Genomic DNA, 72,089 nt, shown 5'->3' on the forward strand with positions numbered 1-72,089 from the left:
CCAAAAGCTTGTATTCCATTGATGGTGACATCTGTTACTCCGGTCGACCGTTCACAGCTCGTCAACATCTCGACTGTTTAAAATTTCACAACAAATAATCTTTGGAACACCCAACTTTTACCTTCCAAAACTCCTACTTCACAACTAAAGAATTCAGTGAGTGGTGGTCTGAATATTATCAGCTGTTTGATGGAGATTCTTTTATCAAGAAATTGAATACTGCTTCGACAAGTTGGAGGATCAACTTACTATAAGTAAGTTTTTACATCTAGTTTCATTTTCTTCATTATCAATAGCAATGTTCTAACCTCAATTTTAGACCTTTCAGGACCTGATCCTACCAATCAAGTCGAAGTCCCTGTTCCTAAACCAGGTCGAAAGCGTCCTAGTACGTCGAACACCACCACCACCAAGAAAAACAAAACCATTAGAAAGTGAAATTACTTCCTTAACCCTTGTTAATTGTTATTTTACTTTATTTAGCTGCTAGTCTCTGCTGACTCCGATGAAACTACTTCTCCACCAAATCAAGAAAGTGAAATTTTTTCACGACCCCCGCTTCTGACTCCATCAAAGAAACGGAAGGTTGTTAAAAACATTCCCAAAGTAGTTGTCAAACCTCAAACAGCTCCAACAATCTCCTCTTCGTCTCAAATTCCTCCTGAGGTAACTTAACATTCTCTTTCAATATATTCCTCTTTTGACAGATTGTTTTCTAACACTTTCTTCTGAATAGAATGCCCCAACTGTCGACCATATTCAGGAGAAGGTTGTCGAAGTTGCTGAAAAATTTACTGAGGTTGCTCCTGACTCTAACCTTTTTAGCCCTCAAAGGACTGATGCTTTTGGGAGCACCACTGATTCAGCTAACACTCCAGGTCGAAGTCGAACAGAGCCCAAAAACAATCCTATCATTGAACAAGCTCAACTTGCAAATGTTAAAGCTGCTGATCAAGCCTCTCGTTTAGAGCAAAATATCAATTCCCAATCCCAACAACATCCTACTGTTGATGATACCAACTCCAACAGTTCTCTTAGTCAAGAGGAGATTTTAGACTTGAAGAAGACTAATCCTCTAGAAGCTCTCTTTCGACTTCAGAAACTGCGACCAAGTTCTCTTGATGTTCCTGTCCAGTCGACCAACCCTGATGCTGAGATTGATGCTTCTCTTGTCGAAGCTATATGCCAGCTAAAGGCCCATCTGAACGAACCTGAGTTTCTTGCTGTTCTTGAGAGTTCTGAACATCTTGGTGGAGAAATTCGCAAGCTACTAGACTTACTAATCAAAGCTTCTCTTCTAGCAGTTGTTGTTCAATTCTTCTTTGATTTTGAGGCATTCTTCGACCAGCTCTGGAGGGACCTTATGACAAAGAAAAACATCACTCGACAGGCAAAGAACAAAGAGCGTGAAATGGAGAGGGAATGGGATGCCAGTGCAGCTTCGACCAAAAAGGTTGAAGAATTTCAGGAGAAAACTTTAAATTTTTCTGACAAGAAGGGAGAGATCGACAACAAGATTGCTGACTACAAGGCCCAAATTGATGCTCTCAACAAGAAAATTCAAGATCTTGAACAAGAGAAAATCACTTTGGCTCAAACTGAGGAAATCCTTTCGCCTGAAACTATTAACCAAGATGTTTTGAAAGGACTTGGTCATGGTGAAAATGCCCTCAAATTGGAAAGCAACATTCGACAACTTAGACAAAATTTGTCTCGATTGGACTCGAAAATTGACTTTGAGTCAGCCAAGCTAGCCTATTTTAGGAACAACTTTCCAACTTTGTAATTCGTTTTCGACTAGCGGGCTATATTTTTGTAATGACTGTCAACGTACTTTATAAGGAACTTTTTGTAATGGTTGGCCAAGTTTTGGCCATTTTAATGTAATCTCTTAGTTTTATTCTATTATGCGAATTTCTTGAAGTATAGGTTTATATTTTTTCAAATATTTACCATTTATCCTCAAGATTCGACCATCTAAATTTAGTTCTTCAATTTCATACGCGTTGTTTGAAAACACTTGCAAAATTTTAAACGGTCCTTCCCAACTTGGGGACCATTTACCCAATGACTTATTCCTTTGATCCATTGGTAGAATAACTTTCCACACATAATCACCCACCATGAATGCTTTTTCTTTTACTTTCTTGTTGTAAGCTTTCGCCACTTTTTTCTTTTGTCTTATTAACCTATCCAACGCTATTAGTCGTTCTTCGTCTAACTCTACCAATTCGTCTAACATCATACTCTAGTATTCATCTGACGAAAGATTGTTTTGTCGTTGAATTCTAGCTGACTGTAGATGAATTTCTGCAGGCAACACAACATCATGCCCAAAAGTCAAACGAAATGGGGTAGTATTTATTGCTTCCTTTGGTGACGTTCGACAAACCCAAAGGATTTGGTCGAGCGTTTGATGCCAATTTCTTGGCTTTCTCCCTACATGCTTCTTTATTAAATTTATAATAACTTTATTAGCAGCTTCGACTTGACCATTAGCCTGAGGGTAATACGGAGTGGATGTTAGCAATTTAAATCCTGTTTTTGCTGCAAAAGCTTGCATCTTTCGACCAATAAAGACCGATCCCTGATCAGTAATGATAGTTTCTGGAATTCCATATCTGTAAATAATGTGTTTTTGTATAAAACTAATCACTGCTTCTTGATCAGCATTATTCCTACTAAAATGAATCTTTGTTGTTTAGAAGATGCAGGTTTGATTTCTCCTATTAAATCCAAAGCCCATCCTCCAAAAGGCCAAGGTTTGACAATGGCATGCAATTCACTGGCTGTAACATGTTGAATGCCTGCAAATTTCTGGCACTCTTGGCACCCTCTTGCATATTCAATACAATCTTTTAACATTGTCGGCCAATATAAACCTTGTCTAAACAACAACCACTTCATCTTATGGCCTGACTGATGAGCTCCACAAACACCACTATGAACCTCTGACACAGCCAAATATGCTTCAGCTTCACTTAAGCATCTCAACAATATGCCTTCGGCCGTTTTCTTGTATAAATCATTTCCTAATATCACATAGTTTAGAGCTCTGCACCTAATCTTTCGCTCAGTTCCTCCGACTGGATTACTTAGGTATTGGACCAATGGGTTTCTCCAATCAGAAATTGTCATATTGTCAATGGCAAAAATTTCCAAGGCATGCCAATTTTCACTTTCAACTTTGTCTTCTAGCCCCCCAAGTTTTGACGTCGACAATTGACCCAATTTGTCTAACACTGCAGGAGTTTCTTTCTCTTTGATATCGACCATATCTTCTAACTTATTTTTAGAAACTCTATAGCCAGAAGCAATATGTGCCAATTCATTGGCAATGTAATTCTCAGATCTTGGTACATGCAAGATCTCGACATGTTCAAATTTCTCTAACAACCGTACCACTATTGCATAGTATACTATTAAATTTTCTTTAATGCATTTATATTTTTTCTTGATTTGTCGAATCACAAGTTCAGAGTCACCTCGAATTTCAACTCGCTTCGCCCCCAAATCTATTAGGGCTTTTAAACCTGTTATTAAGGCCTCGTATTCGACTTCGTTATTAGAACATACATCTTTCATTCTATAGTGGAACTTGGTTGGAAATCCTTGAGGAGAAACGATTAAGACTCCAATTCCCGATCCATTTTTGTGACTAGAACCATCAAAAAACAACTTCCAGTTAGTGTGATCGACTAAATTTGCAGATAGCTCAACTAACCCATGTTCGACTATAAAATCAGCCACAACTTGTCCTTTCATAGCTTTTAAAGGAACATATATTAAGGAAAATTCAGTTAGCGCTAAGGCCCATTTACCAATTCGACTATGCAAAATTGGTTTGGACAACATATGTTTAATAACATCAAAGTGAGAAGACACATACACATCAACAGGCTTTATATATTGCTTAAGTTTATTACATGAGAAGTACAAGCATAAACATAATTTTTCAATATCATTATACCTAGTTTCAGCATCCATTAAGGTTCGACTTAGATAATATATAGCTCTTTCGACGCCATTATCATCCTCTTGGGCTAACATACTCTCATTTGTCGAACCTGATGCAGCTATGTACAATTTCATATTTTTTGTCCTATTGGGGGGGTAACAAAATAGGAGGCTTAGTTAAATAAGCTTTTATTTGGTCGAACGCCTGTTGATGTTCTTTCTCCCATTTGAATTGATCTTGATTCTTGAGCTTCACAAGTGGTGAAAAAATCTTCGTTTTGCCACTTAGATTTGAAATAAATCTCCTCAAGAAATTAATTTTCCCCAACAATGACTGGAGTTGTTTCTTTGTTTCTGGCGCCTTTGGCTCCAAGATTGCTTTCGTCTTGTTCTGGTTTATCTCAATACCTTTCTTGTGGACCACGAAGCCCAGGAAATCCACTGCATGGACACCAAAAGCACATTTTAAAGGATTCATTTTGAGTCCATATTTTCTCATTCGTTCAAAAGACTGTCGAAGATGGTCTAAGTGACCATTTTTAGAGTTAGATTTTATTACAATATCATTGATATAAACCTGCATAAACTTGTCAATAAAATCATGAAACATGGAATTCATAGCTCGTTGGTATGTAGCTCCAGCATTTTTTAAACCAAAAGGCATTACTACCCATTCATAAGTTCCGAAAGCACCTGGGCATCGAAACGCCGCCTTAGGTACATCTTCGTCAGCTATAAAAATTTGGTTATAACCTAAATATCCATCTAATAAACTGAGATATTCAAATCCGGCTGCGGAATCGACTAACATTTCAGCAACAGGCATGGGATATTCATCTTTAGGGGTAGCCTTCTTTAAATCTCTGAAATCTATGCATATACGAAGGCTACAATTTTTCTTTATTATGGGCACTATATTAGCTAACCATTCGACATACCTCGCAGTTCGAATAAACTTGCTTTTCAGCAATCTTTCAATTTCTACTTTGATTTTTTCCATAACCTCTGGCGCAAATCTTATAGGAAGATGCTTGATAGGTTTCTTTCCTGGGTTTAAAGGTAATTGATGTTCTACCACGCTTCGACTTAAACCAGGCATTTCATTGTAATCCCATGTGAAACAATCTTTGTATTCTTTCAAAAGTCGAATCAACTTGGTCTTTAGATCACTTGTAAGTTTTGTACTTACATAAGTAGGCCTTTTAGTGACTCCATCACCTAAGTCAATTTCCTCAAGAGGATCTTGAGCCTGCATTCTTTTTACTGATCCTAATGGATCCATTTTGAAACCTAAAGGTTCGTCATCGTATATTCCATCAAGTCGTTCGACCTGGTGATCGACTTCTTGATTGTTTTCATTTTTTACCATCATGGCCTCAATAGCCATATTTTTCTCTAGTTCGGCTTCTAAAGCCGTTTTTTCTTTGTTTTCGCCCAAATAAGCCGTTATTCGAGCCAGGTATTCTGACTCAGTGGTCATCATCTTTTACTGTTGTCCTCTGCTCTGGAGGACTTTCATGATTCAATGGTTCATTAGGATCTTCCTTATTCCAAATGAAACCATAATTTGGGTCCAAGTTCAGATACTTAGACACACTTTCATCAGAAGAATTCACCTCTTCTGCTTTGTAGCAAGGGGCTACATTTGCTAGATGCTGGTCGAAGTGCCTGCGACCACTCTCAGTTTTGTAATAGCTTTGGTCAGCTTCAACATTTTTGACTATCCCATCTGGCCTCCAAATGGCCACACGCTGATGCAAAGTAGAGGGAACTGCCCCTATGCCATGGATCCATTCTCGACCTAGAAGTAACTTGAAATTAGCTTGAGATGCAATCACCATAAAGATGGTTTACCTGACAGTCGAACCAACAACCAATTTCACCTGAATCACTCCAAGTATTCCACTTGTTTTGCCCTCATAGTTAGACAACACCATATTGTGGGGCCTTAAATCTTTATCAGATTTACCCACTTTCTGAAGTGAAGAATAAGGCATTAAATTCACAGCAGCCCCACCATCGACAAACACTTTGTTTATTGGAACACCATCCACTTTTGCCCTTATGAATAAAGCCTTCAAATGATACATCATTCCTCGACCTGGCTTCTCAAACACAGCCTTTTGTTCCTCCACTACTCCTTTTCCCATTACATAGTAACAAACAGGCGTTTCTTCCACATGTTCGTCTGGAAGAAAATCATCTTCATTCTCAGATACCTCAGATACTCTGTCGAACTCTGCTAGAAGTATAGATACAATTCCACAGTCAATTAACAACTCATCTGACTCTATGTCAAAGTTGTCGTCGACCTCTTCGTCCGACAGTGGAGAATATTCAGGCTCTTTTCCTGTATTGAGAGCCGGAGCATCATCGTCAACTAATTCTTTAATGAGTTTCTTTCCCAGGATCATTCCTACAGCTAGTCTCTCATTCGCCACTTTGGCCTGTTCTTCAATCAATCTCCTTTGAAAGGGTTTTGGCTGATAGTGAGAAAAACCTGCCTGCATCATCTTTGAACTTTCCTGTCCATTCTTATGGCTTCTTTGGTAACTCCTCCACTGCGTTCGAGTCATAGGATTCTTTCCTTTGTAGTTTGGAGATATGTAATCTTTCATCTTAGATCCACTATCAGTCCAGCAGCCTTCAGCATTTGCTCCAGTACCTTGGATCTGCCATTCTGGACGTTTACCTCCTCTGAAGTTAATGGGTTTCACCCACTTATCCTCAGGGACATCCGTCTTGGGTCGAAAAGTCTTTGGCTTTTCGAACAGCTTCCTGTATTCTCCAGCCCTTCGACCATTGTTCTCTCCTGTATACATGAACTGACGATTCTTTCCTCGACGAGGGTCGAACCTCACTCTGTTTGCAGCATCAACATTGAAAACAGCATCACATCTTGGACACAATCCAACTTGAGAGTTGTTGTTGTGACACCTCTCAAGGAATTTCAGAAGGCTTTCTCTTGGTTCAGGATAGACCATGTCCAAGACTTTTCCATCAGTAGCACCGTCTTGCTTTCCGCCGAAACCATCAGTAGTCTCGACCATCATCACATCAGCATGCTCAGTATAGTGAGCCTCTTCGACTTGCAAGGGATCAGTATCAACTTGCATTGATGACTTTGGCTTTTCTCCAAACTGTAACCTTCCTTCTTTCAAAGCTTTCTGCACCAAATCCCTGAAAAGGACACATTGAGAAGTCTTACGATCCAAGAAATTATGAAATTTACAAAATCCTCTTTTTTACTTTTGTTCAAGAGGAGGATTTTTAAGTCTTGGGAGTACTATGATTTTCCCATCAGTAACCAACAAATCAAATATCTCATCACATTTTGTTATATCAAATGAATACGTTTTACTAGAAAAATTTTCATTTTTACTTTCGATCGGGTTTTTTTCTTTTGAGGGCTTGAGTAATTTACAAATATATGGTGGTCCTGGCTTCAATTCAGCCACATTTACTTCTCCCTCTTCGTATTCACTATCACTATCAGAGTCGAACTCATTTTTAGTAACATAGCTATCTTTTCTTTCTTATGATATTTACTAACTCTGGCTTTTCAGCTTTTAGCCTTTCGACTTGGCGTACTCTGTCTGCCAGTTGTGCCATATCTCTCAAATGTTGGGTGTCTAATTTCTTCCTTATGGAATAATCTAACCCACCTGCAGCCATTTCGACTAACTCATGCTCAGGAATTTGTGTGAAACATCTAGCTTTCAATAACCTAAAACGGTTTAAATAGTCATTGACTGTTTCTGTACCCTTTCGCCTAACTCCAGCTAATTCTTTCAAACTAATCTTTGACTGTCCCATATAAAATTGCTCATGGAACAATCGTTCTAACTGGTTCCATGAAAACAAAGATTGTGGAGGTAAGGTCGTGAACCAAGTAAACGCATTTTTTGTTAAAGAACTTGGGAAATATTTCATCTTTAAATTCTCATTGTTTGCTAATTCTCCAGCCTCTGTCTGGAACCTAGCAATATGTTCGACTGTCGACTCGCCAGTCTCACCAGCAAATTTGGTAAATTTTGGGATTTTCCAACCCCTAGGCAATTCTGTTTGCCTTACATATTCTGACAATGGGGAAAAAATTTTGGTCTGTGCAAACCTACATTTATTCCATTCTGAACTATGATTTGTTCGACTACATTCGAGATATTATTGTGTCCAACATTGACATCTTGCTGGATATTTCTAAGAACCTGATCAGCATCTTGATGCCGTTGTACTACTCTAGGGATTTCTTGTTCAATTTGGTCCCCATGCCTTGTAGGTTCGACTCCTCTGACATTCGACCCTTGGGTAGTCGAAAGGTTTGGTTATGGGGGCGCTCCAAAGAAGTCTGCTATTCTAGCCATTTGCCCAGCTAATATGTCATAACTTTGGTTCGTGTTGTTTATCATGGGAGTAAAAACAGTTCCCATTTGTTGAGTAAGAGCATTCACCATTTCATGATTACTTTCGTCTATTTGTTGTCGAATTGACAACATTGAGGTAGTACTTAAAGATGGCAAAGCCTGGTGATTATAACCTATGCCCATAGGTCGACCCCCTGGATTTGATGTGCTTGTTGCCATCATGTTGTCGGAATATAATGAAGGATTTGTGTGTAAACCTTGCATCATAGACGTAGGCATTCCAAACTGAGGGTTAAAACCTGGTGGAGGTAGCATTTCGTGAAACGGCGGTCGTAATGGGTTAAACGGTGACTGTACATTCATTGGTGATGATACCAATGTTGCTGCCGTCGATCCGCCAGTATTTGTCGTTCTAACTGGGGATGAATTTGCGGCATTTTGTGGTGTTGTTCCAGTTATAACAACTCCTTGATTTCCAGAAAGGTCAGAATCATTTGTATTAACTTCAGCCATGTTAGTTAATTTCCGACCACTTCTTAGTATCATGCATAACTATTACACTGACAAATAAAACAAAATAGCAATTGACGAGTCCCACTGGGCGTGCCAATTTGTTTACTCAGAAAAATGGTAAACAAGCGCTAGTTTCCTTTTTAAAGGTTACTTTTGCGGAATCAACTAGAATATTCCAGGACTAATTGCTTTAATTTATTTATTACGTATATCTGGTTTGTATTAAATGCAGCAGTAACTTTAAAGTAAAAATAAACACTGAAATTAAAGCCTTTAGAATAACTAAAAGCAATAGAAACAGTAAATGTGCACTGAAAATGAAATATAACATAAAATGATTGCATAAATTAAACTGGTACGCATACGTACATTCCAAAGTTGCACTCGTCACTCATTATTGCACAGAGATTTGAGTTTACTTGTGTTTTGTAGAAAATGCGGACCCTAAACTGTTCCTATTGAACTTGCTTAAATAGTAAAAATAAATAACTACTACTAACGGTCGACTGATTATCAGCCAACACGTGTCTTCGACATGCAATATCTTCAACTGTGAGGCTTCCACGTGTCCTATGAAAACTGCTAGAAAACTGCTTGAAACTGCTCCTTTTGACTTCTCATGCCCTCCGACTTCAGAGCTATACTTAGACAAAACGCCTAAGTCTTTTCTGTTTGTTCTAGTCGAACATGCATGGTACATTGGTTCTAGTCGAACATGCATGGTACAGTGACTAATTATAGTCGAACCTTGGCAATGATCATCTATTAATAGTCGAACGTCAGTCTTGACTAAACAAAACTATTTAATCAGACTTTTTCGCCTTAGATTCTTTAATAATCTTACCTGTTTTAGAGATCACTTGCCATTATTTAGCAAGTCGAAATCCTAGGGTAACAGATGTGCATTCAAATACTTATTTTAGATGTTGTAAATATTGAGAATTATTTAGCTAAAAACATCTTTGTATAATCTGTTATATTTTTTTAGGATTTTGAGTCCTCTCTCTACTATTCTCTTAGTTTCTCTATCAGGTTTTGGCATATATCGGTTCGGTTTTTCCATGGTATAGTCTTATATATACAACCTATGTTTTCATTCATTTATGAATTAAAATTTCTATAATTCATGTTTTCTTAATTGTGACTTTTAAATCTCAGCTCGTATGATGTGTCGAGATTGGACTACCTGAGCTTGTAGTATTACTGATATTCACGCAGGTTCATTTTTATTCTTACTTTTACTTTATTTCTTTCATATTTCACATGACAACTATATTCTAAAGTACTGATGTGTTTTTGAGCAGTATCTTCCTCATAAGGAGAGGAGACCGACATATTTTTATCTTGGATCGCTTTACGGTCATATTCTCAATTCTAGTCGTGTGGACTTATGTCCACATTCTCACTCGTGCTAGAGCTTACAAGCGTTCACGTACATGGACGGATTTCCGTACAACAAAATGGGGCAACTGACCCCACCTTTCTAAATACATTTGAATCATTAATCAAATATTTTATTTTTTGACCCCACTAAAAATATGGTCATGCCCCCACATTTTTCATGACGTCACCGATGAGACATACAAACAATGTTATAAGACAAGCACAAATTAATTAATTTAAACAAATTTTACATAATTTTTTTATTAATTTGAATTTTTTATTTATTAGAGTGTTGTTATATTTAATGATGTTACAAAACCTTCCAATACTTTTAGAATATAAAAATGATATGTCTATGCTTACATTATTTCATCCATTGGATTGAATATTTGGTCTTGATGAACATTTATTGTCTATGCTTGCACATGATTTCATCAAGATCAAATATCCAATCAAATGGGTAGAATTTAATCCTCTTATCTCCTATTTAAAAAATGCTCCTACTTGACATATATATATATATATATATATATATATATATATATATATATATATATATATATATATATATATATATATATATATATATATATATATATCCTTCGTCCCAAATTATAAGAGAAAATCACATTTTAGATTCATTGAAGAATTAATGTGTCTGGTCTTTATATAGACCAAATACATTAATTATTCAATGAATCTAAAAAGTAATTTTCTCTTATGATAATTAATTTTGACCCCACTTGTTGAAATTTCTAGATTCGTCTCTGTACATGGCAAATATTTCATCATCTTTTAAGTCTTTAAGACATATTCATTTTAAAAATTACATGCACATTTTCTACACTTGGAACAATCATAACAATCATTCATGAAGCAGTTTAAAAATTGTATTATGCTTCATACATGGAAGCCATGAAAGAGGAAATAGAGAGCTTGAGAGAAGAAGAAGAAGAAGAGCAAGTGAAAATGATAACTCTCTTATTGAATGAAAGTATATTACACACACTATATATAGGGAATATAGTAACTAACTGTATAACAGAATTAACAGCTAACTAACTAACTTCCTAACTAACTTTCTACTTGTGTGTCATCTATTAGCCCCCCACAAGTTGAACTTTGGTAGATGTTGATCAAGTTCAACTTGGCCTTGAGAAAATGGAAAGGTTTGGGAAGGAGCGGTTTGGTGAAAAAGTCAGCTAACTGGTTGATGGAAGTCACAGGGAGAAGCTTCATCATGTCGGCTGAGAATTTCTCACGAACAATGTGACAATCAATATCAAGATGCTTCGTCCGTTCATGGAAAACGGGATTAGCAACAATGTGGAGGGCGCATTGGCTATCACAGAATAGAACTGGGGCTTGAGTGCATGTGATTTTCAAGTCACGAAGCAAGTACAAGAGCCATTGAAGTTCACACGTTGCTGCAGCCAAGGCACGATATTCTGCCTCTGAGGACGAACGAGAAACAGTGGTCTGTTTCTTTGTTCTCCATGAAATAAGGGAACTACCCAGATAGAAACATGATCCTGAAACTGATTTACGTGTGTCTACACATCCATCCCAGTCTGCGTCGGAAAATCTTGTTACTTGCAAAGATGAGCTTCGTGGAAAGAATAATCCTTGGTCGGGACATTGTTTGAGGTATCGCAAGACTCTGCAGGCAGCATTATAATGTTGAGTAGGAGGCTTAGAAAGATATTGACTAAGTTGCTGTGTGATAAACGTGATATCTGGACGGGTGGTGGTGAGGTAAATCAGTTTGCCAATGAGACGTCTATATGAAGGAACATCATGATAAGCAGGGCTAGCATCTTGACAAAGTTTGAATGATGGATCTGATGACGTGTTAGCTGGTTTGGAGCCAATAAAACTTGAATCTTTGAGGAGGTCGAGACAATATTTTCTTTGGCAAATAGAAATACCACGTTTAGAATGTGCTACCTCTAATCCCAAAAAATATTTGAGAATGCCCAAGTCCTTAATTCTGAATGACTGATGTAGGATATCCTTCATGGCTTGAAACTCTTGTACGGAATTGCCAGCCAGAATAACATCATCAACATACACAAGTAGGATTGTAAAGGTCGGTGATTTTTGTTTGACAAAAAGTGAATGATCAGAAGGTGCTTGAGAGTAGCCATTGGAAGTGAGAACTGAAGTCAACTTGTCAAACCATTGTCTGCTCGCCTACTTTAATCCATAAAGGGATTTAGTGAGTTTGCAGACTTGATTAGGTTTCGAAGTTTGGACACCTGGTGGGATCAACATGTAAACATCTTCATTCAAATCTCCATGAAGAAACGCATTGTTCACATCCAATTGGTGAAGATGCCAGCTATGTATTGAAGCTAAAGTTAGAACCAATCGAACTGTGGTGAGCTTAGCAACAGGTGAAAAGGTGTCGGAATAATCGAGTCCTTCAATTTGGTTGTATCCTTTAGCAATAAGACGAGCTTTGAATATTTCTATGGATCCATCAGAATTATGCTTTATCTTGTAAACCCAACGACAACCTATAGGTTTCACATGAGGTGGAAGGTCCACGATTTTCCAAGTGCCAGTTTGCTCAAGTGCAGCAAGTTCAACTTTCATAGCCTGATTCCAACATTCAAATTTGCTTGCCTCGGAGTATGACTTAGGTTCATGGTTAGCAGTGAGGGAAAGAGTAAAACGTTATTGAGAAGGAGACAAATTATGATAAGAAACAAAATCTGAAATAGAGTGAGGATTACCTGAAGATGATTGGCATTCTGGATCAGTGAAGGCTGTACAGACATAGTCCTTTAAAAAGGAAGGTAAAGTTCTGATTCTGCTAGAGGCATGGATGGGATTTTGTTGATTGGAATCAGTGGTGTGTTGGTTAGAAATGATAGGGGAAGGTTGATTTGAGTCAGGTGTGGTGGGTGGAGATAAATTTGGGACTTTTGAAATGTTGGATTGATCAGTAGGAGAGGTATGAATAGGTATGTCATGGCAAAGGTTTTGATTGGGAACTGCAATACTATAGTACTCCCAAGGAAGATTATTGGAAGAGGATTGTTGTTGGTAGGTTAGAATGTGTTCATGATTAGTAACATTTCTAGAGATGAAAATGTTGTATGAGTTTAAATCAAGTAAAATGGATCCTTTATATCCAACAGCATACCTAAGAAACAATGATTTTCTAGCTCTTGCATCTAATTTGGTTCTTTGATTGGACAAAGTAGATGCATAACACAATGATCAAAAGACCTTGATTTGGTTAATGTCTGGTGGTTTGCTATGCAGTATATGATAAGGGGATTTATTGTTGAGTAAAGGAGTGTTAACCCTATTGATTATAAAGGCTCCATAACTGACATCATAAGACCAATATGATTTGGGTAAATTTGAATGGTGTAGTAAGGCTCTACCTACATTAAGCAAGTGTTGATGCTTTCTTTCAACTCTTGCATTTTGTTGAGGGGACTCAACACATGATTTTTGATGTATAATACCTTTAGAGGCATAGAATTGAGTTAGGAGAAATTCAGGTCCATTATCAGACCTGATGAACTTAGGACAGGTTTGAAATTGGTTTTCTATGAGAGTCACAAATTGTTGGACATGATTAGAAACTTCAGATTTGTTCTTAAGTAGTATGATCCAAGTAAACCTATTGTGATCATCAACAACTGTCAAAAATACTTATGATGATGAATGGAATTTGTGGATATAGGACCCCATATATCAAAATGCAACAATTCAAAATTTTGAGAAGCTTTGGAATGACTTAGATTATAAGGCGGTTTCTTATGTCTGGCATAGTGACACACATCACAAACTGCTTTGTTGTCATTGAAAATATCAGGGTACATGTGAGCCATTTTAGAGAGTCTATCATGTAACAAATGACCTAATCTAAAATGCCACAAAGCTTGCTTAGGTATCAATTTACAATTATTGGGAATTGAAATATCAGCATGAGGTTTGGATGAAGATATACTTGAAATGCTTGTTTCAGCAGTTATGAGGTCAATACTTGTCTTGAGTCTGTACAAACCTTCCACTTGATTAGCCAAACCAATCATCTTCTTGGTTTTCACATCCTGAATATAACAATCATTAGCAGAAAAAATGAAATTGCAATTAGTGGATTGACACAGTTTGGAAACAGACACAAGGTTAAGAGAAAATTCAGGAGTGAACAATACATTATGCAACTGCAAGTGAGGTGAAAATTGAATTGTTCCTGCATGTTTTGCTAAAACAACTGAGCCATTGGGCAAACAGACATTTATGGGTTTTATTTTGTGATAACAACTAAACATTTGAAGGGATGAACACACATGATCATTGGCACCTGAGTCTAAAATCCAAAAATCAGGTTTAACATATGTGGAACAAGAGACTGTAGAAACAAAGGATTTACCTGAGTCCTCATTTGGTGTATGACCAATATGAGTGGAAATGTGATTGGCACTAGGGTTGGCAGGATGGTTGATAGGCAGAAAATTTGTTTGTTGTAACAAACTAATCAGTTGGGCATACTGTTCTTGAGTGATACTAGTACCTGAATCATTGTGGGAACCTTCTCCTCCATTGTTGTTCATAGACTGAGTATGATTGTCTGCAGTAGTAGAAGCATTAGCTGATGCTTGTCTTTTGGTGAAATAAGAAGGGAATCCATGTTTGCGATAGCAAACATCAATGGTATGGCCAGTTCTGTGACAAAAGGTGCATACTCTACCATCTTTCTTGTTATTAGAAGCTCCACCATGAGAATTGAAAGCTTTGGCAGGAAACTTCTTTGAATCATAAGCATTTACAAGCGTATTTGCTTCATCAATGGTGGAGTTAGAATCAGGTTTACCGAGTAAGGATACATTGTTGCTCTCTTCTTGAACAACCATAGAATAAACTTTGTTGATGGATGGTAAAGGATCAAGTAACAAGACTTGAGTCTTGACAACAGAAAATTTCTCATTCAATCCTGTCAAAAATTGCATAATTTGATCTTCAAGGCGAAACTCTCTAGCATTGCGCATAGCATCACATCTGCATTGTTGAGCACAGATACAACTAGGAATAGGTGTAACACCCCTTACTAACCCAACGGCATTTTAAAAAAACATATTCAGAGTACATGAAATAAGGGTGTCACAATTCATAGGAAAACATTCATCATTCAGTCATGTCATGCATTCACTGAGGCAACTCTCATTAATTAAAACGATTCATGTAAACACAGCGGATTTAAATCAAACAGATTAAGTTTAACATCTTTCAAACTAATCCTTCAAACATCAAAGCATAAATAGAGTTATAAAACATAAACTCTAAACATCGCGTCCCCAGTGTTACAACTATCAGAGACTGACTCATGAGCTAATCCTCACCGAGTCGAACAGCCGCTATCCTCAATCTGAAAATGACAACATGTAAGGGTGAGTCTCGTCATAATTAACAAATGTCATAAGGTTATAAAGAAATAACACGTCACAGTTGCATCATTCACCCAATTGTTTCATAACAGACATTTCAAACAAACCAACGACAATCAACGCATCATCAACATTTACAACACTGGAATACATCCAATCATGTTATAAATTATGCATATGAATGAACTGACACTATGCATGTGGTACCAACATCATCCAATGGAATAACCCATGACCGATCCAACATCATCCAGATACGGCCCTGCTAGCACAGATTCCACACAATGGGAATCATGCCCTTTACTGATCCAACACACCCTTATGGATACAGTATCGTCAATGAATATGAATGAATGCAACATATATAACATACTTATACCATCATCATCATCATCAATATCATCATCATCATCTAGTATGTTCATATATATTAACATCATTCAATCATAATTCTATCATCATCATATAGAAAACATACACGTATTTGCACCAATCATCATCATCAATAAGAAATAGCATACATGTATCCTCATCATTCTAAAACCAATAAATCATCATCATGTAGATTATTCTATAAGGTTCGTTTAGCTCAAAACGGCACATTAAACGGACCAACGGTTAAAAAGTTATGCATCTTTGAACTTTTCAAATATCTCAAAACATTCAAAAGCACGCGGCGCCATCTCAGTTCGCGGCGCGAACTGAGCGTCCCAAAAATCCTTGGCTCTCTGCCAAGCTATTCGCGGCGCATACATCTGCACGCGACGCAAAACGAGAAAAAGTTACGCCTTCGCGGTGCCAACACAAGTACGCGGCGCGACCTGTGCGTATCACAAATTCTTGGCATTCTGCCCACCTGTTCGCGGCGCCATCCCTGTGCACGCGGTGCGAACCGGCAATTTCAGAAACCCCAACCTGCAAAAACAGCATTCTACACATTCCAAACTCACCCAATTCATACCAGTACGAACCTAGGGAAATAGAATGCACAAACAACACGAAAAACACCTCATAATACATCAATTACACATCAATTGAGATCAAAACAACATAGATATCATGGATTCAAACATAGGGATCAAACATCATACCATTCTACTCAATCCCTAAATCTATCATATGACTCAATTGACCCGAATGCTACATATATTCAGAATTATCAACCCCTAACCGGATAATAGATGATAATCAGACAAGTCCCCCCTTACCTTAGACAATTCCTTGATTCTTGGTCTCTTCCTCTACCGTTCTCCTTCACGTTCCTCGTTCCTCAGACTTCTGTTCTTTCACGTTCTTTCTTTGTTTTCCCCAAACCAAATGTTTTATGAAAACAAATAATAAAATTAGTAAAAAGGGTTATTACATCGCCCCCCCTTCTTTTACTATTTCCTCATATGGCCCAAATGCCAAAAACCTTATTTATTCATTATTTTCACAAAATCCTTAATAATTCTAATTATTAATTCAATATTCCGATTAAATTAATATTAAAATTATACGGGCATTACAACTCTCCCCCACTAAAAGAGTTTTCGTCCTCGAAAACATACCTCAAGCAAAGAGTTCTGGATAGGAATCTTTCATCTGGCTTTCTAACTCCCAGGTGACGTTTCCATCAGCTGGTCCTCCCCAAGCTGCTTTGACTAAAGCTATTTCTTTACCCCGTAATTGCTTCAGATTATATCTTCAATCCTCACAGGCAACGTTTCAACCGTTAAGTTGTCTTTAACCTGTACATCATCCACTTGGATCACATGGGACGGATCTGAAATGTATTTCCTCAACTGAGACACATGAAACACATCGTGCAAGTTTGCAAGCATCGGCGGTAAAGCGACACGGTATGCCACTCCTCCCACTTTTTCAGAAATTTGGAACGGTCCAATAAAACGTGGAGTCAACTTCTTTGACTTCAATGCCCGACCAATACCTGTCATAGGAGTAACCTTCATAAACACATGATCTCCCTCTGTGAACTCAAGTGTCTTCCTTCTTTTATCATAATAACTCTTTTGACGACTCTGAGAAGCTCTCATCTTCTCTTGAATCATCTTAATCTTCTCTGTAGTCTGTTGTACAATTTCTGGTCCAATTACAGCACTCTCACCAGCTTCGTACCAACACAATGGAGTTCTACATCGCCTACCATACAATGCCTCAAACGGAGCCATACCTATATTCGAATGAAAACTGTTGTTGTAGGTAAATTCAATCAAAGGCAGATAACCATCCCAAGTACCTCCTTTTTCTAGTACACAAGCTCTCAACAAATCCTCTAACGACTGAATCGTCCTCTCAGTCTGTCCATCAGTCTGCGGATGATAAGCAGAACTTAGTCTTAGCTTAGTACCTAAAGCCTTCTGCAAACCTTCCCAGAACTTAGACGTAAACCTCGGATCTCTGTCTGACACGATACTTGAAGGAATACCATGTAGACTAACTATCTTCTCGATATACAACTGAGCTAGCTTCTCCATCGGATAGTCCATCCTCATCGGTATAAAATGTGCAGACTTCGTCAACCTATCTACCACGACCCAGATAGCTTCACAATTTCTGACAGTTCTCGGTAAACCCGACACAAAATCCATTGATATGCTATCCCACTTCCACTCAGGAATAAACATCGGTTGCATTAACCCAGACGGTTTCTAATGCTCAATCTTCGACTTCTGGCAAATCAAACAAGAGTACACAAACTCAGCAATTTCCTTCTTCATTCCCGGCCACCAGAACAACTTTTTCAAGTCATGATACATCTTGGTAGCACCAGGATGAATACTCAATCCACTACGGTGTCCTTCTTCTAAAATACGTTTTCGGAGTTCCGCAATATCAGGGACACAAACTCGGTCACCAAACCTCAGTATACCATTCTCGTCAATTCTGAATTCACCATTCTTGCCTTGATTAATCAAAGTCAACTTATCAATCAATTCAACATCGGCTTTCTGACCTTCTCTCATTTCTTCAAGAATACCACTAGTCAGCTTCAGCATACCCAACTTAACACTAGTAGGAGTACCTTCACACACTAAACTCAAGTCTCTGAATTGTTCAATCAAATCCAATTCCTTTACCATCAGCATAGACATATGCATAGTCTTCCTAAAAATCCTTGGCTCTCTGCCAAGCTATTCGCGGCGCACACATCTACACGCGACGCGAAACAAGAAAAAGTTACGCCTTCGCGGCGCCAACACAGGTACGCGGCGCGACCTGTGCGTATCACAAATTCCTGGCATTCTGCCCACCTGTTTGCGGCGCCATCCCTGTGCACGCGGCGCGAACCGGCGATTTCAGAAACCCCAACCTGCAGAAAACAACATTCTACACATTCCAAACTCACCTAATTCATACCAGTACAAACCTAGGGAAATAGAATGCACAAACAACACGAAAAACACCTCATAATACATCAATTACACATCAATTAAGATCATAACAACATAGATATCATGGATTCAAACATAGGGATCAAACATCATACCATTCTACTCAATCCCTAAATCTATCATATGACTCAATTGACCCGAATGCTACATCTATTCAGAATTATCAACCCCTAACCCGATAATAGATGATAATCAGACAAGTCCCCCCTTACCTTAGACAATTCCTTGATTCTTGGTCTCTTCCTCTACCGTTCTCCTTCACGTTCCTCGTTCCTCAGACTTCTGTTCTTTCACGTTCTTTCTTTGTTTTCCCCAAACCAAATGTTTTATGAAAACAAATAATAAAATTAGTAAAAAGGGTTATTACATCGCCCCCCCCCCCCCATTCTTTTACTATTTCCTCATATGGCCCAAATGCCAAAAACCTTATTTATTCATTATTTTCACAAAATCCTTAATAATTCTAATTATTAATTCAATATTCCGATTAAATTAATATTAAAATTATACGGGCGTTACAATAGGTCTATGAGAATTCAATTCTTCCCATAGTCCACGAAGCTCAGTAAAGTAATCAAGAACTGACTTGTTTCCTTGTTTAAGATTGTTAATTTCAGTGCGCAAATTAGAGACACGAACTTTATCAGTTTTAGCGAATCGTTCTTTCAGATCAATCCAAACATCAAGTGCGTTTTCTAAGAAGATAATGGTTTGTGCAATAGCAGGACTTACAGAATTGAGAATCCATGAATGAACAAGACAGTTTCATCGTTCCCATGCAGATCGATTGAGATCATGGAGGCTCGGCGCGATGATCGATCCATTGATGAATGCAATCTTGTTCTTGGCTCCAAGAGCTCGTTCCATGGATCTTGACCAAGAAATGTAATTAGTACCATTCAGTGGAGGCTGAATGCAAACAGAGTTCGGACCTTCACTCGGATGAACATAGTAGACAAAATCAACATCACCATTGGTGATTTGATTTGCAGTATGATCGATCGTGGAGGCATGATGAAAAAGAGGGAGAAGAAGCACACGAGTGAAAGAATCATGCGAGTAAAGAAAAGGATTGGTGCGGAAGTGTGATAGGAGGATCGAAGACGATGATACCATATTATGCTTCATACATGGAAGCCATGAAAGAGGAAATAGAGAGCTTGAGAGAAGAAAAAGAAGAGCAAGTGAAAATGATAACTCTCTTATTGAATAAAACTATATTACACACACTATATATAGGGAATATAGTAACTAACTGTATAACAGAATTAACAGCTAACTAACTAACTTCCTAACTAACTTTCTACTTGTGTGTCATCTATTAAATTGTTAGAGACATAATTTAACTTCTTTTTCAAACTTCTTTTTCAAACTTCTTCCCATCTATAAGATATATAATTATTCTGTTAATTGATCGTTAAGATTTATAATTACAACTTAACATGTTTGAGTTATATCATACTCTGTGAGTGTCTTTTTCTATTTCTCTTGGTATATGTATATTGTTTCTCTTGGTATATATGTGCGTACGCGCCTGTAAGAATTTTCTATTTCTCTTAGTATATGGATATTGTTTCTCTTGGTATATATGTGCGTGCGCGCCTGTAAGATTTTTCTTTTTCTCTTGATGCAAAATTATGAATTGTATCTTGTAATTTTAATGATGTCGTTGAATATTTTTAACTCTAAAAGCTTTTAATTACTTTTTTTTAAAATAGTTAGAAAAAAATATGATGATTCATAGTCTATTGTTTGTCTCGGGAGCAACCACGTTGGTAGAGAGTTTTATTGGAACTCGTCTTCCCATGATCATCGGTGCTTCATATACATATCTACCCACCATCTTGTCAATTATCTTGGCGGATACTCATAGCGATATTGAGGATCCTGCAGAGGTTGGTTCATGACAAACCTTTTTTTATATTTAATTTATTTTCTTTTTTTTACTTATTAATCTACCTTATTTTATGATTAATGTGCAGAAATTTGTGAAAATAATGAATGCAACACAGGGTTCCCTAATGGTTGCATCGACCATGCAGATGGTTCTTGGATCCACTGGCGGTAGGCGCCATGTAGTTAGGTTGGTTCAGATGTGCATTCAAATACTTATTTTAGATGTTGTAAATATTGAGAATTATTTAGCTAAAAACATCTTTGTATAATCTGTTATATTTTTTTAGGTTTTTGAGTCCTCTCTCTACTATTCTCTTAGTTTCTCTATCAGGTATTGGCCTATATCGGTTCGGTTTTTCCATGGTATAGTCTTATATTTACAACCAATGTTTTCATTCATTTATGAATTAAAATTTCTATAATTCATGTTTTCTTAATTGTGACTTTTAAATCTCAGCTCGTATGATGTGTCGAGATTGGACTACCTGAGCTTGTAGTATTACTGATATACACGCAGGTTCATTTTTATTCTTACTTTTACTTTATTTCATTCATTTTTCACATGACAACTATATTCTAAAGTACTGATGTGTTTTTGAGCAGTATCTTCCTCATAAGGAGGGGAGACCGACATATTTTTATCTTGGATCGCTTTACGGTCATATTCTCAATTCTAGTCGTGTGGACTTATGTCCACATTCTCACTCGTGCTAGAGCTTACAAGCGTTCACGTACATGGACGGATTTACGTACAACAAAATGGCGCAACTGACCCACCTTTCTAAATACATTTGAATCACTAATCAAATATTTTATTTTTTGACCCCACTAAAAATATGGTCATGCCCCCACATTTTTCATGACGTCACCGATGAGACATACAAACAATGTTATAAGACAAGCACAAATTAATTAATTTAAACACATTTTAAATATTTTTTTTATTAATTATAATTTTTTTTTTATTTATTAGAGTGTTATATTTAATGATGTTACAAAAACTTCCAATACTTTTAAAATATAAAAATACTATGTTTATGCTTACATTATTTCATCCATTGGATTGAATATTTGGTCTTGATGAACATTTATTGTCTATGCTTGCACATGATTTCATCAAGATCAAATATCCAATCTAATGGGTAGAATTTAATCCTCTTATATATATATATATATATATATATATATATATATATATATATATATATATATATATATATATATATATATATATATATATATATATATATATATATATATATATATATATATATATATATACTCCATCCGTCCCAAATTATAAGAGAAAATTACTTTTTAGATTCATTGAATAATTAATGTATTTGGTCTATATAAAGACCAGATACATTAATTCTTCAATGAATCTAAAAAGTGATTTTCTCTTATAATTTGGGACGGATGGAGTATATATATATATATATATATATATATATATATATATATATTAAATATATATTTATGATAATTAATTTTGACCCCACTTGTTGAAGTTTCTAGATTCGTCTCTGTACTGTACATGTCAAATCTTTCATCATCTTTTAAGTCTTTAAGACATATACATTTTAAATATTACATGCACATTTTCTACACTTGGAACAATCATAACAAACATTCATGAAGCAGTTTAAAAATTGTTAGAGACATAATATAACTTTCTTTTTCAAACTTCTTCCCATCTATAAGATATATAATTATTCTGTTAATTGATCGTTAAGATTTATAATTACAATTTAACATGTTTGAGTTATATCATGCTCTGTGAGTGTCTTTTTCTATTTCTCTTGGTATATGTATATTGTTTCTCTTGGTATATATGTGCGTACGCGCCTGTAAGAATTTGGCATAGTAGAACTAATAGGAGATAATGAAACTCTACTGCTTGTAGAGTATTTCTTGGGAGAGAGGGGCTTATTTGTTAAGAACGTAGTTCTCTACTTTATCGATTGTAAATTATTGTTTTGTAAAACTGTTTTAATCAAATAAGCTCTAACTGTTTCAGATTTTCTGCTGCAACTGTTTTTAATAGATTTATTGACCAACTAATTCTAGTAAAACAAAGAAAAATCAGTACACACATGACATAAGAGTATAACAGAACAAAGTTTTAAACCTGATGTGCACATGTCATAAAAATAATATGCAGCCTGTGCAAGAATCTTGTTATCTTTTACTATACTGTCTTGCTGTTCAAAGCTTATTTCATAAAATCTAAGTTAAGTGTGTTATACTGTCCTTGTATGCCTTTTCTTTCCTCTTAGGTTTCATGGCTCTTTGAAGAAATGAGAGGGGTATAGGGTTCACATCATCATTATCATTTGTTGGTTCATAGTTAGTTTTTTTATTTTTTCTAGAGCTTTTTCATACTTGAGAGTGATTGCACTAACATTGGCATTTGAATACTTCATTGGTTGTGCTAGTAGTTTTGTAGAGATTTCTTTGTCATTTCTTATGTGACATCTGATTAGGTCCTCAATGTTTTTTAATTGATTCTTGACAACAAATTAGATGGATTTTGAGATTTTTTGATTTGTTTGTTCTACAAGTTTGATTCTCGGCATGATTTTTGTTGTTGCTGATTTCATGCATTAGTTATGTTGTCACTGCTAAATGACTACAATATTCAGTTTGTTTGGGTCATTTTGTTAACAACTATGCTAAGTAGTGGAATTAAAGAGTCTCACTTTAGGTGAGCTGGTTTTTAAATCTCGTGCCTGACTATATGTGTTATTTCACCCATAAGAATCATGTATTTGAAAGTGTATATTGTCAAATAGGAATCAGGTTCCGAGCCAATACGTAAAATAGTGTGATTCTGCAATCTTGAATTTTTTTCTTTGCTAAGCATATACTGGAGACCCTCTAATTTCAAGCTACAACACTTACGCATATTCCCATATATTGAATTCTCATAATTTGTAATAAATGCAACGATATTTTTTCCTTTTGTCTATACATTTTTTAAATTAAATAACTAGTGCAACATTTCTCAGTATTCTTATCATTAAAAAACATAATTTAATCCCCATAAATATGCATGCTTTCCTGTACCTCATCAATGAGCCTTTTGTATTTAATCCCCATAAATATCGTTTGCTCATGAGATGCAGGGGAAATGTGATCATCATTATTATTTATTATAAATTAAATAAACGATTTTTTTTGGTTTCATATTGTACCTGACTTAACTCATGATAATCTTGTCCATTTTCAGTTATTTTTAGTATAATTAGAGGTGTTGCTTACTTGTATATGCGGTAGATATTTTGTTGTGTCTTTTTGAATTTTTGAATTTTAGTGATTAATGTGTAGGATTTTATGACTATTTTTACTTAGAAAATAAATGTTACTCTCCCATGTGCTTATAACCGAACTTTTATTTCAAGAAATGGACGTTAGTATAGTCGACACTTCAATAAAGCGTAAAAGAAATGAAGAAGAAATGGAAGAGCTTGAGCAAACAACATTAATTGTTGTTAGTGTTGTTACTACACTATTAGGAGTAATGGCTTGGTATCATGATAAATATTTTGTTAAGGAACCAACTCGTAATTGGAAATTGGAAAGGCGCAATTTCCTTAACCATCTATACAGAGGAACCGAAATTGATTGCATGGAGAAATTAAGAGTTAGGAAAGGAGCATTTTTTAAACTTTGTAGAATTTTAGAAGAAAAAGGACAATTGGTAAAGACAATAAATGTCCCAACAACTGAAGCTGTGGCAATGTTTTTGCATATCCTTGCTCACAACCTAAAATATAAATTCATACACTTTAACTACTGTAGATCAAAAGAAACAGTGAGTAGACAATTCAATAATGTCCTTAGAGCTGTTATGAAAGTAAGCCGGGATTATTTGAAGTTTCACGACTATAATCTAGACGGCCTTGAGGCAAATAAATGGAAATGGTTTGAGGTAAGTTTGAAAATTGTTTGAAAACTTCTAACCCTTTTTAGGTATCTATACTTGTAGTAATATTTTTAAATATTGTTTTTAGAATTCAGTTGTAGCACTTGATGGGACACATATTCCAGTAACCGTTACTGTAGAAGATAGACCTAGATACCGTAAGAGAAAGGGTGACATATCTACAAATGTGTTAGGAGTTTGTGGTCCAGATTTAAGGTTCATCTATGTGTTACCGGGGTGGGAAGGGTTTGCAGGAGATTCTCGGGTATTGCGAGATGCTTTGCGTCGTCAAAATTGTCTTCAAATTCCAAACGGTAATAGATTGACATTTTTTTATTATTTACTGGATCAAATGTAACTATATGATTTTTTCTTTATTTTGAAAAAAAATCATTGTAGGTAAATACTTTCTTGTGGATGCGGGATATACAAATGGTCCTGGATTTTTAGCACCATATAGAGGGACTAGATATCATCTCAAAGAGTGGGTTGGAAACACTCCTCAAAATTACAAGGAATTGTTTAATCTTCGCCATTCAAGTGCAAGGAATGTAATTGAAAGGTCATTTGGGATATTGAAGAAAAGATGGAGTATATTAAGAACTCCTTCTTTTTTTGACTTAAAAACACAAATTAGAATTATTAATGCTTGTTTCATATTGCACAATTTCATAATAGATGAAAAAAAAGTGATCAATATTTAGAGGCTCAAGACTTGGATCTTTTGTCTATTGTTGATGAAGAGTTAACCGACCAACAAATAGAAAGAGGAACAACTAATGGTGTAGAAGAGGTCGCAAGTGTTCAAGTGACTGAAGAGTGGACAACATTTCGTGACACATATGCGATGAAAATGTTTTCCGAATATCAAGAGAGAAGAAATATTTCTTATGCTTAGTGGATTTTAGATTGATTTTCGTTTTATTTCCTACAAAACTTTATTAGGAGTTGTTAGTTTGTATTTTTGATTTTGCTACTTTTGTTTTCTAAGGAATGTCTTGTTGATTTGAAATTTGATTGACATCTTATTGTGTGGCTACTTTTGATTGCTAATGAATGTCTTATATATTGTGTGGCTATTTTTGATTGTTATCTTATTAATATATTTTTGTTTATTTACTATTGAGATTTGATTGTTATCATGTGTGTTTAGTTGATTTCAAGAAATGGATTCTAGTTTAGCCAATGCAAGAAATTTGAACCGCAAGTCATTGGGAAAAAGAAAGATAGATGAAAGAAATGTTGGGAATAAGAAAGATGATGTAAGAGGTTACTTCACATGGAATTTGGACATGGAGCGTGTTTTAGCTGAAGCACTTAGAGATCAAAGAAGTTTGGGCCGCCAAAGTGACGGAGCTTGGAAAACAGTAGCCTACAATGCTGCAGCTGATGTTTTGTCTACACGCTTTAATGTTCAGGTTACGGGAGAGAACATCAAAAATCGCATCAAACTTTGGTGAGGATGGTATGGGATAATTAGTGATATTCTCAGTCAAAGTGGGTTTGATTGGGATGGAACAAAATGCATGATCAATGTTGAAGATGAAAATGCATGGAATGAATATCTCAAGGTACTACTGCTATATTTATTTTCTCTTGTTGTTTCTCATTAATATAAGGGTTGTTTCTTTCATTCATATCAAAGTACTAGTATACTAGGATAAGTTGTGGTACTGGTATTCATTTTTAAGTTACTAGTGTAATTGTAAGATATGACAGAGCTTCAGTGAGTTTGATGGAATCAGGGCGGTAACACGACGCGGTTCTGTCAAACTCAGTGCAAGAACTTTTGAGTCTAGGCTTATTTTACATTTGTACAAACTCAAATATTTGGATCATATTCATCCATGATTTTTAGTTTTCTGTTAACTTCTAAATGTGTGGAGTATAGTTTGCAAATAATATCTAACATTACAACAAATTAGTTCTAAATATTTCAGGCTATTGTGTTCAAGTAACATTATGTAAAAAAGTAGTATATGAGAGAATGGAAGGGTGAAAAGGTGAAGTTTCAACAGGTTCTCATTGTATGATTATGTTTTTGTTGAGATTACTTTTATTTTGAAGAGACTGATTGTCTGAATAACCTTGATATAATTGAGGTTGTTTTTGCTATCATCTTTGATGCTATGCTCCATAAACTATGCAGTTGCACAATTATGGTGTGCATTTTTATCATAGGCTCATAATATTTAGTTAGTTATCACAGTTGGATATGATATGCATCTAAGTGTATGCATCAACTCACAAACCAAACATTTGTGACAATATTGTTATAATTTTTATTTGTCAATGCATGTCTTTGCATGACTGTTTTATTTGCCCGCATTCATATTTCAAGCTATTGACAATATTGTTTTATTTTGGTTTTTAAGTCACATGAAGAAGCCAAAAGGTTCCGATTTAAGGTTATTCCGAATTGGAATGACATTGTAGACATATGTGCGAAGGATAGGGCTAATGGAGTTCAAGTAGAACATGCATTTGATGCAGTTGATGTCATGAGCAAAGAGGTAATTGTAGATGAAGAAGGGTCCACTGCGCATATTGATTTAGAGGAACCAAGCTCGGCAACAAAGAAAAAAGTGCAATATACTCGTGCTTATAAGGGTAGAGACAAAGAAGGGATGATAAGCTCTATTCGAGAAGTGGCTGAGTCATTGAAAGATTTTGTGCAAGTTAGTAAAAAAGGATGGAAGGAAATGCTCAAGAAGTGGTGCAAGAAGTGTTGAAAGAAATGGAGATGATTGTTGATTGTGATGACACTTTACGCTATGGAGCAATAAATTGGTTGACTGAAAATCCAAACAAAATAGCGATTCTCAAAGCTCTTCCATTGTGGGAGAAGAAAAAGTTTCTATTGGCTTCCATGCCTTGAGACCAAGGTAAATTTTTATGCCTTGATATTTATTTTAGTTGCTAATATATTAAAAGTAAGATAGAATTTCGCTAACTTTGTATTTTTTTATATTTTTGTAGGGAAACAATTGAAGGATGAAATTTTAGTTGGACTCTCTTTTACATTTGTATTTGACATTTGTTATGAAATTACTATATTAGTAGTTTATATTTTAAAGTTGAGTATGATAAGATTCATAATACATTGTTTATGTTTTTTATGACATTTTCGTGATAGACATTGATATATGTTTTGTCATATTTAGACTTTTATAATACATAGAACAAAGTTATTTGAGTTATTTATATGTCTTAATTTTTTATTTTTTTATATTTATGATTTTCAAAATACAAGAACAAAGGCTATAAACGTTAAAAACATATTTTATTAACATTTTAAACTTGTTTTTTTCATAAATTAATTTGAACATTTAAACATATTTATATACATGAATGAGATTAAATTTAAAATTTTAAACATATTTTTTTAACATTTTAAACATAAATTAATTTTAACATTTTAAACATATTTGTTGAGATCAAATTTAAAATTGTTTTTTTTCATAAATTAATTGAATTACATCACTTTATCCAAACAATAAATTTTGAAAATGAAACAATTCAAATACTCCATCCAATCAATAAATTTTGAAAATGAAGGAAATTCAAATGCTTGCATTTGAATTCCATGAAATTTCAAAACTCTTTGAATTTCCAATTGACTCATCCAAACACACTCTAAGTGTAGCACTTTCCTTTTTTGGTAATTCACATAATAAATACCATCCCAAAATGGTAAGTTTTGGTTATTTTTGTGAAATTCTTGATTTCAATTATTTCTAATGATTTTCTTGATCAAATTTCAACAAAAGTTTCACACATGAATGTTCACACTGATTTTGACTAATTCTTGAAAAGTCAACGGTTTGACTTTTGGTCCCAGATGAATTTTCTGATAAATGAACCTCCAATTCAGTTTCAATCAAGAATCAACCAATGAAATCAACTGAGTGGCTCAACATAGACCCCATGGCACCTCATACCATATCTCAACTCCTGATTAAAAATGTTGACCAGAAAGTCAACTGAGTTGACTTTGGTCAAAACTCTGATTTGGGGAGACCAGATGAACCTCAAACTTGTATCTTTACATAAAAGCCTTGATTTTGACAAATGGATTCTTTCACTAAGGACGATTCGTTCGAGTACTATCAGAGTTTGATTCTTGGTGGAACAAAATTTTGGCAATGAGTCGTCCCTCCGAACCACGAAACCAGATTAATCGATTCACTATCTAAATTCAAACTGGTGGCTAAATCAAAAAAAGAAAAAAAAACTCATATCACTTAATTACTATTTTATGACATGTTATTTACACAGTTCCAGAATGAGGCTAGCCTATTATAACATACTAACATTTTCTTTGTAATAAACTCACTTCACTCACTCACAACATCTAAAATTTGCATACTAAAAGTTCAAACATAACTTGATCATAACTTTAACTCAGTACTCTAAACTTGACAATCAAATGTGACTTCTTGGATAAATTATTTTTATTACTAGCTACAATTTAAATTTTCTCATTCAAATATTTAAAAACAAGCAAAATCATTGTATTATTTCCTAAATTGATGACTATTAAAAACAAATTAAATTAATGGAACATGAGTATGACCAATATAGATCTATTAATCATAGTTCAAACTTTATTTATTATCTATGGAAATTATATCTTGGTAAAATTTAGAGTCAATAAAACAACATAAGAAAGAGCATCTATAAGTTTGAAATTGTTCTACTATTTAATAATTTATAAAATTCAATTTTATATTGTCAATTTAAATTCAGATTTAACTTCATTGATTTTTTTTTTTTTAACTTCATTGACCTGCTTATATCTTCTTAATTGTGGAGGCGATGCATTTGTAATATTAGTACCAACCATGCATTATTATTCCAAAAGAGACTAATTCATATCTTTCCATACAACTAATTTAAATTTTGATGGTAACATAATTTTGAATATGTTAATCTATTATACTAAATATCGAAGTATTAAAGTGACAAGCAGCGAGTCCTCAGCGGTTTAGTATATATTTCAATGGAAAAAAATTTTACACCCTATTTCTATTTATATTGTCTAAAAATTTTGCCTTTAATTTTGTCCAAAAATTTCACATTTTATTTTTATAAATTTTGTCTAAAAATTACTAATTTTACCTCTGGTGTTGTCTTAAAATCGACTATGTGGAAAGTATATAATAAATAGAGGGGTTGAGCCCGGGCTGTAGCTCCGCCATGTTTATACTAAATTTGGTAGTATTAAATTGACATGTGGGAAGACTTCAATTATATACGTATAGGTAAATAAGATGAACATGTAGTTACATATTTGCTATTGAAATATTGTCCGATTTACTATATATTTCAAGATGTTGTACCAATTATGCCAACACGATCAGTCCTACAAGTATGTGCATTTGTTTAGGTTCTAATAACATTAACACGGTCAGTCTTACAAGTATGTGCGTTTCTGTAGGTTTCAAAGACAGTGAGAAGGCAGACATAAGTGCACCTTGTGTTGCACGCATAATCTGTAAAATCTCTGCACATGTATCACAAAATCAGTTAGATCAAGTAAAAATGTAAATTAATGAAAAATACAAGGAGCTTTGTCATGAACCAACCTCAGTGGATCCGCAATCTCCTTGTATCTACCTGCCAAGACAACTAGTAGGGTGATCGACACAAATGTATTTGAAGGGCTAATGACCACGAGTAGACGAGTCCCAAAGAAACTTTGCACCAACATGTTTGCTCCTGCAACAACCAATAGTCTTTGAATAACCATTGCTTTTTCTTTCTATTTAAAGAAAAATTATGTTAAAAGCATTGTTAGAGTTAAAATTTCATTCATCAATGCAAATCCACACGACCAGGATTAACAATATGACCGCAAAGTGATCCAAGATTAAGACACGTCAGTCTCCTCTCTTCACACGAGGAAGATACTACTTAAAGAAACATCAGTGCTTTAGAATATAGTGGTCATGTGAAATATGAAAGAAAAAAAAGTAAAAGAAACAATAAAAATGAACACGTCTAATTTATGGAGCATGAAAACGATCCTTTGGAGTTTTGAGTTTATGTTGGTTTTGAGGATCAATTTTCATAAGAGTAACATTTTCGGTGTTAATGTCGGAGAAGGGTACCTCGAGGAGGCATCTACCTTCCTTTCGTGTAAGGTTGATAGATTACCGTTTAAGTTTCTTGGAGTTAGAGTGGGTGATAGTCCGAGGAAGTATTCAATATGGCGGGAGTTGATATCGGTTTTGAAGAATAGATTGGCGGTGTGGAAGGGTGTGCACCTAAATTTAGCGGGTCGTGTTTGTTTGATCAATGTCGTGTTAAATGCCTTACCTATTTATTCCCTTTCGTTCTACAAAGCACCTTCAAAGGTTCTTAAAGAAATTAGTTCCATTCAAAGAAAATTTCTTTGGAGCGGTAGTGATCTTAAACGATTCGTTAATTGGGTTAGTTGGTAGATTGTGTGCAAATATCTTGATGAAGGAGGATTAGGGGTCAAGAATGTGGAGGTGATGAATGTTACGCTTTTAAGTAAATGGAAGTGGAGGATCTTATCAAAAGACAAGGTTGTTTGGCGGGGTATTCTTGAGTCCAGATATGGAGATGTGAAGAGGAAGGTGCTAATTGGAGATATTTCCGTTATCGAGAAAAGGGACTCAATTTGGTGGCGAGATCTTCTTTTATATGACAATTTTGAATTTCTGCTGTATCAAAATTTCACATGTGCTATGACGTGCAAAGTAGGCAACGGGCGGGATGTTCCTTTTTGGTACGGTTGTTGGGCTGACTCTCAGCCGCTGATGGTGATCTTTCCAGAGTTGTTTGCGATGGCTAGGAATGACGGTATGGAGGTGGCAGCGGTTGGAAACCATTCAGTTTCGGGCTGGCAGTGGGATGTTGAAGCGGTTCTGGCGGATAGCAGCAGTAACAGTGCTGCTAGGCAGGGCAGGATCTCCTAGAGCTCATCGACCATGTCGTCCCAAGGAACGGCGTCAAGGATGCTTTCGTTTGGAGAATTATCAAGGATGAAGTCTTTACGGTAAAATCCTGCTTCTCTTGGTTCTATGCAAAGCTGTCTGGGCCTCCTCTCAACGACTCAGTCGTAAAAGCTGCGTCGTTCTTGTGGAAGGTAATGCTCCCTCAAAATTCCTTTTCTTTGGTTGGAGAATTATCCATAACAAAATTGCTACCAAGGACCAATTTCTCAAAAGAGGAATTTTAGATGACACCGAATTATTATGCGTGTTTTGTTCGACGGATGAGGAAAGTTTGCTTCATCTTTTAGGTGGTTGTCGAGTGGTGAATGACATTTGGTCGAAGGTTTTCGCGTGGTTAGGAATGATAGTCGATTTATCTTTGGAGGATTTCATGTTTTTTCCTTTCTTCTTTGAGAAAGTGAGGAGCTTAGCCAAAAGGAGGATAGTGGATGTTATTTGGCTTGCATCGTGTTGGAGTATTTGGATGAGTCGCAACAACATCATCTTCAATAACGAGAGTTTTAGTTTCCTAGATTGTATGTCGGAGTTAGTGTTCCGCTCTTGGAAGTGGTTACACTTGAGTCTTAAGCTTGTTTTAAATTGTAATTTTCATGTTTGGCACTTTCTACCGCATAGTTGTTTTGAGTAGCGGGTTTTTTCTTTGACTTTGTATTTGGGAGAAGCAACCCTTTTCCTCTAGTTCAATTTCATTTCTTATTAAAAAATCACTTAATTGTAACACTTAATGGGATGTAATGGGAAAAGTAGGTAATGATAAATTTAGTAACTAACATAAAATAATGGAGGAGATTAGCCACGTTTTGTTTGTAATTTAATTATTAATTAAAATATATTAAAATATTAATTAACATTAATAAATAAATATTGATAACTAACCTAAATTTAATTATGTAGTGACTTTTATTTTTTCATTCATGTAGCCACGATTTGTTGAAGAAGTAGATTCGGTGGATGGCTTGGGATAAATTAGCTTGCTCTAAGATTGAGGGGGGTCTCGGATTCAGAGATTTTAGAGCCTTTAACATGACTATGGTTGCAAAACAAGGTTGGTTTCTCATGAATAATCCGGAAGCGTTGGTGTCTAGGTTTTTTAAAGCAAGTTACTTCCCTAAAACTACTTTCTTTGATGCTACTCTCGGTTACAATCCTAGCTTTGTTTGACGGAATATTTGGAAAGCCAGGAAGGTTATAACTATTGGTTGTAGGTGGAGTATAGGTGACGGTAGCCACATAAGAGTTATGGATGAACCTTGGATTCGAGGAAGAACAGAGGGTTGTGTGAAGGGGCCCCAACTTCAAGGTATGTTTAATTTGGTTGTTAAGGACTTGTTGCTTCCTAACGTTAAACAGTGGAATATGAGGGTGATTCGTGAATTGTTTGATCATGTAGGGGCGGAGGAAATCCTTTTGGTCCCGTTAGTGGATGATGTTACAGAAGATAGGTTGATTTGGAAGGAAGAGCAGAATGGTCAATATAGTGTTCGTTCAGGTTATCGAGTTTGGAAGAATAAGTAGAAGTGTTATACCATACATAGTCATGAGGATAATTGGAAAGGGCTGTGGTCGATTCTTTTGCCACCCCGAGTGAAACACCTTCTTTGGCGGATTTGTTCAGGTTGTTTACCTTCCCGAGTTCATCTTAATCAACATCATGTTCCTTGTCCTTCTACTTGTCCATTTTGCGACATGTCTGATGAGGATGATTGGCACGTCTTCTTCGAGTGTCCTGAAACAAGTTCTTGTTGGCGGATAGTGAAGGATAGAAAAACACTTAGAAAAGGGGGTTTGAATAAGTGTGGCTTTAAAAACTTGTAAGATAAAAACAATGAACACAATTATTTTTATCCTGGTTCGTTGTTAATGAAACTACTTCAGTCCACCCCCTTAGAGTGATTTACCTCAACTGAGGATTTAATCCACTAATCCAACTGATTACAATGGTTATCCACTTAGAAAACTTCTAAGTCTTCTAGAGTATACTGATCACAACTTGATCACTCTAGGAATTCACCACTTAGAAAACTTCTAAGTCTTCTAGAGTCTACTGATCACCATTTGATCACTCTAGGAATCTTTTACAATCAATGTAAAATAATATTTATAAGAGTAAGATTTGCTTCTTATAAAGCTATAATCACAACTGTGATATTTCTCTTAAGTTCTAAGCTTAACACTCACTAAATATTACAAGAGTTTGTGAGGTTGAAGATGAAGTTCGTGAGCTTTGATTTTGACAGCGTTTTGGTATTTTGCGCAAGTGTTGTGTATGTTGCTTCTGATCAGAACTTCTATATATAGGCGTTTGAGAAGATGACCGTTGGGTTGCATTTAATGCTTTGCGTGAATAATACTGAAGGATAGAAAAACACTTAGAAAGGGGGGGGTTTGAATAAGTGTAGACTTAAAAACTTGAACGATAAAAATAAATTGCACAGTTATTTTTATCCTGGTTCGTTGTTAACTAAACTACTCCAGTCCACCCCCACGGAGTGATTTACCTCACCTGAGGATTTAATCCACTAATCGCAACAGATTACAATGGTTTTCCACTTAACCCACGACTAAGTCTTCTAGAGTATCCTGATCACAACCTGATCACTCTAGGAACAAATGCTTAGACACAAGCTAAGACTTTCTTAGAGTATCCTGACCACCACGTGATCACTCTAATTACAACTGCTTAGACACAAGCTAAGACTTCCTAGAGTATCCTGATCAACACTTGATCACTCTAGTTACTTACAAATTAATGTAATCAAATAAGAGTTTTACAATGCTTCTGAAAAGCTATAATCACAACAGTGATATTTCTCTTAACGTTTAAGCTTAATCTCACTAATATATTACAACAGCAATGTAGTGAGCTTTGATGAAGATGAAGTTTCTGAGCTTTGAGTTTGAACAGCGTTTCAGCAAGTTAACTGTTAGCAAATCGTCTGGAAATTGGTAACCTTGCTTCTCATCAGAACTTCATATTTATAGGCACTTGAGAAGATGACCGTTGGGAGCATTTAATGCTTTGCGTGTTCCGTACAGCATTGCATTTAATGTTTCACGCTTTTGTCAACTACCTCGAGCCTTGTTCACGCTGTGTCTACTGACGTTGCCTTTAATAGCTTCCAACGTTCCTTTTGTCAGTAAGCGTAGCCTGCCACCTGTACTTTCTTCTGATCTGATGTTTATGTATACAACGTTTGAATATCATCAGAGTCAAACAGCTTGGTGCATAGCATCTTCTTGTCTTCAGACCTTGAAGTGCTTCTGAGCGTGATACCATGAGAACTTCAGTGCTTCTGCTTCTGATCTCAAAAGCAACCTGCCCAGCAGAGTCGCCAGCTGTAGCAACCTGCCCTAAAAATTAAGACTTAGAGTCGCCACCTATTCTGAAGGGCGAATAGGAAACCCTACGCAGTTATGAGATCTGGGTAAGTTATTATAATCAGGTCGAGGGAAGGTGTCAGGCACCCTCAACCCTTTCCTAAGGTTTGTATCTAAGGTTAAGGCTTATGGCAAGATTATAAAGAAAGGTGACAGAAAGTAATAAGGTTAATAGGCAAATATTATGAACATGATTAGAGTTTTGAGGAGGGGGAACCCTGTAGCAACCTGCGCTAAAAATTATAGCTTTTAGAGTCGCCACCTATTCTGAAGGGCGAATAGGAAACCCTACGCAGTTGAGAGATTTCTGGGTAAGTTATTATAATCAGGTCGAGGGAAGGTGTTAGGCACCATTAACCCTTTCCTATTGGCTTTGAATCTAAGGGTCAAGTTTTATGGCTAAATGTTAAGGTTTAATAGCTAAGGAAATGAATAGGGTGAAAATTGAGATTTTAGGGAGGGGGACTCGCCTTGGTTATCCAAGTGCCTACGTATCTCCTTAAGGAGAATCAGAGTCAACGTAGTTCAGGCACAGGATTGTACGCCTTAGAATCGATATGAATGTGTTGACAGTATTTTGAATTACCTATCGTAGTTGGAATTTGATTTGAAAGGCATTTTGAATTGCCTAGGATAAAGATCCGTAGTGTCGTGGTTTAGTGTGTTTTGAAGGTTTGTTTGGGCGTACAACCCTGATTTGATATGGCACCGTTAGATGCGATGACCAATAGATTTGGTCAGTATAGCTAACGGATTAAGGGGCATTGCTGGTTACTCAGATCGATAGATTGATCGTCGCGGGCAGCAAATTAAGTGTGTTTTAAATTTTAAGTATTTTCATCTCTCGTCTAATGCGACTAATAGATTTAGCTGGGTCGAGGAGAGAATTAATTAAAGGATTAATGTTTTATTATTTTATTCAGATATTTGATCAGTACGACATAGAGAGTCGACTAATTCAAAGGCGGGATGAAATAGATATTCATTCGCCATTTATCCGTTAAAGGGAAAATTAGAATTGATTGTTTTTATTGTTGGATTTGATTAATTAAATTAATCGATTGTTAATCATTGCGACCAATAGGTTTAGTCGGAACGAGTAACAAATTAAATCCAAAGACTTCGGCCAAGTAGCCAATGGGATTGGGGCGAACCCTAATATTATAAACTTTTATAGGGTTTTTGTGATTTACAATTAATTAAAATTAATTAGAACAATTAAATCGAATAGTCGAGATAATTAACTAAATAATTCTAAACCCCTAACTACAATCCTAATCCTAATTTAATCATATTATTAATCTAATAACTAGACAAAAGTTAAATTATAGATATACATAAATTTAATAATAATAAGATGAATTATGTAATCATATGAATAATAATAATAAAAAAAATTAGAAAAAAGAACCAGGCTTTTATTAGGTGTGGCTAGGCTGAATGCTTATGGTATGCATCCTTCCATCCTGTGCGTGAGATCTATATTGAGGGGAGATCCAAGGGTCCTGAGCGGAGGCGCACCGTGAGTATGTATGAGAGCGCAACACCAGATCCGTAAGCATGCTGCACCAAAGAAAATAAGGAAAATATATACGGGACACTGGGATCGAACCCAGGTCCCTTCGGTTCCAAGACTCCATTCAAACCAAGGGCGCTGCAGCCATTTGTTGTTAGAACCATAATCCCATTCTATTATATAAAAAAAAACCATGAATTGACATTAAAAAAAAAAACAGACGAGGGCGGGGCAGCTTCTCCTTCGTTTCAGCTTTTCTGGAAAACAAAACTTATGGCCACGTTTTTTGTGTGTGGTCCTAAACCTGTAGATCTCAAAATCCAAACAAATCAACACTAAAATCAAATTAAAGGGCGTGGTTCAACCGCAAATCATTCCCCGAATTCAATAGAATCGTTAATTTTGGCTAATTTCTTCTAAACCTCAGTGCCCCCAATTCAAAATTTCCATAACCTAACAATGGCAGAACACTATACCTGCACCCAAACTCAAATTAGATGGCACAAAAAGCTTCTAAACTTCTTCAAGATCCAGCATATATAATCAAACACAATTTAAATTGCCTAAATATATGAAATCGGGATTAAAACAAAATGCCTAAACCGTGAGTGTATGGAAACAATTTCGCATGCTTTGGTCGCCCCTGTCGATCGGGTTAGCCTTAGGAAGGATCGAGGGAGATGATTTAATCCTTGGAATGGCTCGAATTCGCTTCAATAATCCTCTGCCATGGCCATTGAGTTTACGATTTTTTAGAGCTCCGCACCATGTCTTTTTTCCGGCCAAAAAGACCCCCTATCATTAGGACTTCTCTCCCATATATAACAGAATAATTAGGTTATCCTTTGAGTCCAAAATTCATTCAATCCAAGATTGAGATTTTGATTGAAAATCCACATCTAAGTTTTCCAATTTGGTTCTAATTCCATCCTTCCATGAAACGTGAACAGACTCTTGTTTTGGTTTATTATTTTTTTATTTTTTTTTATTTTAACAAAATAATAATAATAACTAATAGTAATTAACACTAATATAATAATAATACTCCTAATAGTATAATAGTTAGTATAATAGTTAGTAAAAAAATTACAAAAATAATAATTCTAATAATAATTCTAATAATAAATGGTAAAAATTAAATGGTAAATTGAATAAAATGAGCAAATATAAAAATAAATTATGATGATTACAAACCCCAAAAAATAAGATAGATAGGCCAAACGTTTGGACCCAAGATACCTGTTAATTTCACCTCATTTTAAGTCAGGGTATTTTATAAGAGGGTGGGTTTGACAATAGGAGTGTCAAACCCCATGACTCTTAATTTTGCCCTGATGATTTAAAAGACGTGGATTTGATCGGGCAAATTTTGGGGTATGACAGCTGCCCCTGTTCAATCTTCTTAAACCTGAAGAGTCTGATAGACACGTCTGCCTATCGTAATCTAAAGGTAGAAGATGATTGAACACTGAAATGCCCTGAAATTTGCCTTTGTTGGGAAGAAATTCCATGGGAGATGGGCTTACAGATGCCACCCAAGGTAAATACCTCTCTTTTTTAGAATGCGAAGCAGACGCTTTTGAAAAGAACCTCTTGCTTTGATTGTGGTACGGCCTAAAAGGCAACCTGAATTTTATGCAATGTTATGATGCATGTAATATATGATGCAGTGAGCTTCTCAAAATAAAGGAGAGTAGTGTATGTATATGCAATATGTATGAATGAGGTATGTTAGTCGAATGATGCATGATTGTCAGTTGAAGTATGTTAGTAATTCTGAAAAGAAAGATAAAACCTTTGCGTGTTATTGATGATGTTTTGGAGAAGATCACTGCCGAGGGACTAACGTGATAAACCCTAATGAGGAACCTTGGAAAATCTTGTTGTAAAATTCTTTGTAACACCCTGTTTGCCTGGAAAAGCTCCTAGAAAGGATTGAATACGTCTTAAAGAAGACTGCCTGCACCATTTAGGATAATTTGCTATGCTCATAGCAACTGCACCTGTACCATTTAGGATTATTTGCTATGCTTATAGCAACTGCACCTGCACCATTTAGGATTATTTGCTATGCTCATAGCAACTTCACCTGCACCATTTAGGATAATTTGCTATGCTCATAGCAACTTCACCTGCACCATTTAGGATAATTTGCTATGCTCATAGCAACTTCACCTGCACCATTTAGGATAATTTGCTATGCTCATAGCAACTTCTCCTGCACCATTTAGGATAATTTGCTATGCTCATAGCAACTTCACCTGCACCATTTAGGATAATTTGCTATGCTCATAGCAACTTCACCTGCACCATTTAGGATAATTTGCTATGCTCATAGCAACTTCACCTGCACCAGTTAGGATAATTTGCTATGCTCATATCAACTTCACCTGCACCATTTAGGATAATTTGCTATGCTTATAGCAACTTCACCTGCACCAGTTAGGATAATTTGCTATGCTTATAGCAACTTCACCTGCACCATTTAGGATAATTTGCTATACTTATAGCAACTTCACCTGCACCATTTAGGATTATTTGCTATGCTTATAGCAACTTCACCTGCACCGTTTGGATTATTTGCCCTAGTTTGGACAAATTTCACCTGCACCATTAGGGGTCACTTGCCCTTGTTCGGACAAGCTTACCTGCACGATTAGGAGTTATTTGCTATAGTTCCAGCAAACCTCCCTGCACCAATAGGATTATTGGGTTTTGTTGTAACAGTCAGACGGAAACTGATTACCAAACGAGAATTGGATTTTTATGAACCAGTCAGACGGAAACTGACTACCAAACGAGAATTGGATTTTTATGCACCAGTCAGACGGGAACTGACTACCAAACGAGAATTGGATTTTTATGCACCAGTCAGACGGGAACTGACTACCAAACGTGAATTGGATTTTTATGCACCAGTCAGACGGGAACTGACTACCAAACGAGAATTGGATTTTGATTGTTTGCCAGGCAGGAACTGGGTTTGAAATGATTTGGACTGCTAATGAAAATTGGACCTCTATGATATGTAGTGTGTGAATGCCCCAGATGATATGCATATGCTAATGTGTATGTATGTTGATGGTGATGCTGATATCATCCCCACGATTTTATCTCCTTTGTTTAAACCATATTTGCACCTACACCACGGCTATGCTTATGTCGGCTTGGTAATGTGGATAATGCTTATGCATATGCGTAGTTTGTTTATGAGTGAAATGAACAACAAGGTTGCTATCATCAGTAAGATTACTGGCATCGGTAAGGTTACCGGAAAGCATCAATCAGGCGATTGGGAAGAATATCTCAGTAAGGTTACTGGCATCGGTAAGGTTACCGGAAGCATCAATCAGGTGATTGGAAATATCTCAGTAAGGTTACTGGCATTGGTAAAGTTACCGGAAGCAGGTGGATAGTATAGCTTAGCACCAGAGTTTTTGATGTATGGGATAATGCTTATGCTCATGCATATGTTGATTGATGTAATGAGTGGAACGAAGTAATGTCTTCTATAAGACTGCCTAAAAAGGTTTCCGGAATGGATACGAACATTTGTCTCAAAGAAGACTACCTAGAAAGGTATGGTGTAATGCATCAACCAATGTATGTGATGCATGATTTGTATGTATTTGTATGATCCTCCAATGATAGGTTATTAATAACCAAAGCGTATATAGTTTGCTGGAGTTGTGGGTTTGTTTGATGGGGTGTGATGCTAGCGCGATTCCCCGATACCTATTTTTGAAGATCGTAGTTAGGAGAAAGATTTGTAAAGTGTGGGAACACCTTTTTCTTTTGTTGTGCGCCTTGCCCCAGTTTTCCCCTTTGAATTACTCCACGCCTTTAACCTTTGAGGTTCTCCGCGCCTTTAACCTTTCGCGGTTCTCCACACCTTTAACCTTAGAGGTTCTCCACACCTTTAACCTTTGAATTGTTTACTTTATGGATTTGATATCCAATGCCCCAATGTTTAATGGAAAAGGATGCCTATGATCTCCAAGTCATGAAGGAAGTGCCCCGAGAAATAACCTTATCATATGCTTCGACGTTTGAATTGAAGGGTATGCCCCTGATCTCCAGGATATGAAGGGCTATCCATAGTGTTCTATCCTTTTGAATTTGAATTCTTCCATGTTTGACATGCCCCTGTTTGAGATTGCTCCGAGGTGTACCCCAAGTCGATTGAACCTTAGGAAGAATGCCCCTAGTGACTAGGATGTTTGATTGTATGCCCCTGTAATCCTTGAAATTTTGCCCCTGTTTAGGAGAACCCCCTAGATGTGGTTCCCCCTACTCTAGGGTCTTTATTAGAAATGATCACCTTTGATTAAACCAATTTTGAGGTTTCCTCGAGTGCTAAGTGTTTGTTCGTAGATGACGTTGTACCCTTTGGGAAGTAACTCCAATACGATGCGTATGCAAGTTTTGGAATCGAAGTCCGTTATGAACTAGGACTGGATGATTAGAAATGGATGCCTGAAGAAGTGCAATAGTTAGGAATAGTTTTAGCAAACATTAGGAGTCAGTATAACAAAATTCTGCTTAATATGCTTTCGTGGTTAACCTTGCCTCAATTAGGACTTTTGAATGTTGTAACTTGGCCTGGTTCATGTTTTAAGAAACAATGGATATAAGGCTCAAAGCTTATTTAACCCCACCCCTTTCTCCTTAATGTTCTCCAAATCCTAAAAATTTGCCTAATCCAATGGATGTGCTTTATTTGCAAGAGAATCAGTTTTGATTTTGAATAGAAGCCTTAGTAGAGATCCAAGCATTGATGAGAAATGTTGTAAAGATCCAAGCATTGACGGGAAGCTTCGGTGATTTAGCAGTCACAAGATTATCTTTTGTTGTTTCGCCTTTGTTTTGTTTTTTATCCCTTATTTTTGCATGAACCAATTCCTTTGAATTTGATCCATCGGGATGCCCTAATTTTTCTTTTTTTGCTTAAGTCATTTTGTTTTCCATTTTGACTTAGCAGGCGCTTTTCTCCTTTTTTTGTTTTGAATACTCCTTTGGAAATATTGATCCTTGGATTATGAATATTGTGACCGCCATGTTGACTTTGATTTGTAAGCTTCGACTTTGATACGTCCTTGATCTTGAATGATGTATTTAGGAAGAAGATGTTGTGAATGTTATCTCCATTGCTTCCTCAATCTTGGATGAACGCGAGGGCGAAGATATGCTTGAACCTTTGCTTCATCGATTGATTCTCTTGACAACCAAAATACACCATTGAATTAATTGAAATCTACCCTGCCCCTGGTTAAAATCAAGGTTTTTTTTTAAAAGTAGAAACAAACTCCAACTCCTGGCTCGAGGGGGTGACGAGGGATTAACATCCTTATATCTCCACTGTTTGGGGATTGAAACAATGCCTGTACATCCTCGGCTCGGTCTTGCCTTGAAAGCATATGTTTAGCTGGACTTAGTTATTTATGTTCTTCATTCTCCCTTAAGTTTGTTAACAATCCTAAATCTGAGATTGAAAATAGAAGTGCGCGAATGAAGCGAATGAATTGACTCCAAAACCTGCATGGTCATCCCATTAGAATTGCTAATCCGAAGGTACAACTTCTTGAGTAACACTTAGCGATCGTAGGGGTTGAAATTTTGACATGATAAACACCTATTAATCTTAGGGACAATCTTCTTTATAAATCCATTGACTTTGTTTTACTCCTTAGTTCATTAGACTTGTAGAAGTGAGGGCAACCTCGAATTTTCCTTGGGCACGTCAAACCTGTCGAGAATAAATTGTTAGCGGTGGGTTTTCGTCGTATCGGAACTTCATGAGTTTCCTTTGACTGAACCTCTTTTGCTTTCCCTAAGGATAGTATCACCATTTGCAACCTCCAGATTTTGTAGATTGATAAAGGAAATCTATGACCCCTTTTGCCCCTTGGTGGGGAGTTAACACACGTCGCCTTTTCTGCATCGTATATGTGCATCTTTGTTCAGGATATTGCCCCCCAGTTGGACTAATCCTTGCCCCCAGGTTATCGTAGAGCATCCTTGTAAGTTTGATATGTTCATAGATGAACCCCCTTATGACTAGATACTCCTTGTGTGTATCTATGAGGGAACTCTTTTATTGAACTAACTCTTGCTCGACGATGACCTTTGTTGTATTTATAATCCTGTTACGACAAGGCATGGACACGTGGCTGGCACGGTGAAAGGCATCCTCTCTTTCCTTTGTAGGACCAAGCTCACTCCCAATAATTGATCCTCATTTCTCCATAGTCTATAATCCTTTGATTTTCTTCGGGAATTTTGGGAAACCGGCTAGCGCGGTAAGTGTGGATGCGGGTGAAGATAGAAATGCAAATGTAGGTGCAAATGTATGACTGCATGAAAATGTGAATGCATGGATATGCGAGAGACTCCTTGTAAGATAGATGTTATGACACGCAAACAGAAATCCCTTGGATTGGGGAGTATGTAGAAGGTAGCGGCTGGTGACCGTTCAAGACAGTCACCAAGTCTCATGGCCATCGAGAGGCCGTTCGACGTGTACCAATGGAGTTGTCCTTGGTGGGAAGGTTCTCTATGCGGAACACAACCTATATAAGGACGATATCGGCTGAAGTGAAATCCCTACAGGCTAGGGATGAAAGATGTATAGATGGGAATCCAAACCCTACAAGTTAGAGGGTGTGCGGAAACAAGCATGGAGTGACCGTTTAGGACAGTCAATAGATCTCATAGCCATCGAGAGGCCAATCGAACGCACGCTAATGAAGTTGTCCTTCGTATGAGGGATGTGATTTTTTGAAGTAGGATCCCTACCGGCTAGGGGATACGTAGTTGTAAGCACTGGGTGACCGTTCAAGATAGTCACCGAATCGCATGGCCATCGGGAGGCCAATTGACGTATGCTAACAGAGATGTCCTTCGTATGAAGGATGCGTTTTTAGAAATATAATTCCTACAGGCTAGGGAACGCATAGAGGTAAGCACGTGGTGACTGTTTAAAGTAGTCACTGGATCGCATGGCCATCGAGAGGCCAATCGACGTGCGTAAACGAAGATTTCCTTCGTGGGAAGGACGCGATTTTAAAGTATAATCCCTACAGGCTAGGGAATGCGTAGATGTGGGCACAAGGTGACCGTTCATGACAGTCACTAGGTCTCATGGCCATCGAGAGGCCAATCAACGTGCATAAAGGTAGATGTCCTTCGTGGGAAGGACGTGGACTTGGAAATAGAGTCCCTGCAGGCCAGGGAACGCGTAGGAATACCTGTAAAAATTAAAAGGCAAGGCATTCGCAGTATATAAATTGCACATATATAATAAGCACGTAAGCACATAAGCCCTAGGTTCATAGGTTCGACGTAACGGCTTAGGGTGCCTACCATTCCCATTGGTATGTTCTAGAAGGTCTCATGGGGTCGTTCGTAGCCGCCGAGACTTTTTGTCTCTTTGGATTTTAGAACAACTCATTTATCCATGAGGTTCGAGTTTTAGGGGTAGGTTCCCAGAGAGATCAGCCAAATACCAAGTCCAACCCTCAACAAGGTCAAGCCTCGTATCAGACCTTTCCGGATATTCAACCCACTATGAGTGGAATTATAATAAGACTCGTAGGCGATGTAATTCCCCTCTAGTCTTAAATATAATTCCCACGCTTAGGTTTAACAGCAATTTATACATCCCAAAAATGCGATAAAATAACACATATTCAAATAAATAAACATTTAATTGAATTGCAGTAAATAAATGAATTGCAGGTAAATAAATAAATAAATAAAATTTAAATATTTACAGTAAACCATAAACCCCGGAAATTGCAAATAAATATACAAATAAAAAATTTAAATATTTAAATATAAAAAGAAAAGAAAAAAAACCTAAAACCCTACTCCAAACCCTAATTTTGGCAAATTAGCCAAACTCTAATAGCTAGCCACAAACCTAAATAATTTGCCATTTGCCAAACCTAAACCCTGCCAAAACCTAGGAGCATAATAATTCACATTATAGTTTTATCCCCAGCAGAGTCGCCAGCTGTAGCAACCTGCCCTAAAAATTATAGCTTTTAGAGTCGCCACCTATTCTGAAGGGCGAATAGGAAACCCTACGCAGTTGAGAGATTTCTGGGTAAGTTATTATAATCAGGTCGAGGGAAGGTGTTAAGCACCCTTAACCCTTTCCTATTGGCTTTGAATTTAAGGGTCAAGTTTTATGGCTAAATGTTAAGGTTTAATAGCTAAGGAAATGAATAGGGTGAAAATTGAGATTTTAGGGAGGGGGACTCGCCTTGGTTATCCAAGTGCCTACGTATCTCCTTAGGGAGAATCAGAGTCAACGTAGTTCAGGCACAGGATTGTACGCCTTAGAATCGATATGAATGTGTTGAAGGTATTTTGAATTACCAATCGTAGTTGGAATTTGATTTGAAAAGCATTTTGAATTGCCTAGGATAAAGATCCGTAGTGTCGTGGTTTAGTGTGTTTTGAAGGTTTGTTTGGGCGTACAACCCTGATTTGATATGGCACCGTTAGATGCGATGACCAATAGATTTGGTCAGTATAGCTAACGGATTAAGGGGCATTGTTGGTTACTCAGATCGATAGATTGATCGTCGCGGGCAGCAAATTAAGTGTGTTTTAAATTTTAAGTATTTTCATCTCTTGTCTAATGCGACTAATAGATTTAGCCGGGTCGAGGAGAGAATTAATTAAAGGATTAATGTTTTATTATTTTATTCAGATATTTGATCAGTACGACATAGAGAGTCGACTAATTCAAAGGCGGGATGAAATAGATATTCATTCGCCATTTATCCGTTAAAGGGAAAATTAGAATTGATTGTTTTTATTGTTGGATTTGATTAATTAAATTAATCGATTGTTAATCATTGCGACCAATAGGTTTAGTCGGAACGAGTAACAAATTAAATCCAAAGACTTCGGCCAAGTAGCCAATGGGATTGGGGCGAACCCTAATATTATAAACTTTTATAGGGTTTTTGTGATTTACAATTAATTAAAATTAATTAGAACAATTAAATCGAATAGTCGAGATAATTAACTAAATAATTCTAAACCCCTAACTACAATCCTAATCCTAATTTAATCATATTATTAATCTAATAACTAGACAAAAGTTAAATTATATATATACATAAATTTGATAATAATAAGATGAATTATGTAATCATATGAATAATAATAATAAAAAAAATTAGAAAAAAGAACCAGGCTTTTATTAGGTGTGGCTAGGCTGAATGCTTATGGTATGCATCCTTCCATCCTGTGCGTGAGATCTATATTGAGGGGAGATCCAAGGGTCCTGAGCCTCACCGTGAGTATGTACGAGAGCGCAACACCGGATCTGTAAGCATGCTGCACTAAAGAAAATAAGGAAAATATATACGGGACACTGGGATCACCCAGGTCCCTTCGGTTCCAAGACTCCATTCAAACCAAGGGCGCTGCAGCCATTTGTTGTTAGAACGATAATCCCATTCTCTTATATAAAAAAAAACCATGAATTGACATTAAAAAAAAACCAGACGCGCGCGGGGCAGCTTCTCCTTCGTTTCAGCTTTTCTGGAAAACAAAACTTATGGCCACGTTTTTTGTGTGTGGTCCTAAACCTGCAGATCTCAAAATCCAAACAAATCAACACTAAAATCAAATTAAAGGGCGTGGTTCAACCGCAAATCATTCCCCGAATTCAATAGAATCGTTAATTTTGGCTAATTTCTTCTAAACCTCAGTGCCCCCAATTCAAAATTTCCATAACCTAACAATGGCAGAACACTATACCTGCACCCAAACTCAAATTAGATGGCACAAAAAGCTTCTAAACTTCTTCAAGATCCAGCATATATAATCAAACACAATTTAAATTGCCTAAATATATGAAATCGGGATTAAAACAAAATGCCTAAACCGTGAGTGTATGGAAACAATTTCGAATGCTTTGGTCGCCTCTGTCGATCGGGTTAGCCTTAGGAAGGATCGAGGAAGATGATTTAATCCTTGGAATGGCTCGAATTCGCTTCAATAATCCTCTGCCATGGCCATTGAGTTTACGAATTTTTAGAGCTCCGCACCATGTCTTTTTTCCGGCCAAAAAGACCCCCCTATCATTAGGACTTCTCTCCCATATATAACAGAATAATTAGGTTATCCTTTGAGTCCAAAATTCATTCAATCCAAGATTGAGATTTTGATTGAAAATCCACATCTAAGTTTTCCAATTTGGTTCTAATTCCATCCTTCCATGAAACATGAACAGACTCTTGTTTTGGTTTTTTATTTTTTTTATTTTTTTTTATTTTAACAAAATAATAATAATAACTAATAGTAATTAACACTAATATAATAATAATACTCCTAATAGTATAATAGTTAGTAAAAAAATTACAAAAATAATAATTTTAATAATAAATGATAAAAATTAAATGGTAAATTGAATAAAATGAGCAAATATAAAAATAAATTATGATGATTACAAATCCCAAAAAATAAGATAGATAGGCCAAACGTTTGGACCCAAGATACCTGTTAATTTCACCTCATTTTAAGTCAGGGTATTTTATAAGAGGGTGGGTTTGACAATAGGAGTGTCAAACCCCATGACTCTTAATTTTGCCCTGATGATTTAAAAGACGTGGATTTGATCGGGCAAATTTTGGGGTATGACACATGATACCATGAGAACTTCAGTGCTTCTGCTTCTGATCTCAAGTTCTTCTGATGCTTTCATAGACCCATGTTCTGATTCTGCCTTGACCATCTTCTGATGTCTTGCCAGACCATGTTCTGATGTTGCATGCTGAACCTTCTGAGACAAAGCTTCTGAGCGCTGATTTGTGCATACTCTTTATATATTTCCTGAAAGGGAAATTGCAATGTATTAGAGTACCACATTATCTCACACAAAATTCATATCCTTGTTATCATCAAAACTAAGAATATTGATCAGAACAAATCTTGTTCTAACAATCTCCCCCTTTTTGATGATGACAAAAACATATATAAATGATATGAATTTGCGATCAGAAAGAGCAGACGGCTAAAGACAATTACACAGCTATAGCATAAGCATGTGAATATGTCTCCCCCTGAGATTAACAATCTCCCCCTGAGATGAATAATCTCCCCCTGAAATTAATACTAGAAGAATTTTATAAATAAAAGACTTCCCTGATTATTTCGGTAGAGACGTTCACAGTGCTTGATCTTCAGAACATTCATGACTTCTGATTTCTGCTTCCATAGGACAGCTTCAGAACATTGAATTTCTTTAGATCCTCAGAACATTCACAACTTCTGATTCCTGCTTCCATCGGACAGCTTCAGAACTTGAATTTCTTTGATCTTCAGAACATTCACAGCTTCTGACTTCTGCTTCCATCGGATAGCTTCAGAACTTGAATTTCTTTGATCCTCAGAACATTCACAGCTTCTGATTCTTGCTTCCATTTGGACAGCTTCAGAGCTTGAATTTCTTCTTTCATCACTTCATGCTAGAATGTATCAGAATATTGTTGAATGTACCAGAACATCATCAGAGCATCTCTACATCCTGAAATGTTACAGAACAAAACTAAACGACAAAGGTCAGCATGAATGAATCAGAACATAAAATATGTTTCAGAACACATAATGTGTATCAGAGCCATATAAGCCATATAGAATGTATCAGAACAACTGGACATAATGTTTCAGATCATATTCTATCATCAGAATCTGAACATTCTTCCTTCTTGCTTCTGCTTCTGAAGCTTCATAGCACTCAGCTTGCTTCAAGAATCCAAGAACTTGATTTATCTTGTTGCTTCTTATGTTGCTCTTTAAAGAGAATCTTCAATTCCTGCAACAACACAACTTAAATCGTAGAACTTTGCAAGTTCTGTTAGTAATGTGGGGCTTTTACCCGGAAACTGATAATATTAATCAGATCATTTATCATATATTTTCTCCCCCTTTTTGTCATAACATCAAAAAGAATATAAAAGATTCAGATGTAGAAAACGATAAAGGAAAGAAACAGAAACAAACTTTTCATTGATTAAACAAACAGAATTACAAAAGGTGTATGCAAAAAAAAAAACAGATGCAACAAGGAAGGAAAACTACAAAGACCAAAGACTAAGACCCTAGCCTAGACAAAATCTGCGCCAGAATGTCATGAACCCCGTCAGTGCTTTCAGTTTGTCTTGCCATGAAGGAGCGAAACTCAGCGTTGGCTGCTTCTTGCGCATCCAAACGAGAAGCCAGCATAGCCTGATTCTGATGCAGAGCTTCCAAGGTCTCCATCAGAGCTGAGGGTACACCAGAAGAAGAAGCACCAGAATTTCTGCCAACAGGGACAGCAATCTCAGCAGGACGATCTTCTAGGAGGTCTTCAGCAGCCTCAGCATATTCTGGTTCAGGCAACTCAGAAGCTCCAACTTCAAACGGCTGAAGAATAGCTGCTAGGTTTGTTGGAGGAGTAGGACCAGCAACTTCAGCAGGATAAACCACTTCTAAAAAGACCATGTGAGGAGCACTTTCAGAAGGGTTCATTCTGAACCAATCAAACAGCCATTGAAAATCTCCAGTCAGCACAAGATACCTTGGTCTCCAGACCACGATGTCTCTGCAGGGATTTTCTTCTTCCATCTCATCTGCAGGTATCCTGATTGAGTGGTAGGTGTTGGAGGGTTTACAGTGAACCTGGAGTCAGGAAACACAAAACTGTAGGGGTTAGGTGTTCTGGTGGGAAAAGGGTGTGAGAGCGGTGAGGAGATATCTGTGAGATGGGTAGAGGGAGAAAGGATATCAGATGGTGAAGATGGTGGTTCCAGAGAGGTGAAAGAAAAAGAAGAGGTGGTGGAGTAGTTTCCAGACATCATAGCTTCAAAAGGATTCACCTTGAGAGGATCGTAGGTGATCTTTACCCTTTTTGGTTTGTTTTCAGGTTCATTAGATGCCTTTCTCTTTTGTTTTCGATCAGAGTCTTGATTAGAGGAGCTTGACGAAGGATTCATGGTGACTTTGCAGATAGTGAGAACCGCTAGGGTTTATGATATGAATGCAAAGAGAGAGAGAGAGAACAAAAAAAAGAAACTGAATGCAAGAGAGAGAGAAATATAAGAGGGAAAAGAAACGTTTGAAGAGTATTAAAAGAAAACGAAATAAAAGGAAATGATGGATAGCATTTAATGTTACATGACATGAGGAGAGATAATAATGACAAAGGAGGTGATTAGCACAGTTACCTAAGTAGGCGTCCCCTCAACTGCACGCACGTTTGTCTAGAAATAGTGAACACGTGTTTACCATCTGGATAGCCAGTTACAGCTGTTTTACTTTTAAAGAGATTCTGAATCAACTTAGACAATGAAACGTTAGTAATAACTGAATCACTACTTCTAATTGATTACAAACAGAACTTCTTATAAAAGATTAATCCAATTTCATTTCAGAAGATACTCATACATAAGATTTTCTCATCTTCTCATTCTGGGCATAAGTCCATACTGATATTCTTCAGAATAAACTTAAACCTATCTTCAGCAAGGGGTTTTGTAAAGATATCAGCCCATTGATGGTCTGTATCCACAAAGTTTAAAGATATAACACCCTTCTGAACATAGTCCCTTATGAAATGATGTTTAATCTCAATATGTTTAGCTTTTGAATGTAAGATAGGATTCTTAGATAAACATATAGCAGAAGTATTATCACAGAAAATAGGAATGTTACTCTCATATATCTGATAATCTTCTAGCTGACTTCTCATCCAGAGCATTTGTGTGCTACAACCAGCAGCAGCAACATATTCTGCTTCTATTGTTGAGAGGGCAATTGTAGCTTGCTTCTTGCTGTACCATGAGATCAGATGACTTCCAAGAAATTGACAACTTCCAGAAGTACTTTTCCTTTCAATTCTATCTTCAGCATAGTCAGCATCACAAAATCCTACTAAGTTGTATTCTTTGGATCTTCTGTAAACTAAACCAACATTAGTAGTACCTTTCAGATACCTCAGAGTTCTCTTAACCACAGTTAAATGAGATTCTCTCGGATCTGATTGGAATCTAGCACACAAACAAACACTAAAGAGAATGTCAGGTCTAGAAGCAGTTAGGTATAGAAGAGATCCAATCATACCTCTGTACAACTTCTGATCTATCTTCTTACTTACCTCATCCTTACCTAGGACACATGTTGGATGCATAGGAGTTTTGGCTTCTTTGCTTTCAGAAAGATTAAACTTCTTCAGAAGTTCTTTCACATACTTCGTTTGATGAACATAGGTTCCATCAGAAGTTTGGTTGATTTGAATCCCAAGGAAATACTTGAGTTCTCCCATCATGCTCATTTCAAATTCAGCCTGCATAGACTCAGCAAACTCCTTTCCAAGTGTAGCATTAGATGTTCCAAAGATAATATCATCAACATATATTTGACAAATTAAAATATCCTTTTTAAATGTTTTACAGAAGAGAGTAGTGTCCACTTTTCCTCTAGTGAAACCATTTTCCAGAAGGAAAGAACTTAAATGTTCATACCAAGCTCTAGGAGCTTGCTTCAATTCGTATAATGATTTCTTTAATTTAAAAACATGATTTGGAGACATGGAGTCTTCAAAACCAGGAGGTTGATGGACATAAACTTCTTCATCTATATAACCATTTAAGAAGGCACTCTTAACATCCATCTGATAAAGAGTGATGTTGTGTTGAGTGGCAAGAGAAATTAATAGACGAATAGATTCTAACCTGGCCACTGGTGCAAAGGTTTCTGTGTAGTCAATCCCTTCTTGCTGACTATAACCTTGAGCAACCAGTCTGGCTTTGTTTCTTACCACTTCTCCCTTCTCGCTTAGCTTGTTTCTGAACACCCACTTAGTGCCGATGATGTTAAATCCTTTTGGTCTAGGAACCAAGTCCCATATGTCATTCCTTGTAAACTGATTTAGTTCTTCTTGCATGGCAATTATCCAGTCTGGATCTTCTAGAGCTTGATCAACAGAAGTTGGCTCGATCAAAGAAACAAGACCTAATTGACATTCTGCATTGTTCTTAAGGAATGCCCTTGTTCTGATGGGATCATCTTTCTTCCCAAGGATCACATCTTCTGAATGAGCTGAAGCAAGTCTAGGTGATCTTCTGACTGTTGGCTCTTCAGAAATCCTGAGATTCTCTAAAGATGCAGCAACTTGATCTTCTGATCCATTGCTTCTGAGACTGCCAGCTTCTGCAGCTTTGCTTCTTGGTTCTACTGCTTCTGATATATCAATATCAAAATCTGCAAAATTCTCAAACTGCTTTGGTTTTTGAAGACCAAGCTTATCATCAAACCTGATATTGATTGATTCTTCTACAATTAATGTTTCAGTATTGTATACTCTGTAGCCTTTAGAGCGTTCAGAATATCCAAGAAGGAAACACTTTTGTGCTTTAGAATCAAACTTACCAAGATGATCTTTAGTATTCAGAATAAAACATACACATCCAAAAGGATGGAAATATGAAATGTTGGGCTTTATGTTCTTCCACAATTCATAAGGAGTCTTATTTAGAATAGGTCTGATAGAGATTCTATTCTGAATATAACATGCAGTGTTTATTGCTTCTGCCCAGAAATGCTTAGCCATATTGGTTTCATTGATCATGGTTCTGGCCATTTCTTGTAGAGTCCTATTCTTTCGCTCTACAACTCCATTTTGTTGTGGAGTTCTAGGGCAAGAGAAATCATGGGCAATACCATTTTCTTTGAAGAACTCCTCAAAAAATTTGTTCTCAAATTCACCACCATGATCACTTCTAACCTTTAGGATTTTACACTCTTTCTCAGATTGGATCTGAGTGCAGAATTCAAAGAACACTGAATGAGACTCATCCTTGTGTTTCAAGAACTTTACCCATGTCCAGCGGCTATAATCATCAACGATGACTAATCCATATTTCTTCCCTCTGACAGATGCTGTTTTGACTGGGCCAAACAGATCAATGTGCAAGAGCTCTAACGGCCTTGAGGAAGAAACAACATTCTTAGACTTGAATGCAGGTCTGGAGAACTTGCCCTTCTGACATGCTTCACAAAGAGCATCTGATTTGAATTTCAGATTTGGGAGTCCTCTGACCAGATTTAGTTTGTTAATCTGAGAAATCTTTCTCAAACTAGCATGACCTAATCTTCTGTGCCAGACCCATTGCTCCTCAGAAACAGACATAAGACAAGTCACCTTCTGCTTCTCAAGATCAGAAAGATCAATCTTATAGATGTTGTTCTTTCTCTTGCCTGTAAATAGGATTGAGCCATCCTTCTGACTTACAGCCTTGCAAGACTTTTGATTGAAGATTATATCATAACCATTGTCACTTAATTGACTTATGGACAATAAGTTATGCGTTAATCCTTCAACAAGAAGTACGTTAGATATGGAAGGAGAGTTACCAAGACTTATGGTTCCAGAGCCAATGATTTTGCCCTTCTGATCTCCTCCAAACTTGACTTCTCCACCTGGTTTAAGCACTGGGTCTTGGAATGTAGACCTTCTTCCCGTCATGTGTCGCGAGCACCCAAAGTCCAGGTACCATGACATTTTGCTTTTTGTCCTCTTTTCCGCCAAGGATATCTGCAACAGAAATTATCTTCTCCTTAGGTACCCACATCTTCTTGGGTCCTTTCTTGTTAGTTTTCCTCAAGTTCTGATTGAACTTGGGTTTAGCATTGTATGAAATAGGAGGAACAGCATGATAATTCTTATTCTGAGTTCCATGATATTTCTTAGGTTGTGTCACATGCTTCTTGGTGTGTGTTATGTGAAAGCTTTGTGCATGTGATGTGTGCCTAATATCATGTGAGTGGCCATACTTGAACTGATCATACAATGGCTTGTATGTGATTTTCATATCATCCACTGGTTCAAGTTTGTATGGGGTTTCACCCTCAAAACTAATGCCAACTCTTTTGTTTCCAGACACAGCATATATCATAGAAGCTAGCTGACTTCTGCCAATACTTCTAGATAAGAACTTCCTGAAACTTAAATCATATTCTTTCAGAATATGGTTCAGACTGGGAGTGGATTTTTCTGAATCAGAAGGAGATCCAACATTATTGGATAATTTTAAAACTTTTTCTTTTAATTCAGAATTTTCCAACTCAAGCTTCTTAGTTTCAAATTCAAATTGCTTTTTCAGCTTTTTGTATTTGATACTAAGATGAGCTTTTAATTCAAGAAGCTCTGTTAGACTGGAAACTAACTCTTCTCTAGATAGTTGTTAGGAGTAAATTAATGGTAAATTCATGTGTTAATATAAGTGATTTCTTCTCTAAACTAATGCAAATTGTGATAAATCCATAGGTTTTTATTAAGAATTGAACTGAACAAGTTTAGTTCGTGCGTAAAGCAAATCGAATCACTTGTGGGTGTTATTGTTGCAGGTTTAGAGCTGAATTGAAGCTTGAGAAGAACATGAGGAGGAAAGAGAGCTGGAAGTCTCAACGGCAGAAGAAAAGGATGGAAATTGCAAAGAGCGCGCCGCGAGAGTCCCAGAGCGCGCCGCGAAATTATCTCTGTTTTGAAGCGCGCCGCGCCAGCCCGTTGCCGCGCCGCGGCCTCGGCGTTAAAAGCCCAAAAATTCTGTTTAAAAGCCCTAGCTTCCAAGAGAAAAAGGGGGGTGAGAGAACTTTGTGAAGAGCGAAATTAGGAGAGCATTCTGAGTTTGCAATCAAGAACAACAATTGAAGGCCAATTCTTTACCAATTGAAGACATTCCATTGATGAAGATGAATCCCTCTATTAATTCTTGTGTGTTCTTCATGTCTATGGAGAGCTAAATCCCTCTTGTTGAGTCTAAGGTAGTAGTTAACCTATGAATATACATTACCATTGATTAATTCCTGTGAACAATTGTTTGAATTTATTATCAATAAGAAACCTTGTTTTAATTTACATCATTGTTGAATCTTCGATCGAAAGAGAGGATTTTTACTTTTGCCCTAGGTTACTATATTGGTTCAATTATAATTTGCAGAGATGGAATTGTGATTGGGTTTTCATAATTATCGTTCTTAATTACTATTATCGATATTGATATTTGGAGAGATCGAATCTCATACCGGTAAAAGTTTATCTAATTTGATTTGCAGACATGGAATCTTATTTGAGGATAAGTGAAGATAATGATTCAAAGGATTGTTCTATTGTGAATTAATTGATAATTGTATAGGATTAGGTTGATGAACCCTAAAGGCTCAACATCTTTCTTTACTTGTTAACACAAAGTCCTTTACTTGCTTTTATTTTATTATTTGCTTTTGATATTAGAAGTATAAAACAAACCAAACTCAATTTTCCTAACTCAAAATAAACAACTATAGAACGGCAGTGATATTAACCAATCCCTGTGGATACGATATATTACCGAAAATATTTACCCAAAAATACTTTCAACAAATTGGCGCCGTTGCCGGGGATTGGTGTCAATATTGCACGCATTGCAATAGTTCTTATTTTGAGTTTTAAATTTTATTTTCTTTATTTTAGTTGTTTCACGTGTTTGTTAGTTTGTGCAGAAATTCGTGTATGCGCAGCAAAGTTCCCAGTGACCAACTTCTTTTTGATCCCGAGATCGAAAGGACCGCTAGGAGGCTAAAGAGCAAAGCACGAAGAAGAGCAAACATAGCAAGAACAAGAGACAATGCAACCGCGACATCGTCACAACAACTTGAAACTATTGACGAGTCGCAAGAAGGATTCTTCTTTCACGAACTATTCACGGAAGAAGAACCGGAAGTTATTATACAACCTACTGTTGGCAACATGGCAGCTAATGGTCCATGTGCTAATAGTCCAAGACTCAATCCTCAGTTCGCTAGAACTGCCGCCAACGGGCGACCGACAGAACTGAAGACCGGTATCATACAATTGATTTGTGCAAGTCCTTTCGCCGGATTGGACCATGAAGACCCGTACACGCATCTTACTCGATTCTATGAGTTAGCGGGTACCACAGGTGTCGCTCAAGCTGATGAGGAAGCATTATTTAAGAGGTTGTTCCCACACTCTTTGTTATCTAAGGCAAAAGATTGGTATTTGGATCAACCTGAAGCAGTGATGACTAATTGGAACACATTAGAAGAAAAATTTCTGGAAAGGTTTTACTCTCAAAACCGATTCTTCGAAGCAAAAACAACAATAGCAGTATTTTCTCAAGGTAGTAATGAATCTTTGAATGAAGCATGGGAAAGGTATAAAGCTATGTTGAGAAAGTGCAAAGGACACGGTTTTACAGACGTTGATCAAATCCATATGTTCCGTAACGGTCTCACTGCTACAAACAAGACACTTTTGGACGCCACAGCTGGTGGTTCACTCATGTCCAAAACACCTGCGGAAGCTACTCAGATAATAGAGCGAATGGCTCTAAATGACCGTCAAGGCAATCATGATCGAACGGTAAGAGATAAGAAACCCGGAGTGTTGGAGCTGAACAACAGTGATGCTCTACTTGCCCAGAATAAATTGCTAACTTCACAAGTGGAAATTTTGACACAACAAATGTCCAAACTACCAAAACAACTTAAGGAGCTGAACGGGATATCCAATTCTTATCAGGTTGCGAAGTGTGAATTATGTAAAGGCAATCATCAAACAGGATTCTGTCCACCAGTCCTAGAAGAAGAAGTAAACTACATGAACAACACTCAAGGACCAAGGCAGAATCAATACCAAAATCAGCCATACCAACAAGGGTACCCACCGAGACATAACAACCAGGGTTACCAACAAAGGCCACCAAATCAAGGGTATCAACAACAAGCATTTCAACCATACACTCAACCACCGCAACAGCAACAAGGAGGACAATCCAAGTTGGAGGAGACCGTGAATCAGTTCATTCAAATGTCAATGACAAATCAGAAGAACCAGGAAGCTGCAATTAAAAATCTGGAAACTCAAGTAGGGCAACTGGCTAAACAAATTGCAGCTACTCAGTCAAATGCAACATTCTCCGCCAACACTCAAGATAATCCTAAAGAGCATTGTAAAGCAGTGACGACTAGAACCGGTCAGAAAGGTGCTGAGAAAGAAGTTGAAATCAATGATACCGAGAAAGAGGATAATAATCAGGCTGCGGAAGATGAGGAGAATGAAATCATAGTGAGCACCATGAGCAAAGATGCTGAAAGAGAAATAGATGAGACCAAGAAAGAAAGAGGGATGACAGAGAAAAGAAAAAGTTCTAAGAAAAAGAAGGTAGATCCTGTGATACCAAGCCAACATCTACCATACCCCCACGCTCCGTCAAAGTCAGACAATGCCAGGCAATATAACAGGTTTATGAGCATCTTCAAGCAACTCCATATAAACATACCATTTGCCGAAGCATTAGAGCAAATGCCCAAATATGCTAAATTTATGAAGAAAATGCTCACAAAGAAAAAGGGATGCATAGATGAAGAAACTGTGGTGCTTGATGCTCAATGTAGTGTTATAATTCAAAGAACTACTCCAAGAAAGGAATCCGATCCGGGGCGAGTAACCTTACCATTAAATATTGGAGGTAATTTCACTGGCGATGGGTTAATTGATCTGGGGTCAAGCATCAAGCTAATCCCTTTATCCATTGTCAAGAAGCTAGGGAATATTGTGATGAAGCCCACTAGTATGACTTTACAATTGGCCGACAAGTCTATCACTTCACCCTATGGAGTGATTCAGGATCTGCTAATTAAAGTAGACAAATTCTTTTTCCCGGTAGACTTTGTGGTTGTTGACATGGAAGAAGATCATGAGGTACCTGTGATTCTAGGAAGGCCATTCATGAAAACCGCTCGAATGATGATTGATCTGGATGAAGGGATCATGAAAATAAGGGTGCAAGATGAAGAGGTAAAATTTAATCTGTTCAAGGCCAAGAAGCATCTTAAGAACAAGAGTGATATCTTCCAAATCGATACAACTGAGGGAACAACCAAGGAAGACAAAAATCAACCTCCGAGCTACTTCCAAGTTGGACAAGAGGTACTCCTGTGCAACTCAAAACTAAGACGTCTCTCGGGTAAAGCAACAACAAAATGGTCTGGACCACTGATAGTAAAAGATATATGCGACCACGGTGCCATTATGGTAGAGAATCCACTGACAAAAGAGAGGAGAACCGTTAATGGAAAACGGTTAAAAGATTTCTTCGGGGGAGTGGAGCAACATGCACAATTTTTAGTTCCTTGAAAGCATGAACCGTCGAGCCATGCGACGTTAAACGAAGCACTTTGTGGGAGGTAACCCACACTTCTAATGTTTTGTTTTGTTTAGCTTTTATTTCAGGAAATAATCAGGGAACCCGTCTGGTGAAAGCAAGGAGGCAGCAATTGATATTGCGTTACTCTCTGTAAGTCACCCTCTCGGACTTGTTACGAAACATTGAGGTCAATGTTTAGTTCAAGTTTGGGGGGTGGAGCTATTTATTTTTGAATTGTTCAAATTTTCTGTTTTTTTTATTTAATTATGTACTCCCAGTTAGAGTAAGTAGTCCCATAACAAAACGAGAATCTCAAGCGAAGTATCAACAATGAAGCAACATGTATGAAAGTGGTAGGAAGTGAATGGTCAAAATTTTTCAGTTTCACTCTCTTTTTCAATAAGTAACAAAGCAGGTATGAATTTTCAAACTCAAACTCTTAATGTGTGCAATGAAACTTAAGGTGTTAGTAAATACTGTCAGAAGTTCTTTATGGTACATTGTTTATTGGATCAGCTTAGCCTTAACCATTGTGAGGAAAGCTTTCCATTGTTTACTATATGCAGGAGACCATCAATTATTTTGACTTGTTCGTATCATGCTAAACCGGTTGTTGCATCGTCTGTGGAAATCTGTGGAAGTGATTTAGGCAATTGTTTGAATTTGAGAGTTCTTTGAGCCGACTCCACCGTAAAAATTATTTTCTTCTGTGAGAGTGTGATCCTTTGCTAACCATTCTTTGAGCCTGAGGTCAAGGTAAGTATCATAATATGCACCAAGGAAATAGCTGGTGAGTTTTGATCTCAATAAAAAGTTTTGTTCTAGACCATCAACCATAAAATTTGGTGATGTGTTTTCTCTTTGACCTTTTTAGAAAGTAGGGGAGCATTCATATAATCTGAATACTGGTTGATCTCCAAGTTGGGGAGAGTCACATTCAAAAGAAGAGTAAGTACTTATGGTAATCGGTGAAAGATAAAAGAAGTCGTAGCTTGAAAAAAATAAAAGAGAAGTAACAACGTTTGAATATAACGATTGTTGAAAAAAAGTGAAAAAGAAGAATCAAGCTACGAATGAATGGAAAAAGATGGACAGGTAAAGGAATTAGAGTTTTAGAGAAAAAGAAATAAGTTATGAATTGGATGCTTCCCTATATTAGGAACAACCCTTGATTATCTTCTTTTCTTTGAATCTAAACCACATTACAACCCTAGAAAGACCTTCTGATTCTCAGATTCCACAGGACTTGATGCTAACAATTTGGTGAACGTATGATATGGATCCTTGTTGATTTAATTGTTTGGATGAGTGTTTAACCCCTCTTTGAGTCATCATATTTTCTGATGAGAGTGATTAGTGCTGGTTCAAGTACAATTGTGTAGTGTCTTGAACTTCTGGAGGTAATTTGCTTTCAAAGTTTGTTTCATGTGTATATTCTGAGTTTGCAGGTAGAAGAGGAGTATTTGACTTAATTACTGGATTGAACCACTTGAGAAAAAAAACTTTTTGAAAAACTTGTTGCATGATTGTCGGTAAACTTTGCTGGAGGTAAGTAATTTTGTTTAGGGACAAACAAAACTCTAAGTTGGGGAGAGTTTGTTAGGAGTAAATTTATGGTAAATTCATGTGTTAATATAAGTGATTTCTTCTCTAAACTAATGCAAATTGTGATAAATCCATAGGTTTTTATTAAGAATTGAACTGAACAAGTTTAGTTCGTGCGTAAAGCAAATCGAATCACTTGTGGGTGTTATTGTTGCAGGTTTAGAGCTGAATTGAAGCTTGAGAAGAACATGAGGAGGAAAGAGAGCTGGAAGTCTCAACGGCAGAAGAAAAGGATGGAAATTGCAAAGAGCGCGCCGCGAGAGTCCCAGAGCGCGCCGCGAAATTATCTCTGTTTTGAAGCGCGCCGCGCCAGCCCGTTGCCGCGCCGCGGCCTCGGCGTTAAAAGCCCAAAAATTCTGTTTAAAAGCCCTAGCTTCCAAGAGAAAAAGGGGGGTGAGAGAACTTTGTGAAGAGCGAAATTAGGAGAGCATTCTGAGTTTGCAATCAAGAACAACAATTGAAGGCCAATTCTTTACCAATTGAAGACATTCCATTGATGAAGATGAATCCCTCTATTAATTCTTGTGTGTTCTTCATGTCTATGGAGAGCTAAATCCCTCTTGTTGAGTCTAAGGTAGTAGTTAACCTATGAATATACATTACCATTGATTAATTCCTGTGAACAATTGTTTGAATTTATTATCAATAAGAAACCTTGTTTTAATTTACATCATTGTTGAATCTTCGATCGAAAGAGAGGATTTTTACTTTTGCCCTAGGTTACTATATTGGTTCAATTATAATTTGCAGAGATGGAATTGTGATTGGGTTTTCATAATTATCGTTCTTAATTACTATTATCGATATTGATATTTGGAGAGATCGAATCTCATACCGGTAAAAGTTTATCTAATTTGATTTGCAGACATGGAATCTTATTTGAGGATAAGTGAAGATAATGATTCAAAGGATTGTTCTATTGTGAATTAATTGATAATTGTATAGGATTAGGTTGATGAACCCTAAAGGCTCAACATCTTTCTTTACTTGTTAACACAAAGTCCTTTACTTGCTTTTATTTTATTATTTGCTTTTGATATTAGAAGTATAAAACAAACCAAACTCAATTTTCCTAACTCAAAATAAACAACTATAGAACGGCAGTGATATTAACCAATCCCTGTGGATACGATATATTACCGAAAATATTTACCCAAAAATACTTTCAACAATAGTTCAGAAAATACCTCTTCAGAATCTGATTCTGATGTAGATTCTGATCCATCATCTTCTGTAGCCATCAGCGCGAAGTTGGCCTGCTCTCCTTCAGAGTCTGATTCTGATTCTGATTCAGAATCATCCCATGTTGCCATAAGACCTTTCTTCTTATGAAACTTCTTTTTGGGATTCTCCTTCTGAAGTTTTGGACACTCGTTCTTGTAATGTCCAGGCTCATTGCACTCATAGCAGACAGCCTTCTTCTTGTCAGATCTTCTGTCACCAGAAGATTCTCCACGTTCAAATCTCTTTGAACTTCTGAAGCCTCTGAACTTCCTTTGCTTGCTCTTCCAGAGTTGGTTTACCCTTCTGGAGATCATGGACAGGTCATCTTCTTCTTCTTCAGATTCTGATTCTTCAGGATCTTCTTCTCTAGCCTGAAAAACGTTAGTGCATTTTTTAACATTAGATTTTAATGCAACAGACTTACCTTTCTTCTGAGGTTCATTTGCGTCAAGTTCAATCTCATGACTCCTCAGGGCACTGATCAGCTCTTCCAAAGAAACTTCATTCAGATTCTTCGCAATCTTGAATGCAGTCACCATTGGGCCCCATCTTCTGGGCAAGCTTCTGATGATCTTCTTTACATGATCAGCTTTGGTGTAGCCTTTGTCCAGAACTCTTAATCCAGCAGCCAGAGTTTGAAATCTTGAAAACATCTTCTCAGTGTCTTCATCATCCTCCATCTTGAAGGCTTCATATTTCTGGATTAGAGCAAGAGCTTTAGTCTCCTTGACTTGAGCATTTCCTTCATGAGTCATTTTCAAGGACTCATATATGTCATGGGCCGTTTCCCTGTTAGATATCTTCTCATACTCAGCATGAGAGATAGCATTCAGCAAAACAGTCCTGCATTTGTGATGATTTTTGAAATCTTTCTTTTGATCATCAGTCATTTCGCTTCTCGTGAGCTTTACACCAGTAGCTTTAACAGGATGTTTGTAACCATCCAACAGAAGATCCCATAGATCAGCATCCAGACCAAGAAAGTAACTTTCCAGTTTATCTTTCCAATATTCAAAGTTTTCACCATCGAATACTTGTGGTCTAGTATAACCATTGTTACCATTGTATTGCTCAGCAGAGCCAGATGTAGATGCAGTTGGATTTGTTTGAGTTTCACCAGCCATCTTTTACTGAAGCGTTTTTCTCTTCCTGAATCTTTTCTAAACACGGTTAAGTGCTTGCACCTTAGAACCGGCGCTCTGATGCCAATTGAAGGATAGAAAAACACTTAGAAAGGGGGGGTTTGAATAAGTGTAGACTTAAAAACTTGAACGATAAAAATAAATTGCACAGTTATTTTTATCCTGGTTCGTTGTTAACTAAACTACTCCAGTCCACCCCCACGGAGTGATTTACCTCACCTGAGGATTTAATCCACTAATCGCAACAGATTACAATGGTTTTCCACTTAGCCCACGACTAAGTCTTCTAGAGTATCCTGATCACAACCTGATCACTCTAGGAACAAATGCTTAGACACAAGCTAAGACTTTCTTAGAGTATCCTGACCACCACGTGATCACTCTAATTACAACTGCTTAGACACAAGCTAAGACTTCCTAGAGTATCCTGATCAACACTTGATCACTCTAGTTACTTACAAATTAATGTAATCAAATAAGAGTTTTACAATGCTTCTGAAAAGCTATAATCACAACAGTGATATTTCTCTTAACGTTTAAGCTTAATCTCACTAATATATTACAACAGCAATGTAGTGAGCTTTGACGAAGATGAAGTTTCTGAGCTTTGAGTTTGAAGAGCGTTTCAGCAAGTTAATTGTTAGCAAATCATCTGGAAATTGGTAACCTTGCTTCTCATCAGAACTTCATATTTATAGGCACTTGAGAAGATGACCGTTGGGAGCATTTAATGCTTTGCGTGTTCCGTACAGCATTGCATTTAATGTTTCACGCTTTTGTCAACTACCTCGAGCCTTGTTCACGCTGTGTCTACTGACGTTGCCTTTAATAGCTTCCAACGTTCCTTTTGTCAGTTAGCGTAGCCTGCCACCTGTACTTTCTTCTGATCTGATGTTTATGTATACAACGTTTGAATATCATCAGAGTCAAACAGCTTGGTGCATAGCATCTTCTTGTCTTCTGACCTTGAAGTGCTTCTGAGCGTGATACCATGAGAACTTCAGTGCTTCTGCTTCTGATCTCAAGTTCTTCTGATGCTTTCATAGACCTATGTTCTGATTCTGCCTTGACCATCTTCTGATGTCTTGCCAGACCATGTTCTGATGTTGCATGCCGAACCTTCTGAGACAAAGCTTCTGAGCGCTGATTTGTGCATACTCTTTATATATTTCCTGAAAGGGAAATTGCAATGTATTAGAGTACCACATTATCTCACACAAAATTCATATCCTTGTTATCATCAAAACTAAGAATATTGATCAGAACAAATCTTGTTCTAACAAATACAACACTGCATTTAATGTTTCACACTTTTGTCAACTACCTCGAGCCATGTTTTTACTGACTTTGCCTTTTGTAGCTTCTAACGTTCCTTTTGTCAGTCAGAGATTAGACTTAATAGCCTGTCATCTTGTACTTGCTTCTAAACTCAGATTGTAGATAACAACGTTTGAATATCAGAGTCAAACAGCTTAGTGCAGAGCATCTTCTTGTCTTCTGACTTTGAAGAGCTTGAGCGTGATACCATTCAGAACTTCACTGCTTCTGTTTCTGACTTCATGTTCTTCTGACGCTTCACAGTTCATGTTCTGATTCTGCTTGACCATCTTCTGATGTCTTGCCAGAGCATGTTCTGATGTAGCCATCACGAACCTTCTGAGTCATAGCTTCTGAGCGCTGATTTATGCATACTCTTTATACATTCCTGAAATGGAAAATGCAAGGGATTAGAGTACCACATTGTCTTATACAAAATTCATATATAATGTTATCATCAAAACATATAATATTGATCAGAACAAATCTTGTTCTAACAGATAGCAGGTTTGCACGATATTGTCGCACCTTTTATTACTCGATATAGTGACATTAAATCTCTTATTTTGATGGTCTGTAGTGAAGTGGATAGAAAGGTGGTTGTCCGCTTTGCGATTATGATTGACACGTTATGGCATATTAGAAATAATTTTATTTGGAACAATGAAAAGGAGGAGGCTTCTAGACTTGGTTGGTTAGCTTTTCGCAAGTGGCGGGAGTGGTTTATGGCACAAAATATTCAAGATAGTGAGGTTGCCCCTCCTAATTTGCATCGTTGGATTCCCCCTCCTTTAGGTTGGTTCAAGTGCAACGTAGATGCAGGTTTCAATAGTAGTCATCGAACCGCTAATAGAGGTTGGTGTATCCGAGACAATATGGGGAATTTTATTCGGGCGAGGGTTGCTTGGGATGTTGGTAATGTATCTGTTCTTGAAGCGGAGGCGCTGGCCTTAAAAGAAGCTATCCAAGGAGCTTCAGCAAATCATTTTGATCATGTAGTTTTCGAGAGTGATTCGCAGAAGGTGGTGTAAGCTATTCGGTCCAGTGTTATTGGAGGTTCCGAGTTTTCATCTATTATTCGCTCTATTAAACTTTTATTATTTGATTTCCCAAACTTTGAGGTAGAGTTTGTTAGGCGTCAAGCGAATATGACTGCTCATTGTTTAACTAAGGCGGCCAATTCTTTGGCTCGACGTAGTTACGTAAATTTTATACCTCCTTGTATTGAATCTATTTTATTGAATGAAAGAAGTTAGTTTTGTTTTGGTAAAAGAAAATTATATTAATAAAACAATTACAAAAAAAAAAATAATCCCAAAATGTGGGTCATTAAATATGGAGAAGTTAGTTATGATAAATTTAGTAACTTTATTATTAATAAAATTAATATTAAATTAAATAACTATATATTAATTAACATTAATAAATAAAATTAAATACATGAAATTACTTAAATAGTCTTAGTTTTGCCTTCAACTTTTCCTTCAATGACTTAACAACTTTAATTATATATATATATATATATATATATATATATATATATATATATATATATATATATATATATATATATATATATATATATATATATATATATATATATATATATATATATATATATATATATATATATTTTCATTTACTCTTTGAATTTATTTTATTTTAAAATATATTAAAATTTATATTAATTTTACTAAAAGTATCAATATCTATCCAACTAAAATATATGAGTATCAAAATATTTATCTTATTTTTAGTAAAAACAAATAAAAATTTAATTTTATAACAATAAAAATAATGTTTTTGTAATGACCCAGTGCTAGGACCTATGTTTTATGTTAAATATAACAGCAGTAATGGGTTGTGTATGCCAAAATGAATGAAATACAAAATTTGTAAGTTAGATAAAAAATATTAATGAACAACATTAGATAAACTCATAAACATTGTATCAAGAAAAAAACTGTCAACAACTTATAAAAAAAAAAAAAAAAAAACTCGTCAACATTGATATACAATTTTTTCAAGTTTTTAACTTTTAGTAAATTTCTATTTTTTTAAAAAACAAATATTTTTATGATTTATATTAAAATATTTATTAAAATATGTATTTAGACTTATAAGTGATTTAACAATCAGTTAAATTTCTACATAAATTATAAAATACAAAAGCAATTGAAACATTATTTGGACAATTGTATAAATTGTTAAAAAAAATTTGTTTAACCTATTATAATAGATATTTTAGTAGTTCGCTTACATGGACCAAAAATTCAACTTCACCATACTAACCTTCACCACCTATTATAATAGATATTTTAGTAGTTCGCCATCATGGATCAAAAATTTAACTTCACCGTAGTAACCTTTTTAATAAACCATAGTTATTACAAGATTCTTTTAATATTATTTTTCATGTGATCTTTTGAAAAGTTTATCTAAAGTGACTCTTTTGTTTGATCAGTTTGTACTTTGTAGTGCAACAATATGACAATCCACTGTCTATGAAGTTAAATGAAGTGGTGAATGAGATTCCACGACAAAGATTTTTCTACCTAAGCTAATTTTTTTACAGTTATAGCATATCTTGAGCCCTCTTGAGTAACCATCCATGTCATTAGCTGACTAAACAATCTGTAAATTTGAACTTATTTTTTAATGTAAATCTAGCAGGTTTAAGCTACGCAAAAAACGGTACCCATCCGGTCAAGATCAGTGCATTAGAATGATTACTTAATTCCAAGACATGATAGGATTTTTAATTATTATCACAGACATTAAATAGTTGAATTATTTTAGGTTAAGGTCATGTTCGAGCCCCACTTTTTAAATAGTTGAATTATTTTAAGTTTTGTGTTTGTTGCTTATTCACAGATGATATTTGCTTCTTAAATTTTGAATCAGTATTCCATTTCCTTGAAAAGGATTCTACTTGATACTTACGTGGTGTTTCACTTTTCATTTGAGAGTTTTGGTTACATGTTCAAGAACAATATGCATCAATCATGCTTAGACTTAATTAACAATTTTGTCCTTAATTTTCTTACCTGTAATTATATTTTCTTTAAGGGAGATGGAGAAGCACCGTTACATTTAGGGGGTGTACATGAGTTGGGTCAACCCATAAAATTCGGTCAAACCCACCTAAAAAAATTCATAAAAATGGGTTGGGTCGGGTAATTGGGTGAATATGGGTTTCAACATTAAAAAATTGAGTTTCGGGTAAAACCCAACCCAACCCCAAATGATCCATTTACCCACTAATCAAATATTTATTAAGTCTAAGTTAGGATTTGTACTCGGTCTCTTTGGTGTACAAAGTTAGTTAGGAACTCACCACTAGTAAATAAGCACGTGTGGGATGTATGTATATATATATAATTTAGTGACGTATTATTTTTTTTTCTCCTCCATTTTAATAATGGAAGAAAGAGAAAAAAATAGTAACACATAATCTTCACCATTTATATTAAAATTTAATGATTCATATTCATTCTTACATTCTCATATTTTTTTTTAATAAGCAATTTGTATCTGACGGGTTTTGAACTTGAGACCTTGAGAGGAGCACACTCTCAAGACCCAAGCGTTTCACCGCTAGACCACACACACGCACACCTTACATTCTCATATAACTTATTTATTTTCATAATAATTCATTGTAATTTTGTATTGAAGAAAAGAATAAATATTTACTACTCCAAAAAATATATTTAAAAGTACAAACGACTTAACCTTGAGTAAAAATATCAACCGCTTGTTAGTCAGTAAATTTAGCCAAATAGTTTGTTGCGAGCGGGTGACTACCCGCGACATTTTCACGGTTTCTCCGAGGGGTAATACCGTGGGCTTTATAGGCCGTCAGTAACGTTATCAAGCAGCGTTATACCAAAGGCCTTGAGGTCGTCGGTAATCCGTGAGTAATTTAACTTTATCTACTGCTTTTCAAATTACAAAGGGCTTTTTTGATCTTGGGTAATGACAAATTTTTATGTAATTTTAATGATAATTTTGGTTAAATTAATACATTTGATTATTAATCAATTTTATGAAATTGAAATATATCAAAAAAAACTTATTTTTCTGAAGATTTATTTATTTATCATACTTTTTAAATTTTATAATTTTTTGCACTACTTACAAGTAGTTTTTATTTAATTTTTTTAGGATCAAAATGATTTCATTGGTAGACACATTTTATCACGGTTAAACATGTGAACCAAATTAAGAGAAGATAAAAAGGTTCTAAAAAAATTTAAAGTGGCACTTCCTTGTGTAATGATATTAATTGACGAGACATATAGAAATCCACATAAATATTTAAAAAGGAAGTCATGTTACATTTATTAAAATTTAGAAAAATATCACCTTATTTTAAGAAAAGAATCAGTCGTACTTATAACATAAGGCCTTGTTCAAATTTAGTCTTGTTCCAATTAGTGAATAACATAAGGCCTTGTTTGGTTGCATATGCCACTCATTTTGTTTCACAAATCAGAACTTGGAACATTATTAGAAGAGAAAAGGAAGGGTGGAAACGTGAAAGAAGAAGAGAAATAAGGGAAATTGTCATCTCAAGATCATTCTCCATAGATGCATGCATGAGTCCTTGAGGATTTTGGATGGAAGGTAAGGATCAAGGGTAGGAATAACTCTATTCATCTCTATCTCTCAACAATCAAGTCAAAATCTCCATGAAATTGAGGTGAGTTCTATTAGTTAGGAACTTGTGGTTCGAGGATGAACCATGCAGAAGTTGGTGGGCATGTAACACTCGAGGCCAAAAAGAGCAAAGAGTTGTTGCACCGCATGTAACAGCTGAGGCCAAAGAGGGGAAAGGTGGTCGACACATCGAAATGAGAGGGATCTTAAGGTTGTGCATGAATGAGACTGCATGGTTGAAAGACGACTTATAAGATTAATTGGTACTACCTATACCAGTAAGGTGCATCTTCTTTTCGATAGCCCGTAAGAACTCCACGTGACCTTCTAGAAGCAGGGGCGGAGCCACACAGGACTCAGGGTGTGCAAATGAACCCCCTCACTTCTATAATTTTATACAAATAATCTCTATATTTTGATATTTGAACCCCCTTAAAATTTTTCATTGCACCTACCGTTTTGTATTTAATGGCACATGTCTCTCTCATTACACTCAATGACGTTATATTAGAAAATGAAAAAGACGATTTAAAAATCAAATTAATGTCATAGATCATGTTACTTTTATAAAAGAAAAAGATTCTCAATCAATGAAAATATTTTTAAACTCTTGGTACGCCATACAATATATCTATGGTTAAATCAATACATTCGATTATTAATCAATTTTATTAAATTGAAATATATCAACAAAATTATTTTTCTGAAGATTTATTTATTTTACTTTTTAAATTTTTTGCACTACATACAAGTTGTTTTTATTTAACTTTTTTAGGACCAAAATGATTGCATTGGTGGACACATTTTATCACGCTTAAGCATAAAATAAATCAAATTAATAGAAGATAAAAAGTTTCTAAAAAAATTAAAGTGGCACTTCCTTGTGTAATGATATTTTTTTTTATAAAAGGGTAATATTATAAAAAAGGAGAAGAGTACAAAAAAGGAGGGGGGCAGATCAAACGCTCACTCAAAAGCGTGTGATTCTAAAATTGGGCCGACCTAACTTGTTGTCAAAAAGGCTGGACAAAAGTCAAGGCGGAATAGAAATGAAGGACTGGTAACCATTTACCGTAAGGCCTTCATTTGCCAACAAGTCGGCACAAGAATTGGCCTCTCTATACACATGAGTAATCAGAAAATTAATATGTCTAGTATAAACATGGCAATTAATCCATATGTTCCTAAGTAGCCAAGGGATAGCCGCCTGGTTGCTAAAGGCCTTCACAACAAGGGATGAATCAGTTTCGAGCCACAAGTGATTCTAGTGGTGAAGCTGAGCTAATTCAATTGCTATCAGTGCTCCAGATAATTCAGCAAAGAAAGCATTGTGTTTACCGAGATTTTCAGAGAACCCGATGATAAAATCACCAGAGCTGCTGCGAAAAATACCACCACAAGCTGAAGAGGAATTATTGGCCGCACCGTCGGTGTTGACTTTAACCCAATTGTCTAGGGGAGGTACCCAAAAAATTTCTTTGATAAGAGAAGGACGAGGCGGATGTATAGGAACATCGAAAAGCTTCAAGATTCTGAAATAGAATTCCTAAAAGGAAGATTGGTCCAAGTTCCGGCACGTTGTACGTCGGCTTTAATATTGGTAATAGCATTTCTCCAATAGGTAGGACTGTTCTGAAATCTCTTCATATTTCTGCAGTTCCAGATTGTGTGAATGGTGTTGATACAAAGCGCCTGAACCACCACCCTACATTGCGGACTCCAATTCTGATCGCAAAGCTTCCAAACCTCAGAGGTACACGATAACTGAATCCTGCAATTCAAAACTTCGGCCAGCCAATTCCAAATGTTACCTGCAAAAGAACAAGCAAAGAAAAGATGGAAAGAAGATTCTTCTTCGGTACCGCACAGGTTACAAACCGAGGGTAAATAGCAACCGCGCAGCTTTAGATTCTCATCTATGGGAAGCTTATTGTGCATAAGCCTCCAAGAGACAACAGACTTGGCAGGCGGAATATCCTTGATCCATACGAATTTCGCCCAAGAGAATTGATTATTCTTCTTATATTTGAATTGATAAGCATCTTTTAGATTGAGATATCCTGTTTCGGTGGCAGACCAAACCCGACAGTCCTCTTTTTCTTTTAAGGGGATCTCCACTTGTTGCACCATGGAAGAGATACCTGGACATAAATCTATCACTTGTTGAGGCAGGTTCCAGTGGTAATTGTGAATGTAACTAGCGACTGAGTAATTAAGAGAGGAACGCCATGCTGTTGGAAAGTTAAAGAAATATGCCAGACAAGTATCACCACACCAAATATCTAACTAGAAATTGGTTTTAACACCATTACCAATCAGAAATGTGGAGTTCGAATTAATCACCTGAAACTCACTCTTAATACTACTCCAAATAGAGGAAGAAATGTGATGAACGATGCACCTATTACCTCTTAGAACCCGAGCCCGAAGAATTTTAGCCTAAGAATCATTAGACAACAACATGTCCCAGCAAAGCTTCAAATTGGACGCCTCGTTTAAGGTTGTTAGAGACCTTATGTTTAACCCTCCTTCAGAAAATGGCCTGCACACTTTGCTCCACACCACCGTGACTAATTTCCTTTTATTGACATCGCCAGACCATAAAAAGTTCTGGATCCAAACCTCTAGCTCTTTAATCAGAGAAGAAGGCCAAGAGTATGTCGTAATAGAATAAACCATCATACCTTGGATAACCGAACGAATCAGCTGAGCTCTACCTGCAAAAGACAGCAACACAGCCTTCTAGTTAGCTAGCTTATTCTTTATCTTGTCCACCAAGTGTTGAAAATGAATCCTCTTGGGCTTGCCTCTAAAGATAGGAATTCCCAAATATAAGAAAGGCAACGATCCTAATGGAAATCCAATGAATTGAGCAAGCTCAAGCTGCCGAGACCGGACCATAGCTCCGCAAAAAATGGTAGATTTGGATTGACTAACAAATTGCCTAGAACAATTGGAATAACTAACAAAAAGATTTTTGAGGTTTTGGAGATTACTTTTCCTACCTGTACAGAAAATCATGATATCGTCCGCATAGAAGCAATGAGAAGGAAATTTGACTCCCCTAGACCCCTGCATAAGAGACAACTTGTTATCCTCCACCAGTTTGGAAATCTGCCTGCTTAGTACCAATTCAGCCAAACAGAAAAGCAACGGTGAAAGAGGATCACCTTGCCTAACACCACGAGTGCAACGGAAATATCCATGTAAGGAACCATTAACAGAGATAGACATAGTAGCAGAACCAAGGATAACCTCAATCCAATGGCAGAAAGTTTCACAAAAGCCAAAGCTCCTTAGAACCTTGAGAAGGAAATGTCATTCCAAGGTATCAAATGCCTTTGTCACATCGATTTTTAGAGCAATATTTCCTCCATAAGTTTTGTTGTGCAGGGAGTTGACCACCTCTGAAGCCAGGCAGATGCAATCCTTGATCTGTCTCCCTTGGATAAAGCCCCTCTGCTCTGAAGAAATTAGGCCGGGCATTATAGACGCCAATCTGTCAGCCAGGATTTTAGAAATCACTTTGAATTTAAAGTTAACAATTGCAATTGGCCTGAACTGCCCCAACGAATTCGCACCATTAACTTTAAGTAAAAGAGCCAAAATATTAGCGTTGAAATTAGGGAGCAACCAGCTGCGTTTGAAGAAATCCAAAATGGCCAACTCCACATATAGAAATCCGCATAAATATTTAAAAAGGAAGTTATGTTACATTTATTAAAATTTAGAAAATATCACCTTATTATAAGATAAGAATCCACCGTACTTATAACTTTTGTTATAAGACATAAAACGAGACTTCCTATAATATTTATTCAATAGAACAGTACATAAGTTAAAAGAAAATTCTTAATTTATCTGAAATATTTTTTTTTAATTGATTTAATTAAAAAATGATGTTTTATCCATATATTGAATTCATTATACTACAAGTTTTGGTGTTTAATTTTTCTTATTTATCAAATATTATATAGTATGTTATTGTCTAGTTTTCAGATGTTGGACTGCAATCTTGGACTCATTCTTTTTTCTTTTCTTTTTTTTTTTACATTTTATAGTGAGTCTTTTTTTGCTTATAAATATATATCACATTTCAAAATTTTTTTAAAAAAAATCCATTTTGAATAATGAAAAATATACTATAAAAATGCATTTGATTGTTCAAAAACTTTCGAGCATAGACAATTTTCACATTATATATAA

At 36.3% G+C, this 72,089-nt stretch overlaps 3 protein-coding genes and 1 long non-coding RNA gene across 5 annotated transcripts in view; 2 read left to right on the forward strand and 2 right to left on the reverse strand.

Annotated features, from left to right (window-relative positions):
- LOC131646228 (uncharacterized) overlaps nt 1-10,271 on the forward strand; it is a 19,211-nt gene extending 8,940 nt beyond the window's left edge. Inside the window, exons 1-3 of one of the 2 annotated variants that reach the window (XR_009297352.1) lie at nt 9,806-9,898; nt 9,993-10,052; nt 10,139-10,271. This is a non-coding gene — a long non-coding RNA (uncharacterized LOC131646228). Of the gene's footprint in view, nt 1-9,805; nt 9,899-9,992; nt 10,053-10,138 lie in introns of those variants that run through there. The other variant, XR_009297353.1, reaches the window with a different exon arrangement.
- Nucleotides 10,272-13,879: 3,608 nt separating this feature from the next.
- LOC131649251 (uncharacterized) lies at nt 13,880-20,136 on the reverse strand. The gene is made up of 4 exons (XM_058919015.1): nt 19,917-20,136; nt 19,540-19,715; nt 16,482-16,540; nt 13,880-15,239 (listed from the first exon to the last, which is right to left on the reverse strand). The coding sequence occupies exons 1-4, from the start codon at nt 20,134-20,136 to the stop codon at nt 13,880-13,882; spliced, it is 1,815 nt and encodes a 604-aa protein (XP_058774998.1).
- A 4,465-nt stretch (nt 20,137-24,601) lies between these two features.
- On the forward strand, nt 24,602-25,742 carry LOC131649253 (uncharacterized). The gene is made up of 4 exons (XM_058919018.1): nt 24,602-24,850; nt 24,933-25,158; nt 25,244-25,290; nt 25,617-25,742. The coding sequence occupies exons 1-4, from the start codon at nt 24,659-24,661 to the stop codon at nt 25,740-25,742; spliced, it is 591 nt and encodes a 196-aa protein (XP_058775001.1). The 5' UTR covers nt 24,602-24,658.
- A 4,420-nt stretch (nt 25,743-30,162) lies between these two features.
- On the reverse strand, nt 30,163-30,651 carry LOC131646229 (nucleobase-ascorbate transporter 7-like). Its single transcript, XM_058916337.1, has 2 exons — nt 30,433-30,651; nt 30,163-30,350 (listed from the first exon to the last, which is right to left on the reverse strand). The coding sequence occupies exons 1-2, from the start codon at nt 30,594-30,596 to the stop codon at nt 30,230-30,232; spliced, it is 285 nt and encodes a 94-aa protein (XP_058772320.1). The 5' UTR covers nt 30,597-30,651; the 3' UTR covers nt 30,163-30,229.
- Between the last annotated feature and the right edge of the window lie 41,438 nt (nt 30,652-72,089).

This window comes from Vicia villosa, linkage group LG2, assembly GCF_029867415.1.
Source record: "Vicia villosa cultivar HV-30 ecotype Madison, WI linkage group LG2, Vvil1.0, whole genome shotgun sequence".
NCBI lineage: Eukaryota > Viridiplantae > Streptophyta > Magnoliopsida > Fabales > Fabaceae > Vicia > Vicia villosa.

What these genes read in the sequence shown, in the direction of transcription:
- LOC131646229 (XM_058916337.1), bottom strand. Translation starts at nt 30,596, where the DNA reads ATGGTTATTCAAAGACTATTGGTTGTTGCAGGAGCAAACATGTTGGTG. An exon ending in GAGATTGCGGATCCACTGAG is followed by an intron (nt 30,351 to 30,432) that starts GTTGGTTCATGA and finishes ATACATGTGCAG; the next exon opens with AGATTTTACAGATTATGCGT.
- LOC131649253 (XM_058919018.1), top strand. Translation starts at nt 24,659, where the DNA reads ATGTTTTTGCATATCCTTGCTCACAACCTAAAATATAAATTCATACAC. An exon ending in TTGTCTTCAAATTCCAAACG is followed by an intron (nt 25,159 to 25,243) that starts GTAATAGATTGA and finishes AAATCATTGTAG; the next exon opens with GTAAATACTTTCTTGTGGAT. An exon ending in ATACAAATGGTCCTGGATTT is followed by an intron (nt 25,291 to 25,616) that starts TTAGCACCATAT and finishes ATAGAAAGAGGA; the next exon opens with ACAACTAATGGTGTAGAAGA.
- LOC131649251 (XM_058919015.1), bottom strand. Translation starts at nt 20,136, where the DNA reads ATGGTATCATCGTCTTCGATCCTCCTATCACACTTCCGCACCAATCCT. An exon ending in CATTCAGCCTCCACTGAATG is followed by an intron (nt 19,716 to 19,916) that starts GTACTAATTACA and finishes TTATCTTCTTAG; the next exon opens with AAAACGCACTTGATGTTTGG. An exon ending in TGAATTCTCATAGACCTATT is followed by an intron (nt 16,541 to 19,539) that starts GTAACGCCCGTA and finishes CTGTTTTTGCAG; the next exon opens with GTTGGGGTTTCTGAAATTGC.